Genomic DNA, 72,089 nt, shown 5'->3' with positions numbered 1-72,089 from the left:
ATTCAATGGTACAACTCTGAGCCCATACACACATGTACACTGTGACATTTGCCTCTATCAGTATGTATATGTGTAAATACATAGGAAATATTTACTCTTCAATTGCAGGTGCATGTGTGCATGTGTGTGTGTATTTGTTGTGTTGTAAGTCCCTCAAAACACCATGTACTCTTTCTCTCTCCACCCTCTCCATTATGGTTATAATCAGATTCCAAAATTAAGTCTAAGGTTTCTATCTGAGGTCTAAGGCACAAGCAGGAAAAGAAATATGGACTATGAGGACGAGAGGCAGCAGAGTCTACAAAAAAAGCACTGGGCTGAGCTTTAAAAGAGGTTTAGTGTCTGCCGTGTCATGGATATTGTTCTGACTTTGATGATTTAGTTTGCTTATCTAGAAAACAGAAATGATGATATATATATCCAATGGGGTCACACATGTGCTCAAAATGCACTCCAATGTATAGAGAAAGTGCGCTTTCTATATTTTCCCACAACTGATCTGATTTCCTTCGTAAGTTTCCCCAGCACTAGGTAATGAAATATGATAGACCAAGTCACTATTTTCTGACACAATAATTTAAACAATGTCATCAGATAAACTCTCAGTCTCATTCAGATAAAATTCATAGACTCTTTTTTTCTGAACTCTCCTCTGCTTCTTTCAAGGATGGTTTTCAGATACAGAAGGAAATATGGTTCAAGTGACCTCATGGTGGTAGGGGAGACGCAGGTCCTCAGTTGCTCTGGGCTGTGCCTGGACTGGTCTGGGAGTGTCTGCAGTTGAGGTCTGTTACTTGCATAACTTGTGAATTGGTCTCTCAGTTTGATAAGGCTTGGCCATACTCTCCAAAAGCATGGCTCCCTTTACCTCTTTTATGATATGGTTGTAACTCCAAGCTGTCCCTGTCAGCTCTCTAGATGTTGGCTTTGGCACCAGTTTGCCACCACAAAGGCAAATCCAACCAAAGCTATCCATTTCAACTCTCAGATAACTGCACCAAACCCCCACTCCAAAGATCCCGAGGACATACAGGATCTTTGGAGTTCTGTATATACCATTTGTGACTTGAGGTCATCTTGTGCAAGCTCTGTCCCTGCACCCATACTGTGCTGTGTCCCAAGATTGCAAAGACAACCTGTAATAGTATTTCTTCCACGAACTGTAAATAGGAAGCTTATCAGAAGCCCTTCTTTCCTGGCTGTTTTCCTCATTGTATTTCAACTGCTTTTTTCCTTACTCCTAAACTTCAATCAAGAGAGGGGAGATTGGGACAAGTTGACTTTTGCTCTGCTTCTTCTAGTGCTCTCTACTTTTCTTTTTTACTATATATGTACTACAAAAGGAAGGAATACCTCTCCCTCCTCCTGTAGTGACAATTAAGCCAACCTAAACATGTAGGCTCAAAATAATAAGAGCTACAAAAGATCCTAATTAGCTAAAGTAATCTTGAGAAGGAAGAACAAAGCTGGAGATATCACACTTCCTGATTACAAACTAGTTATGAAGCTACAGTAATCAAAACAAGATGGTACTGGCATAAAAACAGACACACAGACCAGTGGAACAGAACAGATAGTCCAGAAATAAACCCAAGCACATAGTATCAATTGATCTCAACCAGGGTGCCCAAAATACACAAGTGGGAAAGGACAGTTTCCTCAATAAATGGAGGGGAAAATTGGATATCCACATGTAAGAGAACAGAATTGGATGCTTATTATACACCACATGCAAAAAAAATGAACTCAAAATGGATTCAAGACTTAAATGTAAGACTGAAATCACAAAACTCATGGAAGAAAATATAGAAAAAAAAAGCTCCTTGATGTTGGTCCTGGCAGTGATTTTTTGGATGTGGTACTGAAAGCACAGGTAGCGAAAGCAAAAATAAACAACTGGGGCTACATCAAACTAAAAAGCTTTCGCACAGCAAAGAAAACAACACAATGAAAAGGCACCCTATGCAATGAGAGAAAACATTGGTCAACTATGTATCCAATAAGGGGTTAATATCCAGCATACCTGAGGAATTTATGTAACTCAATAGCCAAAAAGCAGATAACCCAATTATTAAAAATGTGTAAAGGATCTGAAAAGACATTTGTTTGCTTTTTTTTCAAAGATATACAAATGGCCAGCAGGTATACAGAAGGTGCTAAATATCACTAATCATCAGGGAAATGCGAATTAAAACCACAGATATCACCTCACACCTGTTAAGATGGCTATTAGCAAAAAGACAAAATATAAACTGGTGAGAATATGAAGAAAAGGAAAGCTTTGTACATTGTTGGTGGAAATGTACATTGATAGAGCCATTATGGAAAACAATATGGAGCTTCCTCAAAAAATTAAAAATAAAACTACCATATGATTCTGCAATCCCACTTCTGAGTATATACCCAAAGGAAATGAAATCGATATTTAGAAGAGATTATCTGTTGTTCTATATTCACAACAGCATTATTCACAATAACCAAGAATGGAAACAAACTAAGTGTCTGTTGATGAATGGATAAAGAAGTTGTTACATATACATACAATGAAATAATATTCAGCCATAAAAAAGAAGGAGATCTTGCTATTTAGAAAAACATGGGTGGGGGCACCTGGGTGGCTCATAGGGTTAAAGCCTCTGCCTTTGGCTCAAGTCATGATCCCAGGGTCCTGGGATCGAGCCCCACATTGGGCTCTCTCCTTGGTGGAGAGCCTGCTTCCTCCTCTCTCTATTTGCCTGCCTCTCTGCCTACTTGTGATCTCTCTCGGTCGAATAAATAACGGTCGAATAAATAAATAAAATCTTAAAAACAAACAAACAAAAAACCATGGGTGATCCCGAAGGATATTATGCTAAGTGAAATAAGCCTGACACAGAAAGACAAATACCGTGTATTTGTCTGTATGGTATTACTTACATGTGGCATCGAAAAAAGTCAAGATATAGAACCAGAAACCAGAGTAGTGGTTACCAGGGGCTGGAGAGTGGGGGAAGAGGGGAGATGTTGGTCAAGGAATACAAACTTTTGCATATAAGATAAATAACTTCTGAGAATCTAATGTATAGCATCATGATTATAGTTAATGGTAGTGTGTTTTATACTTGAAATTTGCTGAAAGAGTGTATCTTAAATGTTCTCACCCACACATAAAAGGCAACAATGAAATTAACAGTGTGTTAATTGATGATCGTGGTAATCATTTCACAATGTATATTATATTAAATCATTAAGTTGTATACACAAAATGTATATAATTTTATTTGTTAATTATAGCTAAATAGAGATGAAAGAATTAGAAGCTTATTGTTTATATATATACATTCCAGTGTAGTATTTGGGTGGAGGTAAGACAGTGTTTCGGTTTTCATTGACATGTAATAAATTATATCAAAATTTAGCAGCTTAAAGCAGTACTCATTTTTATTATATTTAACAATTTTGTGAATTCAGAATTTGAGATCTGCTGGTCAGTTCTCTGCTTTACATGATATCAGCTGGGGCAGCTCAGCTGGGGCTAGAGTATAGCCTTCCAGAATAATTTACACATATGGCTGGCAAGTTAAAGGTAGTTCCAAGGGACCTCTCCACAGGGCTCTTTAGGCTTCCTAACAGTGACTGAGTTCCAAGAAGCCTTCACAGAAGCTGCAAGGCAATCTCTCAATGACATTTCATTCTGTTAAGTGGCCAAGCCAATTAAATTAGCCCAGATCACACAGAATTAGAGGAGGTGGCTCTATCTCTTATTGGGGAACTCTGCGTACATGTGGGTAGGGAAGAAACTGATCGTGGCTATCTTAGAAAATAAGTGGCTATACGCTCCATGCAGTCATTCAGGGATTCAGTGTGGCAGTTGCTCTGCCGTGTAGCTCACAAGGTCATCTTGAACGTGTCCTTCATCCCAGAAATCTGTAAGAAGAAAGGAGCATCTGTGGGACATTGTTTAACATGGTCTGGAAATGACACACAGCACTTCAGGTCATCCATGGGCTAGAATTTAGCCACACGGTCACACCTACCTGCAAGGAAGGCTGGGAATGTAGCCTGTCTCTGGACACAGGACAAAGAAGAGAAAATGTCACTGGTGGGCAAAAATCGCCACATACTCTGTCGTAAGATCAGCTGGGCGCATCTGTTGGTATAGTATGCAGAAGGACCTGAAATAATTTACAAGGAGTCTACCTTTCCTGGCAATGACTGACCTTCAAGCCCATTTTCTCACAGAAGGATTTTTCTTTTTAAATCTACTTTGCCCCTCAAATCTGAGCACTTACACTGAGGCAGCCTGCTACAGTGGATGGGAAACACTGGAGTAACACAATTTACAGAGTGTGGGAATGTACCTGAAAAGACTTAAAAATTTCCTAACTTCACCATGAATATTTTATATGAGTGTCTTCAAAATAAATTCATACACACATTGTTTATAAGAATTGCATACATACAAAATTTTGTTGATTTGAAAAAAAGTAAAATGAAATATTTATTTTGAAAATTGGTTTGCTTTTAATTATCAAGAGTAGAATCCTCTCCAAATGCTCTTCAGACACCCTAAAGTAGACAGCATATCCATCTTTCTATCCCTCTCTCACTCCTTAGGGCATTACTTATTTATACAACAAATATTTATTGAGCACCTTCTATATTAGGCACTTCTTTAAATAACTGAGAGTCCAACGGGGACAATTAACTTTGTTCATGTAGGTTACATTCTACTGTGGAACTTATATTTTGGTTGACTTACACTCCAGTATCTAGTCCAGTATTCAAACTTTATGAATAGTTGCAAAATGGGATAGAATTGATTTCCTATTAACTATAAAATGTTAGATGAGTTTAGGCTCTTTAACCCTCTAGAAAAAACAGAATACGTTTAACCCGATGAAATGAAACTTGGGGAAAAAAAAGTGAAAACACTTAGTTTCTTACTAATAATGCACTTTCTACTTCCACACAAAGTTATTGAGATAATTAATAGCTATCAGGGGGTGCCTGAGTGGCTCAGTAGGCTAAGTCTCTGCCTTCAGGTCAGGTCAAGATCTCAGGGTCTGGGGATTGAGTCCCACATTGGGCTCTTTGCTCAGTGAGGAGCCTGCTTCTCCCTCTCACTCTGCTGCTCTGCCTACTTGTGATTTCTCAAGTCAAATAAATAAATAAATAAAATCATTTATTTTGTCAAATGAATAAATAAAATCTTTAGGAAAAAAGAAAGCTATCAGAATTGTGAAAATACCTTTCAGATTAAGGATTTTTCTCATTTTTTCCACCCAGTTGCTACTCAACAATAAATTATAATTGTTAATAACAGGTAGTGTATCAATGAATAAATGAATACAAACATATTCTAGGAAAGAACATTGTGTTTTTTAATTTAAAAAAGGTTAAATACACCCTTCAATATTATTTTGGTAATTTACATAATTTCCAGGGAAAATCTTAATAGTTTTCTGTACTTAATTATACCTGTGGTCATAATTGCTTTTATTACAAAACAAATGTTTTAAAAAATAAGTGAATACTAGCCAGAGTTGAACAATAATAGAATCATGCCATTACTCTGCATGGAGCACTTTTAATGCTATTCTGTACATTCATATGCATCTCTCAAGGTCAAATTACTTTGCTATTCAATGATTTTGAAGAAAAGTGAGGCAACTGTAAATAAACTCAAACTCAGATAATAGGTTTGCAGCTTAAACTGTAGAAAGTGAACATTGGGAACACTCAGTATTATTCCGTCACTAAATTACCATGTCACCTTGAGCAGGTTCTTTCATTATCTTCTCCTTAATCATTTACCGTCTGTTAGATGGGAGAACTTCCTCCATGGTTTTATAAAGATTAGATAATAACTATAAAGTAATTTCTGGGTAAAAACTCTTGGCAGAGGTGTAACAGGCGTAGATAATAGCTTATCATTAACCGAGAAAATGGACTCAAACAATCCAAGTCATGGGAAGCAGTAATGGCTAAGAGGTGCAGAGCATTACATTGTGTGTAATAGGTGTGAATCAGTAAATATGAGGATGAACAAAAAGAATGTGACACATGACACTGGCCCCAAACTTCTTCGTGCTACAGAGATGTCTCCGACTTAAACCTGACACGAGTCATCTGGCAGTGATAGAGTAAGGGGAAAAATTGAAAATATGCTTTTCTAGCATAAGCATTTAAACTTCATTGGGAAACAGATTAATTAAGTACTCTTGTAGGAGAATGGGAGGTTATAGAAGTGTCACTCTTCCCACTTCTAGCCAGTATTTCTAAGACCAACCAACAGCCTGGGAAGGAGATGTGGAGAGCAATGCACAGCGGGGAAGAGTGTGCTTCAGACGTGGAAAATGCTCCTCCATAGTAGGTAAGCATCCAGTGCGATTTTCCAACAGCAGCCTTTGAAAGAAGAATAGTTCTCTTCAAGGAGATGAGGTCACTGAATCAGAAACAAGCTGGGTACATCTGACCTGAAAGTGAACTTAGATTAGCGAGGGAGACTATAGATTAGATCACCTCTCTGAGAGCCAACCAGGAAGTCTCCATCGGAAAAAAAAGAAGATACGCTATTATTATTATAGGGCCAGTATATTAATTGGCCTTATATTTATTCCCAGAGAATCCCAACAAAAACATGGTATTATCCCAAGAAGTCATAATCCTGGGGTGGTTGGTGGATACAGGTGCGTGTTGTAGGCGGGTTTTACAGAAGTTCCGTGTGATAGTGTTTTTATTTAAGCATACTGGCTCACTTCCCTATTGGAGGAATCCTACTGTGAGTTCTTTCATAAAGAATAGAAACTTTCCGGCAAGGAGAGACTTACCAGCCAGTTGACTTTTTGAAGTGTGATATTTGTTTAAGGTGTGGTATACACTAATGAGTAGTAAGAATCCCTCTATGTAGGGAAATTTAGTCAATAGATAATCTATATGAACACCTACTGCAGGTAAGTCATTGTGTTTGACTTGTAAAGTACAAAAGAATGAATCAGACATCACCTCTCATGGAGCTCACAGTTTAATGTGGAAGGTAGTCTTTTTACAATTTATAGTGTGAAATGGAACACAACTTGAGGTGCACCTTAAAGGATGAGTAGGATTGTTAATAGGTAAAAGAAGGAAAGAAGGGTATTCACAGTAAAACAAAAAACTGTATCAGCCAAGCCAAGTGATCTGAAAGCCCATTGTATGTTTTAAACTTGGGGAGTGGTGCATTGTGGCTAGATTATAAAATTCTGTTATGGCGAGTGTGAAGTCAGGGGTGTGTGCACTTTGATGAGTAGCTCTGTTACTTTCCTTTATTACTTAGATATCAGGAGATCATTAAATGTCCTTGGGCATGAGAATGGCATCAATAGATTTGTGCTTTAAAAAGAATTAAGTGGCAGAGTGGTAAAGGAATTGCAAGGTAGAGGGTTTGTAAACAGAAGTATTTATTAAGTTAATGGGGTGATGTACCTGAAAATATCAACATAATTTATAAAGAATCAAATTAAGTGTAAATTGCTATTATAATTGTATGCCCAGGAAAGAAATGATGAGTACCCAAACTACTGAAGTGTCAAAGGCAATGGAAAACAGCAAATATCTGGGACATTTTATAGTTAACAATAATAATAATAAAAGGGGCATTTGCTAAGGGCATCTGGCTGGCTCAGTTGGAAGAGCATAGGACTCTTGATCCTGGGGTCCTGAATTCATGACCTACATTAGATACAGAGAGTACTAAAAATATAAATAAATTTTTTTTAAAAAGTGAGCATTTGGGCCCCTAGTTGGCTCAGTCATTAAGGGACTGCCTTCAGATCAGGTCATGATCCCAGGGTCCCTGGATCGGGTTCCCTGCTCAGTGGGAAGCCTGCTTCCCCCTCTCCCACTACCCCCGCTTGTGTTCCCTCTCTCGCTGTGTCTGTCTCTGTCAAATAAATAAATAAAATCTTAAAAAAATAAAAAATAAAAAGTGAGCATTTTTTGAGCATTTGCTATGTTCCATATTCTTTGTGCAGCACATGTATTAGTTTAATCCTTATAATCCTTTAATTTAAGAAGAGTCAACCATTTTAAAACTTAGAAACTGAGCAAAGAGAATAAATAACTTGCCCTGATCTCACAATTGGTAAGTGATGATGTCAGGAAGGAAGATTCTGGCTCTAGATATACCCTAAGGTATAACTATGCAAGAAAATGATGGATTTTAGTAGTGATTAAGGGATAGGAGGAGTCAAAAATGACCTACAGTTGGCTGTTCTAAGAAGATTTTGTAAAAACTAGCTTTTCAGAATGTTAATAGATGTTAGGCATGAAAGGGGTCCAACATCAAATAAAATTCTGAGATAAAACAAAATAAACCTATTTTCTACTGAAGTAAAACTAAGATCCTTCAGACGTTTAACTTTCACTGAGTATATCTAAGAATGTATGCTAGAGTATGTAGAATTTATAGAACTTAATTGACCATAAATCTCCTTTTTAACTTTAGCTTTTTGGGGATTAGTGTTCCTGGAAAACAATCCGGCAAATGCTGTTATAGAGGTCCTACCTTGGTTACCAGATGCAGGAGCAACAATATTGTTGGTAAGATGGTAAATATGGTTTGGACATATGGAGTGTTAGGTGCCTGATGGGGAGACACATAATAGAATATCGTAGGTCTGGGTCTCGAGAGATAGGTCAGAATTGGAGACTCAGACATGCAAATCCCTCATATGCAGGTGACAATGAAAATATAAACTTACTGGCAACAGCTGAGCTCATTGAAGGGAAGAGCAAAAGAAAGGAAGACCGAGGAAGCTATTTCAGGGGCTGCACACATGCACTGTCCATTTGTGCAGAGGTCAGATGAAACTTAGTTGATATTTAAATTTGATCATATTTTGTTATTTCTGATAGTGGATGGTCTGTTTAAGCTTTAATATATCTCTCTATAAAATTTAAGCCATAGATATTCTTCTAAAATCCGTATTTTTCCAGTACAACAGAACAACTAGAAGCATGAATTTTTTAATTTATAAAAACATTAGCCTGGTTGATCTCTCTTTCTCCTTGGGGGAGATGGTCTTTATTTGAACACAAAGTAACTCAACCATAAGTACAATGATGTGGAGCTACAGTTAAGGTTCCAAATGTCACTTGTCTCCATGACAGCCTTATATAAATTTTAAAAAATACTATTATTTCCTAAATTTGAGTATAGCCTTGAATTTTAAACAAGATCTCCTATTAACTTAATCCATGGTAACAAAGATTCTCTCAAGCCAAACAGTTCCAGAAGAATCTATTTTAGCAGCAACATCTGTGAACGATTCCAAAGGCTTGCAATAAAAAAATAAAATCATATAATATCTGACCAGAAACAACAAAAGCCAAATTGGATTCCTCCCTGGAAAATGAACTTCAAATTATCTTTTAAACCTACAGACTTTTAAGGGAAAAGGTTGAAGAAAATCATGTTTAATTCACTTAAAAACAAGCAACTTTAGGCAAATACACTCTTGAATCCTTAATTTCAACAAGTTGGGGACATGTTCACAGTGTCAAGGCCAATGTTAACATGAAAAGAGAATTAAGGAGAGAGACAGTGAGTTTAGTTTTGTTTTTTATTCTCCTGAACTTTCCTAAGTTCACCTCATACACCCAAAGCACAGCTCTTGGTCCTATAATTTCTCTGCTGAAAAAATCTTTATGGTTCTATCCCCCTTTGGTAATGAAAGTCATACCCCGTAGATGGACATCTGGGTTCTGGAGGCCCAGGTCTTTGTGTGGCTCTCTGATCTGATCTCCAGTGTTCTATTTCTTACCTAGAAGATTCCAACCAACCCTACTGCTTGTTTACCATATACAAACCCTGCCTTCCTCCTTCTGCTTCCTTGTTTATGTTGTTCTTCCTTCTTAGGTTACTTTTCTCACCTTACCAACTCCAGCTAGAGGTAAATCTCTATTTTTCCCCTTGCCTGTCTTAATTCATATAGAGTTCCTACCACATTCAACCAAATTCTAACTTGCTTTACTGTTACATAGGAAGGCCATGGGGGTGTGATGATAAAATTCACACATCCTTGGGAATCAGCCAAATGCTGGTTTCAGATAAATCTGTGTCTTATTAGCTAAGTGGCCTTTGGCAATTCTCTTGACATGGTTGACCTTCAATTTTCTTATCTGTAAAACGGAGAGAAAATGTCACGTTGAAGATTCTTTGGCACTCTGCTTGGCACACGAACATAAATACATACTAATCCCATTGTTAGTAGATCTTAATTCTATTTTCGCTTTCTGAGTGGTTATGTGTCAAGTCTGCTAAAAGACTGTAGAACCAGACAAAATTACCTACTTCATTAGGTTGTTAAAAGGATAAAAGAGGTAAAGTATATAAAAGACATAGCAGGGGCTCCTGGGTGGCTCAGTTAAGCATCTGCCTCTGGCTCAGGTCATGATCCCAGGATCCTGGGATTGAGTCCCACATCAGGCTCCCTGCTCTTTAGGGAGTGTGCTTCTCTCTCTCCCTTTGCCTGCCACTCACTCCCCCTGCTTGTGCTCTCTCTCCTTCTCTGTCAAATAAATACATAAAATCTAAAAACAAAACAAAACAAAAAACCACATAGAATAGTTTCTGGTACAGCATAACCCAATAAACAGCAGCTTTATTATTATCATTGTTTAGGTATATAAACTTTAGTAAGTAATGGCTTGTGTGCAATACATCTTTATTTCTGCCAGTGCTTAGCAAACAGTTGGTGCCCAACTATTACTATTATTCATGGAATGTATACTTCCATATTACGGGGATCAGGTCTGTGAAATAAGAAATAATGATTTGGGCAAACCCAAAACAGATCCACTACTAGATTCTATTTATAAGAGAATTCGGATGAATTAACCTTTGATTAAATTTGGTACCTAATTCAATACCCAAAACCATAAAGGACAGAGCTCAAGAGAAAAAAATGTGTTTTAAACTTCCTTATATCTAAAAAAAAAAAAAATGTGGTTAAAAAATAACATAAAATTTACCATTTTAATCTTATTTATTTATTTATTTATTTATCTTTAGTAATCTGTGCACCCAAGATGGGGCTCAAATTCACAGCCCCACGATCACAACTTGCATGATCTTCTGACTGACCCAGCCAGGCGCCCCCAATCTAAGCATTTTTAAAGTGCACCGTTTAGTAGTGTTAAGTATATTCACATTGTTGCAAAACAGATCTCTAGAATTTTTTTTCCTTCTTGCAAATATGAAACTTTACACCTGTTAAACGACAGCTCCTTCTTTCCCCCTGCTCCTAGTCCCTGATGACCACCATTCTACTATCTGTCTATAAGGAGAGAACATTTTTATTTATTTATTTATTTTTATTATATATTTTTTAAAGATTTTATTTATTTATTTGACAGAGAGAGAGATCACAAGTAGCCAGAGAGGCAGGCAGAGAGACAGGGGGGAAGCAGGCTCCCCGTTGAGCAGAGAGCCCGATGCGGGGCTCGATCCCAGGACCCTGAGATCAAGACCTCAGCCGAAGGCAGAGGCTTACCCCACTGAGCCACCCAGGGGCCCCAAGGAGAAAACATTTTTAAAAGGAAAGAAAAGAGAATTCTATCATAAGAACCTCACCCACTGATTATCAGAGGAAGTGGTGGGGGGGAAACAGAGAAAAATAATGAAACAGAGAGATGTCCCCAGCACAAGGGAGCCTGTCACATGCTAAGTTAATAAGACCGAAACTTGGAGCAGGCTGGTCCTTGGCTGAGAAGCCCGGGATGATTATCAGCCCCATCTGGGAAGCAGAGGTGGAGTAGTGCAGCAAGGCCAGAAGGGGTTTCTGAACATTAGAACAGAGAAGAGCCAAGAGCTGAAGTAGGAGAAGTACCAGAACACTAGTCTTAGGGCAGACATGAGACACCAACAAGAAGACAGGCAGGAAATGGGGCGAAGGGATGGTGAAGAACAGAGCAATAAATAAACATAATTCCTGTGGGTGGGTCCGTCTTGGGCATCTTTTAAAAGGCTGAACACGGGTCTCTAGGGCAAGGCTTCGAGGGCCTGATGGCACAGGCCCCGGGTTGGCTGAGGGAGGGAGTGAATGAACGGAGGCTCCTTCCCACCTCTGCATCCCGGCCGGTTGGTGTTTATAAGAACTGAGGTTCATCAGTCACCTGGTTTCACCAGTATAAACACATTTTTTGGAGGAATGGGAGAGAAGTGTTGAAAAGGGCCAATAGCCTGGATTTGTCTGGGCCTCACCCACTTTCAGATGGGCCTGCTGGGGAAAGATGGTTTTTAAGGAAAACAAGGGGAAAAAAACCCCAAATTCTAAACTGAAAATCATGACTCCTGGATGCTTTATTCTAGCTCCACCTAGTCTTTTTATATATGACCCTTGGCTGGTTCAGTCTTTTCGCTTTGAGCTCCCCTTACATCAATTTCCTTGTAATTTTCAAGGCCTCTATGTGTCAAGTTGATTCACTGAATGAAAGCAGATATTTTCGTGCTGCTGTATGGTGACTATTTTAGTCTCTTCGTTCTTAAAATTGTTCCATGATCACGTTAAAAGTTAGTACTCAATGGTTTACGGATCTGAAAATTAAGGTTAACCCCAAAGGACAAAATGAACTTTAATAAATGATGTAGCGGCTGTAAACAAAGCCATTCCTCGACCATGAAGTAGTGAAGGACAAACGTCCTTCTTTATTTATAACTAACTTCCTTGGAATGGCCTAAGAGGACAGTAGAGGCCTGGAGGGATGACAGCCTCAGAAGACATGGAAATGCCCCCATTCACTCGGCGATGAATGAACAAGGCAAATAGCATGATGAATGGATACCTGTAGTCCTTCTGTTCTTGGAGCTTGCAGTCTAATGTGGAATAAGGAAGCGTATATTCAAATACGAAATAAATTATTACACAAGTAATCTAGAAAAGAAGCAGAATGGTGACACCTTATGAGAAGCTCTAGGAAAATTAAAAACAGCAACAGTGATAAACAGTAAGGACAGGGATCTTTGCAGAAGAAAGGCCGCAGAATGGAGAACCAAGTTCTTCTGAAGGGAGTAAGCATGTGTACAATGACCTATTCTAGTTCAATAGCCAGCTCTGTTTCCGTCCACAGTCCACCACCATGGAGATCATGCTGCGCAGTCTTTGGATCAAGGAGAGGGATTAACTAAAGCAACCTTCTCACTGCTCTGCCTTGACCCTTCTTCCTCCTCCCAGTTTGCCTGGAGTTCTCACTTCTTGTCCCCCTCTGTCCCTTAATTTTCTGTTAATGCTGTAATAACTTATCACAAATTTATTGGCTTAAAGCAATATGGATTATTACTTTATAGTTCTGTAACACCAAATTCCAACACAGGTCTCACTGGGGTAAAATCAAGGCATCAACATACTATATTTCTTCCAGAAGCTCTAAGAGAAAATCAGTTTCTTCACCTTTTCTGGCTCCTGGAGGCCCACACATTCTTTGACTCCTCCTTCTTCAAACCCAGTGTCGCATCTCTCTGACCCCTGCATCCAGTATCACGTGTCTTTCTCTGATCACAGCTGAGAAAGTTTCTCTGTTTGTAAAGAACTGGTGTGATTAGATTGGGCTTACCTGCATAGTCCAGGATAATCTCCCCATCTCAAAATCCTGAACTTAATCACATCTACAAAATCACTTTTGCCCTGTTTAAGGTCACATATGCACAGGTTCCGAGGACTAGAACCATCTTTTGGGGCTACTCTGTCTACTGCACGGAAGTAATTAGAGCCTTCAGTTTCCTTACATGAGAAGGCCAGCAAATCTCATTCCCTCTGCTGTTGGCTAAGGGAATTATGGAGAAAGTAGTGAAATAGATTCACATGGTAAGATTATCATAGTTGACAGAGTCTATTTTTTATTGTGGCATTGGGTTATAAACTTAAAAAAAAATCCTAACAGATCAAGGTAGGTATGTACTTCTTGATTTCAACTAGATTGTTCTCTTCAGAGTAGAACTGTCTCATAATGGGAACAGAGGAGGGAGGGGAGAAAAAACCTTGTAGACTTTTCTCTGTCGTAGGGAAGGGGCAGGAATTTCTCTGTTTTCCCTTCCTTATCCAGTCCATTTTGTTTGGAGCTAAGATCTGCACAACCCTGGTAGGGGCCTGGCTTTAGCATCTAAATGACTAGAGCCAGAGCACCAATGAGAGGAGGAGTTCAAATAAGGAAACTATGCATGAAATGAAAACCTGTTTTAACTTTGCCTGGTGTTGGGTTCCTCAACTTTACAGAGGCTCTGATTTTTGATAATCGTTCTACAGAAGCAGGGATATCTGGCTTCCTCTGTAAAGCAGCTGAGAACAATTTTCTATAGCATTTCCAGTGTTTTCCTCAATTCCAGTTTCAATACTACCTTTCCCCCTACATTTGAACAGTCTATAGCCCATTTCAGCACCTTAGTGCTTAGCTCTTAGTATGTGCACAATAAATATTGGTGGGATAAATAATTGACTTCTTATCTAGGGACCATATAATTATATAATCATATAAGAAGCTGTGTGGCAGCAACTATCATTTATTGAACACCTACTCACTCTACTAGGTCAGCTTCCACATGCTTTCTAGGTCTTTCTTTGATCTTCGCCACATTCTGTGAGCTTGGTATTATTGTCTCTATAAAGTCAGGAACTAGTTCAGAAACCTGACCAAATTGTGGAGCTACGAAAGTTAAAGAGGCAAGACTCAAAATGAGGTCTCTCAGAACCCAATTGTTCTTTGTGACTCTGTATTGTTCTCCTCCTCCTGACCATCCTGTTCCAGGGAGAAACCCAGGATCTGTCCTGGTCTCCAAATCTCCAGTCTCAGCCCTCTGATGACAGGGTGCAAGAGACAGAGCTAAGGGCAAAAAATGATCCTGGGCATAATTGTGTGCAAGACTGTTTTTGGAATCCTCCAGCATTTCACATTACCTAAGTATCATATCTTTTTTTTTTTTTAACTTTCTTTTTTTAAGATATTTGGAAAATGTATTTATGTGAGAGAGAGTGAAAGCAAGCACAAGCAGAGGGAACAGCAGACAAAAGGAGAGGAAGAAACAGACTCCCCAGTGAGCAGGGATCCTGATATAGGACTTGATTCCAGAACCCTGGGATCATGACCTGAGCTGAAGGCAGATGCTTAGCCCACTGAGCCACCCAGGCACCCTCTGTGCTTTGTATCTTAATAGTGTTGTAAAGATTATGTATAGTGAGGTCAAATCAGTATTTTGGCAGTTTTGATTATTCTCTTTATGGCTACATGGCCTCTTCATTTTTGCTCAGGTGTATGACTATCTATCTGCCCCAAATACAAAAATTTTAGTAAAAATATTAAAGGCAAATCAGTGGCCAAGCTTTATAACTGGGTCCTGGCTGGGTTAGCCTTTTAGAGTTTCTACCACTTGTCACTCAATGCTGCTCCCTTGCCCCCTGCTATGTATAATTCAGAATTTGTTTAAATCCCTGAACTATAATATAACAGAAAGGATAATCCCCCCAAATTCTGACTCTTGGGATGTCTGTTTTGAAATTCTTTTTGAAATATTATTTAAAAAAAATAGTTTTTGTGCTTCTGCTTTGCTATTGTTCTCAACATGTACTAACAATGTCAACAGGACAATCCAGCCCTGAGCTCTGCTGTGAAGTGTCTATGTCTTTAGTTATCCACGGGGAAACTGGGAGAAACCTGGGGTGGGGGGGTGGGGGAGACAAGTGAACTGAGCAAATCCAGAGACTTTCTGAGGTCCCTTGGGGTTTCTTCATTATTTGTTTTCCTCTTCATACCATTCCTTCCTGTTCTTTCTTTGAAAAGCTACGTTTGTAGAATGTCACAATAGATAATTTTCCTTTATGTTCTTAGTATTTCTTTAAATGATGTGGAAAAATGTCCCTCGTGAGGATCCATGTGCTTTTTCCCCCTTGGATTTTCCATCAGTAAATTTGTAAGAATTCTTTTTCCGTAGAGTTTTTATGATGAATAGCCAGTTCGTGAAAACTACCAAGTGGCTTGCAATTACAAATGGCTATTCAAATGCCAAGAAATAATTCAGTCATGCTAATCTTTTACGTGCAAATTTTGTTATTTGTTACAGGAGTGGAAATATGTAGTCATCGGAGATCCTTTCAGTTATGTATTTAGGGATCCCAGGAGGAGGCATTGGATGGAAACTCATATTTGTTTCCACAAGCACTCTCTGAGATTCTCTTAGACACCAATAGCTATGTTAGATAACTGAAGATACAAAGATGAATGGTTCTCCAAACTGATCAGCCAGAACATTGTTTTCCTTTGAAATACAGGCTAATCATTGGCCTTTAATTTCTTGAGGCACACATAAACACCATTTTCATAAGCACACACGAGTATCTAGTTATATGTGAAATAGTCTTATTGGTAACTTAGGTGTAGAGCTCTGGTGAGTTTCTGGATTCCTAGCTAACCCACATTTAACTGTAAAATAATAAAAAACATAGCTGTAAAAACTGCATTGAGCTAATTCATGATAATGAATCCCTGGAGAATTATCTGAAACATTATCTGCCTACACAAAAAAGAAAATAAAGAAATACATTTGCCAAAAGAGGAGGAGGCTTGGAAGTTCATGGAGCACAGACCTTCATCTGGATGATGTTTTTGTTTCATTAATGTGCATCTGTTGCATTGGGAGCCTAACTAGTTCTTCTTGTTAGAATGATGGCCTCTATATTGCCGTGAGATGATGAGTAGAAATGTTGTAGAAGAATGCTAAAGGGAGAGGGGGCGGGAATAGGGTCAAGGAGGAAAGAACCTGGGGAAATTGATGGAAATATGAGGACACACCCAGATATTGAAGGAAATAGGATAAGGGAGAGGTAGCAGAGGATAGAAAGAGGGCAAGTGGGGATAAGAAGGAGAGAGACCAATGGGGATTGATAGACAGACAATAATGAAACAGTGGAAACGACAGGGAAGATGTACAGATGACAATGAGAAGGAAAGTCGGGGGAAATGGAGGGAAAAGAGAGAAAGGAAAGATGTTTAAAAGTGGAAGACAGGGTTCAATGAGAAAGACAGAATGAAATGCTCTCAACGCTCTCCCCCACTGTTTGATCCTGGGTTCAAATGTCTGTGGCTACCACAGTCCACGGACCCCACTTGTTCAGGGACCTGTTAATAAGGGTCAAATTCCAATTCTGAGCGAAGAGGACAGACTCTCAGTGGTATCTGTGAGCCAAGGAGGAAAGCTCAATTCCACCAGCTGTCTCAGGAGTCCTGCTGCCATTTTAACCTTGACCCATGGCTTTATTTAGGAAGCTAAAGGAATGGGACAGTGCTCTCAACACTAATGTGGTTGAGGATGAGAGTCCATTCCTGCCTAGAAGGTCCTCTGCTCCTCACTAGGTAGAAAACCAGCCCCATACAGGCAAGTGGATGATCTTCAGCTTCCATGACTATGAAATATGGTAAAACAAAATGAGCTTCTCCCTTACTTTGAGAGCAGAGGTGGAGCAAGTACTCCGTAGATCAGAGTAGGAGAGTGAGCTGAAGCCAACGAGACCTTTATAATCCAATTGGCCAGCAAGAATCTTCCTGGACTAATAAAAATCTCCCAAAGAAAACTTTTCCTAAACTTTTCGTACTGGTCAATATTTGTGAAATGCTATTGCAGCAAGGTCAGCTGATGAGGGAAGGAAAAAGTGCCTTCAATTTTCCAGTACCTACTTAGAAACTGGCACAATTTAATGTGGCTTTTGTTAATACTATTTTATATTAAAAAAAACACAAAGTAAATGTTTGGCATTGGTTGTTTCTAATGTAATGAATCAGATAATGGGCCATGCTTGGCATAATGTTATGGCTGCCTTAGAAAAGAATTGACATCATTTCTAATATTGATTCCTCTTATTTCTGAACACAATCTATCTCTCTCTATACTAAGAGCTTCTTTAATATCTTTTGGTAATTTTATAATTACTTCTAAAAAGGTCTTGTACACTGTTGCTGATACCCAGATTTATTCCTAGGTATTTCGTTCTTCTTTTTAACCTCTCTTCTTATTGTGCTGGATGAATGAGACCTCCAGTTTAAAATGGTGACAGTGGGTATCATTTTTGTGTTTCATATTTGCCGTAATTTAAAGGGGGGTTCTAAAATTTCCCTAAATTATATGTTGGTTATAGTTTTTTTTTTAAAGACACTCCTTGTGAGGATGACACAGAACTTTTTTTCCTAATTTGCTAACATTTATCAAATCAAAAGTTGTTAAATTTTATCCTTTTTTCTGTATCTACCAAGATAGTCATATAACTTTTAGTCTTTTAATCTGTTAATGAAGTGAAATGTGTTTAAATAAATGTATTGCTAGGTTTTCATTTACTCAATTTGAAAGAAAGTTTACATTTATGAAGACAAAGGAGATCAGTATTTTCCCTTTCTCATATTACACTAAATGGTCAAGTTCTACATGAGTGCATATAAAGTATAGAGGGCTTTCTCTTTGTTAGTGTTCCTGGAATAGTCTGATGTGACAGGGGTGAACCGATTCATGACTGTTTGGTAGAACCTGTAAAGTGATTTGGCATTTATATGTGTGTGTGTGTGTGTGTGTGTGTGTGTGTGTGTGTGTGTGTGTGTGTTGAGGCGTATATACTATTTAGATGTATTATTTTTTCTTGCGTCAGTTTTGGTAAGTTATTTGTTTTCTGGAAAAGTGTCCATTCATGAAAATACATAGATTAGTAGCACAAATTATGGATAGAATTTTCAAAAATTATTTTCTATGTAGGCTGTATCTACAGGTCTGCCCTATCTTTTGTTACCTTTTTCTTTTCTTGGCCAGTCTCGTATAAAACCTGTTTACTTTATTTGTGTTTCAAAGGATAAGCTATTGATTTTTTTGTTTTTCTCTAAGACACTAAATGTGTTTTAGGTGATTTCTGTTTTTCTTGTTTCTTGTTTCTTTTTTCTTTGTGTTTACTCTTTTGGATTTTTTCTAACTTCTTGGATTGGCCATTGAACTCATTAATTTTCATTCTAGTATACGTTTGAAACTAAATTTTATTACTGCTTTGGTTTCTTCCCACAAATTTTGACATGTAATTTTTAAAATATTTCTGTTCTAAGTATTTTCTAATTTACATTATGATTCCCTATATTATGTCATATGCATTAATTTCCAAAGGTCTGGGATTTTTTCCAGATATATTTTCATTAACTATTTATACTTTAATTGTGTTTCTGGGTGACAGAAAATATAGTCACTCAGAGCATGGCATGTCATGATTTCCAACTTGGATGAGGCCGTAATGCTAGCTGTGGTTTCTGTCTGGTTTTAGTCCTAACATTATACATCTGTTATATTCCTGAAAGTAAGGGAAAGAATGCTGTATTCATCTGGGGAAGTGATGAAGAGCTGAGCATGTTAAGTGGCATGGTAAGTCCTTCTGTAGAAAAATCACTCCGTCAGGTCACGTTTCATGTATACTCTGTGTCTTTTCACTTCTCATGCTGATACTGAGTCCTCTCTCATCAGGGCCAGCCACTAACTGCTTATAGCTTTCTTAAATATTCATATTTCCCTACTAACTTCAGAACAATAAAAGGTCTATGATATTTTTCACCCAGATGAAAGCTGATTTTCCTTCTTAAACAAACAGAAGAAATTCTTTCTAGGCTGTACATCACATCAGTGTTTGTGAAAAGGTATTATCTATAGGATCAGTTGGTCAGGGGGAAGAAAATGCCCTCAATTTTTCAGTAACTACTTAAAAATGGACATAACTTGATTTGTAGGCAATGTATGGCTGAAGACCCCAAAGAAGGATCACTTAGTTTTGAAAAAGACAAAAGTCTATTTATGTTTCTCCTCCACGTCAAGGAAACATACTACACTCACCAGCTTGAGCAGGAATTTGAAAGAAAATTATTAAAAATTTTTGTTTGTTTTGTTTTCTTTTAGTGCTAGAAGTAATTTTAGAGGTCAGCCAAGACTCTTGCTTAACAAATGAGGAAACTGAGTCCTAGAAAGGTTTAGGTATTCCTCCATGATCACACCCCTTATTCCTGGAAAAGCTGGAAATGGATTCCAGTGTTTTGCCTCCCTCACCACACTGCCTTATTTGAATGCTCCTTATAAAGCTTCTAACTAAAGATAAAAAGATTTCTTTTTTTCCACAGCTCCACAGTTAGCTTGTAAATATCCTGATGAGCTACACAACTTGGCAGAGTTGCAAATCCTGCAGAAGAGTAGGAGGTGGGAATTTTCCATACTTCTTGGATTATCAAAGGCTTAAATTAATGACATATGCCATTGCTAGAGATCCTCAGATCCTGTCAATGGGATGTTGAATGTTTCCATTTTTTTGTTAGAGCATGAAGAAGGCTTCTTTACTCAGTGGGAGCAATTATCAGATATGGTGTGAGATCAACCCATGGGCCCTCAACAGCTAGTATAGATAAGATTGAAGGCTATGAAAAGAACATCCAGTAATGACAAAATTGAACAAAATCTATAAGTCAGAGTATATGCTGATGGAGGCAGAGAAAATATCATGCCTAATTTTTTTAACCATTGAAGTCCATCTTTTCAGACATGACAACATTCTGTAAGATCTTCTACTCCAGCTGTTTAGTTCACGACTTTTTTGGTGGGCTACAGCTGGACCATAGCCTACACAGTGGGAAGAAGAGAAGCTGAACGTCAGGCTAGAGGGTGGGCTGTATCAGGCCTTGTACATTGTGCTAAGAGCATTTGAGAGCCATTAAGTAATGAGAAGTGTATAATGGATTATAAGTTAGAGAAATAATTTAGTTAGATTTGAAATGTAAAACAATCACTCTAGCTGCTGTGTGGATAATCAATTATTGGTATGAAAGAAGAGAGGCAGAAAAAAAAACTGTTGGAAAAATATCCAAATTCTCCAAAATAAAAAGGTGATAGGGACCTGAACTAGGCATAGAAATGATGATGGGGTGAAGTAGACAGATTTGGGAAATGTTAAGAAGGTAAAGCTTTAAATGTGGGAGAGAAAAGGAGGAAATGAGACTAAGAAACCCAAGTTTGACCTTGGATTACTTGGTGAATGGACATATTCTTCCCCAAGCCAAGAAAGATAGTTGAAGCTTATTTGGGAGGAAATGTAACAGTTTATTTTCAGATATGTTGAATTTTACTTACCTTGGCATGCAATGATGGAGAAGAAACCCAGCTTGGAGGTTTGCATTTGAGAGTGCTGAGCACGTAAGTAGGTTATAAGGGGGAAAGGATGAGTTTCCCAGTGAGAGTGTGCTGAGGGAACAGAGCCCAGGACAGAGCTCTAGCAAATGATGACACTGAAGGGGAAGGCGGGGAACATCCCCTAGAGGAAATGGAAAAGTCAGAGAGGTAAGGGGAGAAATAGAAAGTGATACTCCAGAAAACAAATAATAAGCGAGTTTCAGAGTGAGTTGTTTGAACCGCCTCAGAGAATTCCAACAAAATGGGTACTGAAGACTGAAGCCTTTGATGCTGGGCTAAGGAATTACGGTGTCCCTAAACAGAGAGGATGGGTAGGAAGTTCAAGATCAGGACTATTAAGAGTGATAAATTTAATGAGGATGGTGAGAGCAATAAAATTTTGTGACGAACTGGAAGGGTCAAGGATAAAGATCATCAAGGAACATTGAACTCATGATGAAGACCACAAATTTGTAACAGCAAGAAGAAATTGTATATAGTTAATATATAAGGTAAGGAGAGGGAAGGGAGGGAAATCCTTGTCCCAAGACCAAATTCACCCCTGTAGTATCTGGAATATTTATTTTTGTCAGATAGAGTCCCTCTTCTCATGAACTAGGATGGATAAACACTAATAAATCACACTAAGAAGTTCTTAACTGTCCAATTACTGGTTTTAGTTACAAAAATCACTATTATCTCAGTCTTGAACAGGTTGCAATATAATGAAGAGTTCTATTGACTGAACTGAGAAACATGCTAATTCCATTAGCAGCTCTGGGTTGCTCCACAGACAACAAAATTATCTAATAAATATTGCTGTCCACCTAGAGTCAATTTCATAGAGTGATCTTTCACTAACCTTGACATCAAATCTTGGGATTGTATCTTACCCAGATTTCCTGATCATTCTTTCTGGGTGGGAACCTCTCTTGTGGGTGAGGGATGGAACGGAGCATGGAAATGAGCTTGTGCTACAAGCACTCCTAGGCTTTCTGTCCTGTCCTGGGCTCTCTGTCCTTCCATGGTATCTACTTTTCTTTTCTCTCTCACTTTTTTTCTTTTCACTCTCATTTTTCATCTCTCGCTTCTTTGGTTCTGGATTCTCTCCCCCTCCATAATTTTCCCTTCATTATTTTCCACTCATTCTTCTCTTTCAATTCTGTCTCTGCCTACCTATTACATGTTGTGTTGCAAAAAGGCACTCTGGACTTGGAGGCTAAATGATCTCATGGAATCACTATGATTCTTTCTGATGATGATGACCTTTCTTCCCAAGATCTCATTGAGATTGACCTCACAGTGGGAAATAAACATCTCTCTGTTTCAGGTATAATTTGGGAATGTAGAGCCTCCTTTTTACTGCTCTGCTCAGACAAGACTGCTATACATACCCCTCTCACAATTACTCATCCTTTCATCCAGTGAGTTCCCACCACTTTGAACACACAAAGATAACAGTGTGTGCGCATAGAATTGCTATACAGGGATCTATTTTGATTTGGGAAGGATGTCCCTTGATGCTCATTACATCAAAAAGTCAAAGCTTTCTTATAAAGGAGAAACTCTCAAGTCATCAAAAAATATTGACCATAAATTAGTTCGAATTTTGGCTCATATATCGTTCTGGCACATAGTAGAATCTCAATAGATACTTGCAAGATAATTGACTAAATGATGATTTTTGGGTCACTACTATTAGAAATATGTACCAAATGAAGTATATATTAAGTACATATTAAAGTCATTTTATAGAACATGTCAGGTCTCCAAAGTGTTTATTTTATCTTTCCATATACTCTTAAGGAAAGCTGGATACTCTGGGATTACTTACTGCCTTCACTCCATAGTAATTCTTTTTAGAAATGTTGAAGACATTAATTTGGTGCCTCAAAATTTATCTATAGTTCATGGACTTTTCTGCAGCCTTTACCCGAATAGGAGTGTAGCATGGAATTTCAATTTATTACTCCAAGACCTTAGCTGTGGCTTCCCTCCTACCTCTAACATGCAACCCCAAAGTCACACAAACTTATTATTTATCCCCAGGACACAACTTAGTGTGTGTTTGTTTGTGAATTGGTCTCAATAAGCCCACAGGAGCTTGGCAGTATTAAATTTGAAATAAATAACACCCATGGCCAAGAGTTGTCCACAAAATGAACTTCACCTCGTTATTTTCATAAACCTCCAACCCCCACCTGCTGACTGCAAATCTCTCTCAGCTTAAGAGAGTCCGATGTTCTTCACCCCTGTGTACTCAAAACCACCGCTCTGAGCCCCAGGAAAGTGAAAAGGGAACATACTTCGCTGTCCACTGCCAAGGGCACTCCACCAGGATCCAGAAGCCTGGGAATTCTACCCTGGGGAAAGAAAGCAGGAGTTTCCCAGCCAGATTCACCTCCCACCACGGGAGGTTGTTTTTAATTGTTCTTTGAAGAGCCTTTCCAAGTTGTTTAAAGCCTTGTCCGCCCACTCAGGGCAGGTTTTGCTGGACTCCGGGAGCAGTCCTGGTTTCTTCCCTGCTCTCCATGGGCGCAGAACTTTGGGCAGAGTTTCCATTTTCCACTCTCTCTTCCGAGGACTGTACCCAACTGACTACTGATACAGTGGAAATGTGCTGGTAACAGCTGTGATCTTTTCCATGGCAAGCTTTTAACAGTTTGCTTATTGTTTTCAAAATATCCTTGGGCAATTTGTGTAAATAACATCCTTTTCCTTTTTTATTAGTAGTGAGCATGCTTTAAACAGCTTTTGAGTAAGCATGTCCATTTAAGTTGGTGAATTATCAACCAAAGGAGCCATTCTGATGCAAAGTGTGACTGACCCAGGAAGCTATCTTTTCTCACCCATTTATTTAAATTCAATCATAATTCAAAAGCTGGAACCTGCACCTGACACGGTGGTAGGAACTTACCGTGCATCGACTCATTTAATCCCTCAACAATCATATGATACCATTATCCCCACTTTTCAGATAGGGAAACTGACATTCACGTACATAGAAAATGGCAAGACTGGGTTTCATCTAGCCAAATCCAAGACCTGCAGTCTTTACCACCGTGTTCTATATCTTTCCAAAATTCTAAGGTAGAACATAGAAGAGTCCCATAGGAGTGTCACCTATGGGTTTGAAAAATGCAAAAATGCTCCATTTCATGAAACTGATGAATCACTAAATTCTACTCCGGAAACCAATATTACACTGTATGTTAGCTAACTAGCATTTAAATAAAAACTTGGGAAAAAATGCTCCATTTTTCCAGTTGATTTTGAACTTTACATAAATTGTCCTTGAAGATAAAAATTGGTTTGGCTTCAGGAGAAAACCTATTTATTAATTTACTTTAACTTTGATTTTGAAACAATTTCAGACTCCTAAAAAAGTGGAAAAACAGTACACTAAGTTCCTGTGTACCTTTCTTGTGACTCTCACAAATGTCAACACCTTCTATAACCACAGCACAATTAGCAAAATCAGGAGATTAACACTGACAATCATACTGTTAACTAATCTACGGATCTTATATAAATTTTATCAGTGGTCCCACTAATGTTCTTTTTCAGGTCCAAGATCCAGGTTTCCGAATAATATTAGTTGTCTTGATTTTTCTGTCTCCTACAGTCTGGACAGGTCTTCAGTCTTTCTTTGCCTTTTATGATCGTGACACTTTTGAAGAGTACTGGCTAATCTGGTAGAGTGACTCTCAGTGTGAGTGTGTCTGATATCTACTCACGATTCAGGTCAGTATTTTGGTCAAGAATCCTATGTAAGTGATGTGTGTTATGTCAGGAGGTACATGATATCAATTTGTCTCATTATTGGTGATGATAACCTTGATCGTTGGTCAAAGAGGTATCTACCATATGTCGTCATAGTTAAGTTGCTGTTGTCTCCTTTGCAATGACTTAAGTATTGTTCCTTGAATTTAAACTCTCTTTCACTCATTTACGGTTATATCATTTAATCTCTTTGGGCCCCAGTGTCCTCAGGTATTAAATGAAATTAATAGTCCCTGTTCGACATATCCATCCTTGCTCCTGTGAGGTACAAACAACATAAGTGAGAGTTCTCTGCCAATTTTAGAGAGGTGTATAAATGCAACAAACTCAAATACTGAGCCAACTATATCATGAGAAGCCACAGGTTGACAGATTACCCAACATTCTTATTATGTTCTTTCAGACTTCCATTCAAAAGGGAAATTTAGGAATTAGTCTGCAGTCAGGCATGCAAGAAAATTTCTATGCTATGACATACTCTCATAGGCCACCTAGAAGAGACCAAATCTTCTCTGAGGTTTCTAGGGTTTCTGTTAATCCAAGGTTCTCTGGATCTCACATTTAAGTTAATAAACGTAAGAGAAATCTCAATATGTATTGTGATTTGGGATTACCCTACACAATGTAACATCGTGATTTCTCTTTAATTTTACAGTAACAGGCATGTCCTGATTCATTAACACAGGAATACAAAGCAATCATATTCTTTTATTTTTCCAGTGAGCATCCACATGACTTGTTAGTGGGGAATCTGGCATCTCACTCTTGAGACCTCTCCTGGGAAACGTTCTTCTCCCACACACACACACAGACTCTTTTTAAGTTAAAGAAGCTCAAGCTATTCAGTACCATGGGGGAAAGAGTTTAATCCTACTTTTCCTGCTCTGATTTTCTGCTGCCATTGAAAGCCACTGTTCAAAACGAGCCCCATGCTGTACCACAAAAGCTTGTCTATCCTGCAAGGACACCTCATACCTAAACCATAGAGTAGCCCATGTTCAAGTGCTCAGCTTTGTTCCCAAACCACAACAATATGCCAGCATAGCTGGATCCTAAGGGCATGACAGTCTCAGTCATAGATATTTTTTTTTAGAATAACCTTTCCCTATATGCCAAGTGTAACAAACACCCTCCCCTTCCTCATTCTTTATGGTACGTTTCCCTTTGAAGAATCTTGGTGTGCTTCCTGTTCACTTTTGTCTACCCATACTGGTCCACCCAAAGAGATGAACAGGCCTGGGGTCCCTAGGTTCCTATCTACAATTTAGCAGACGCCTCTGGAAATTAAGAGGCATGGTTGGGAGCTAGCCTTGGTCAGGCCACACATGGTTCCCATTATACTCTTTTATACCCAAGTGAGGACTACTCAGTAGTCTCTCCATAGTTATTTAAATACAGAAACCACTTAAGAGGTTCTCGAAAATGATCTGTTGCATGATGATTTACTATGATCATCAGTAAAGAAGGGAGCAGCGTCTGGTATCTACTTTGAAAAAAATATAAAATTATATGTTTAAGCCTCAGATACATATGAATATCAAGTAGGATCATATTTCTTTTCAAAGTTCCCAAAATGACAGCTTGAGCCTTACCTTCTTGTTTACCATAAATCGGTCAATTTCAAAGTGTCGTTGGGCCCATTCTGAAGGGCACCAATGGTTATCTCCTATAATTGCTCAGGTTTGGGTCTCTCATAGTCTTCTTTGGGTCTTTACTTATCATATCAGCACAGATATTCAATTCATAACAGCTGATGACCACCAGTATCACCAGGCCTGTGGCTTCTGAAGGAGAACTTCTCTCTCCTTCTGGCAAAGATGAGACCAATGGGTGATGTCTAATCAGGGTTTATTGAAAGTTTATGGGACATAGAAGGGACTATTTACATACAGAGTCAACTGTGTATTACACATGGGTGTGCTTAGAGCCCTCGGCCCCAAGGCCAGGCTGACATTCCTTAGGGAGTCCCTAAATAATACTTCTCTGCCTTCCTCCCAGTCTGCTACCATCTGGAAAAGGAACAGCCAGCCACCCTTCAACAGGTGTGCCTTCTAACATGTCTGCTTTACTTGTATCCCAAGAGGTTTCAGGGAAATGAGAAAACACCCCAGTACCTCCCCACACCTAACAGCCTAAAGCCTATAATCGAGTTCTTACTTATAGTTTCAAGATTCACTTCTTCCCAAGGTGATGAACCATGGATCATTTACTACCCATATATGGTACCCCAATTTTAATGTATTTCCCCAAATATGCTTATTCATCCATGAATAGACACCAGTCTTTTAGTCCAGGTTCCATACCACCAAACCCCATCAATTTCTTGACTCCTCCAGGGTAAAATATTACCTTACTTGAAGCCATTCCTCACTGAAATGGCTCCAACTTTCCTGGGATGGGGGTTGGGGGGAGGTTGAGGGCTCCTTAGACAAGAAATGACTCTCCAAGGCCACTCAATAATAAATATGCCAGGAGAGTCTAATATGGCACAGAGAAAACAAACATTAGCCCCTAGGTAGCAAGTGCTAAAACATACACTATATTTACACTAAACAAGAGGGAACTTAACTTTTTAGTTTGCAACAACAGATAGTAGACCCTCACTAACAAACATATGGAGAGAATAAATGAGTTTGAGTTTGAAGCAAAAAAAAAAAAAAAAAAAAAAAAAAAGACTGAGCTACCCAGTTACCCCAAGAATAAAAATCTTGAAAGAAAAAAAAAAAAAAAAGAAGCATTATTTTCTCTTAAAAAAAAAAAAAAGAAATCTCACAAAACAAACTGAGGGTTGCTGGGGGGAGGGGGGTTGGAAGAAGGGGGGTGGGGTTATGGACATTGGGGAGGGTATGTGCTTTGGTGAGTGCTGTGAAGTGTGTAAACCTGGCAATTCACAGACCTGTACCCCTGGGGATAAAAATATATGTTTATAAAAAATAAAAAATTATAAAAAAAAGAAAAGAAAAGAAAGGAAAGGAAAGAAGCATCTAAATCTAATTTATTTCACTGCATGTAGGCTTTTCTCTGAGAACTAAGAGAAAGTTCTGCTATATCTTCTATATAACAAAAAAAAAAAATGCCTATTACAAGGCTTCTCCCAGTTTGTCATATAAATTTGAGCTTCCCTCTCTAAAGGTAGAACATGGCTTGCAACTTTTAAATGATAGCCTTTCTCCACATCTATATTCATAAGACTTTTTTTTTTTCTTTCCCAGTTTTTAGTCAAAGGATTGAATTTCACATGGAAAGAGAGGAGAGGAGGACATTCCTGTGGCTTCACACTGACTATAGTCACTGCCACTCACACATTTTCTTCCTTGCTTGTTGACTTCCTGGAAGCCCTGTGGTCTCTACTATCGACACTATCGAGTATCATTGGCACAGAAAAGGCTCCCAGTCCCAAGAGTCCACTCACACTTTGGCAGGACTCCAAAGCACTCCAAGTGTTAGGATGCAGGCTTCAGGGTATCTATACCCTGAAAGTTTACAAGGTTTAGAAGGAAATTTAGCATGATCAGAGTCTCCAGCAAAACAGAGGAGATGGCACTTCTAATATGGCTTAATGCTCTTCATGGTAATCTGAAAGCATAGAGAATGATCTCTAGGGGATCTTGAAACTCAAACTCTATGACGCTATGATATCCTTAGTAAAAGTTCACATGACTTTGCCATTGTGAAAAATCTATGAGAAGGCAGGATTTTTTTTTTTTTTTTTTTTTACCTTTTGGGCGCTACCCCTGTACAGAAATGTGGAAGCCAGCCATGGCTTTATCAAAAGTAGGGTATGATAACACACGGTGGTCCCCTGCTGGAGGGCAGTCTTTCCACCAGTCTGCCTGCCGAGACCCTTGTTCAATAACCAACTCCTGTGTCACTTTATTCATTGAAACTTTCCCAGTTCAGCTCTCCTACATCTTTTCATTTTCTGTGAACTTCCATCACGCTAAATTCACTACCATGTCATTTAACAATGCATTGCTTTTTCAGCCTCAATTTATTTGGTCTTATCAACGGAATTATAAACCTGAAACTCGGGATTGAATCTTCTCCCACTTGGTATAAGCCATAGCATCTCACACAGGGCTCAGCAATAGAGGGAGCTAAATAAAAATATTTGATAGACTCAAGCTGAAAGAATGTATTTACCCAGATAGGCTAAGACACGGGTTTTTGTTTTTGTTTTTTTTTGCCGTAATATGGCTAAACTAATACCAGACCAATTTGGCGTGCTGGAGAGGAGGAAGACATGGAAACGTGAAACTCCTTATCAACAATCAGAAAGCTAATTAGTTGGCAAAGCATCATATTTGTTTTGTTTTGCTTCCAGAGAGTTCTTGTACTGCTCCTGAAGCCAGCCAAGACCTGCTCAGAAAACTCAGGTCCATTTTGGAGGATATAGGTTTATATGAAGGTCTCAAGATCACTGTTGGAACGTGGTTTTAGGCTGGTTCAAAAACACTGAATTCTGCTCTGGCCTCAAATAACTTTGGAGACAGGAGACAAGGGGAAGTAGGCAGCTTCCAGAATTTCTGAAAAATGTGTTAGGCTAAGAGGACTTGCTGGTGTAACTGTGGGTCTTCTGACTTGACCCAGTCCCAAAGCTTTAAAGAAGTAATTGTGGAATCCAGAGACCAAGGGATAGCCAGTTAGGCAAAGTACAGGAGGATTGGAAAAAATAAAGGGGCTTGGGAGCCTTCTTGAATCTAGATGGGATAGGGTGCTTTGTAAGGTGGGTCCCGTCCTCAGACAGCATTTCCATATGAGCAGCATGTATGTTAAGGCATTGCTGAAGTACCAAGACAGTCTAGGGAATTACATGTGTTGATAGCTGCACAGGAACTACTGAAAGTCATGCAGATAATGTAGGTTAGATATCTCTCCGATGAGTTTTCTAGTATTCTTGGGTATTTGGAAAATATCACACTAAGTGATGCTATGAAAAAAATGTCTTAATTGTGTTGCAAACCCATTCCTTCAATTATCAAGTACTTTTTTTTTTTAAGATTTTATTTATTTATTTGACAGACAGAGATCACAAGTAGGCAGAGAAGCAGGCAGAGAGAGAGGAGGAAGCAGGCTCCCTGCTAAGCAGGGAGCCCGATGTGGGGCTCTATCCCAAGACCCTGGGATCTTGCCCTGAGCCGAAGGCAGAGGTTTTAACCCACCTGAGCCACCCAGGCGCCCCATCAAGTGCTTTTTTTTTTTTTTAAACTTACTATGATATGATCTGATCCCTAAAAAGATGAAACTTATTTCTGCCATCCACTTCATACAGCATTGCTTTCAGTAAGATCACCTTTGTGTTTCCAATGCAAATGATTCGAACCAAGATCATCTTTCTTATAGAAGATTTCCATATAGTCCTGGTAGTTTGCTCCTGCTTCATGTTTTATACATGAAGTTGCTCTGTAAAAAAATTTTCTGCCAACTGATCAAGTTCAACAGCAAATTAAAGACTTATTTTTCTTTAGAGAGAAAAATGCATGACAGTTGTTATAAATAAATGTACTTCCTATTGCCAAGGTTTTCCAAAGAAAGCTTCAGTTTGCTCAAACAATAGGCTAGCTCCTAGATCTTCCAGCTACAGGAACTTGTGGTTTTTGGTAAATATTAGCAGAACAGGCCTATTCACAAAGGCTGCACACCTGACCATCTGGTCTCAGACACAGTGTACCCTCAACACTTCTGGGAAAGACCAGTCTGCATTTTTTTATGGGTTGGACATAATGAAAATGAACAGAGGTTTCACTTGTGTTTGTCCATATTTCCACCAGTAACTAGTTTAGTAAACTCCATTTATTAGAAATCCGTGGTAGAAACTAGCTAATAAGAAAGGAAATCTAATTTTTCACAGATATTCATAAAATAAGCAGATACTTTTTATACTAATTATTGACTGCATTTATTTTGCCATAGTACTCCTCCCCAAAGGTTTATTATGTATAACTGTTTGTCTGTGTGTCTATAAATCAGAGCTAATTAATTCCTTTTTTTACTGAAAACCATGCCATATCTCTTGCTATGAGAACAAATCTTGTATTTTAAATTCATTTCTTATATATTTTGTGTCAGTGGCTGATTAAAGTATTTTTCTAATGAATACTAGGATCTTTGATACCGTCATCAAAAAAGAGATAAAATATGGACTGAATGTCTTCCTGAGGACAAATTACATGATTGCAAAGATCTGACCAATCTTTTTCTGCTCTGTGTTTTAAAACGTAACGAAGAGATTTTGCCACTCCTGTAAATGCCAGCTATCATGAAGACGAGGAATAGCATTTCTTGAGCATCTACCTAGAACAACTAGGGCAGACACCTTTTTCTGCTTTATAAAAATACATGAATTTGTGTCCATGCTGTCAAGTAGGTTTCACATGAATATTTTGGTGTTTTATCATTTCTCTTAGCCATATGTATTTTGCACTCTCTACGTTTATCATTTATGAGCATATCTTTCTCAATTTGTAAAATGAAGACATCATCCAAGAATGGCTTTTTGGCAAAGAAATAAACCCATTGAATGTTTGACGGGCAGGCTTGTTCAATTATACTCTTGGTATGTTATAAATTCAAATGACATTTTCTGCATATGCCCAACATTTGAGAGAGCCATAACATCCAGACTTGCTCATGGTTTTTCTCTGGGCTATCAAAATAAGAAACAAGTCTGTATCTTCCAGACAGTAAGACTGAAAGCAGTGCAAGGAAGTGTGATTCAGGTCAATGAGGTAATTGAGGAAATGTCATGACAACCAAAATTAAAATGAGCAGTCTCATATTTGCATGTGCCAGCTGCTCCTCAGGAAATCTTTCTGGCTGCTTTTTGTTCCTATTAGACAGGATAATGTGGCTGCAAATTACATCCATCCGAAAGACTTGACTCATCCTCAGCAGACATTGTACTAGCAGACAAACCCGGGAAGGATAAAATTCAGAGGGAGAACCAAGGAAAACGCACACTCGCATACACACACAGACACACACTCAAGTAATTTTTCTCATCCCTTTCTGTTGTGATGAAGCCTGGAGATCATTCTCAAGCTTTTAAAAGGAAAAGTTCCCTTTAACCTCATACCACTCTAAATTGCCGCATGACTAGCTTATACGTCATGTTGTGCAAAATGGTTCTGAAGGCCTGGACTTCCTCCTGTTGCCACTCACATGCTCCCCAGAATGGCCTTGCTGCTATGGGAAGGTGTCTTCCCTCCATCAGGTCATGGGCTTTATAGTCTGGAACAATCGGTGCATGATAACAGTGTTAGTCCTTCCTAAGTGTCAATCACCCAGGAACGCTTTGCTGAGTCTTCTGCAAATATAATATGTAGAAAGAGATCTCAAGTCCTTTGCAGATTTCAAGGTCAGCTGCAGTGAGGTCTCTGTACCCCACATCTGAGTAAGGGGGCGTTGTCCTCTAGAAGACATTCATACATGTGGCTTTCAAGGTGAAACTCTGTGATTCACAATGACGTTGGAAATTGCCATCCATCATTGGCATCTCTCATGACTATTATCAGCTGAAAACAAATTAAGTCGTCACAGTTGACGCATCTTCCTCCTTGCCTGTTGGAGTTGCTGAGCCAAGCAGAGTAGATTGGCTTCTTTGCTATCTTGATGGCACAAAGCCCCATAGAATGGAACCATTTTCACTGGCACAAAAATGTTCCAAAAGGTACTCGCTCTGTTCAATATACTTGTAAATTCATTGCAGGATATAAAAGAATATAAAAAGAAATGCTCTGTCTAAAGATAATCTCCCTCTCTATATATATTTTTAATGTAAGACAGTGATTTCAAGTTCTAAATGGCAAATTCTCTGACAGTGCTAGGGAAAATAACTCTTAATACCTTTATCCTGTTAAGTTACCATAGTAATAAAATCTCATTCTACTAAAGTAACTTTCCCAACAGGTCAGAGCCTGGAATTTTATGTAAACTTCTAAATACACAAAAAAGGCATAAGTTTATTTATTGGAGTTCAAACTGTAGAAATATGACAGCTTTGAGGACTTTAAAAGATATTGAATCAATCGCTATAAAAGGAAAATACTCTTGACAATTTAATTCAGATAGTATATTACTATTGAAGAGACTTCTTGGTGATTTATGAAGGGCATGTTTGTGGGATAGGTTTTGGAATTTTTGCATGAAAGGTTAATTTGTGCTCATAATGTTTATATCTTCAAAGGCCCACCAGTTTGGCTGTGGGGACATGTAGCATTTGGTTTGGAAACATATGAAAGAAACACTGCTATTCCTTGAGAATGTGATTTAACTATAAATTTACTCTGATACATTGATATAACGTTTTAAGTTATCATATATGTACTATTTATATATGTCTGCATTGAAGGCATCTACCTCTATGCTTCAGAAGCTCCTGGAGAGTTGAGATTATCTTCATGTAACTGTCAGCCTTTAGTAGATGCCAAAGGCAACTAGGCTTTTAACCTCTTCCAAAGATGAGTTGCTTCATTCAATAACATCTCCCAAATCCCATTTGATCTCAAGTGTACTGGGAACTGAATAAAGAAAATACTGGCTAAGAATTAACAAGTCAGGAAACAACAAATGTTGGCAAGGATGTAGAGAAGCAGGAACCCTCTTACACTGCTGGTGGGAATGTAAGCTGGTGCAGCCACTCTGGGAAATAGTATGGAGGTTCCTCAAAAAGTTAAAAATAGAGCTACCTTATGACCCAGCAATTGTACTACTAAGTATTTACCCTAAAGATACAAATGTAGTGATCAGAAATGTCACCTACCTCCCAAAGTTTATAGCAGCAATGTTCACAATAGTCAAACTATGGAAAGAGCCCAGATGTCCATTGACAGATGAATGGAAAAAGAACATGTGGTATCTATATACAATGGAATACTATGCAGCCATCAAAAATGAACTCTTTGCCATTTGCAACAATGTGAATGGAACTAGAGGGTATTTTGCTAAGCAAAATAATTCAATCAGAAAAAGGTAATTATATGATTTTGTTCATATGAGGAATTTAAGAAACAAAACAGAAGAGCATAGAAGAAGGGAGGGGAAAAATAAAGCAACACATAATCAGACAGGGAGAAAAAACATAAAAGACTCTTAATCACAGGAAACAAACTGAGGGTTGCTGGGGGTGGGGGACGTCAGGAGATGGACTAATTAGGTGATAGACCTTTAGGAGGGCACTGGATATAATGAGCACTGGGTGTTATATGCAACTGATGAATCACTGAATTCTATCTCTATATCTACACTATATTCTTAATTGAATTTAAATTTAAAAAAAAAGACTGAATGAAACCAAGTTAATGTAGATTATGCTTCTGGAATGGCTACTTGGTTCATCCCCTTCAAAGAATGGGACACAATAAAAGGAAGAAAACCGAGGCATCCGGCTGGCTCAATTGGTAGAACACACAACTCTTGTTTTAAGGGTTGTGAGTTCAAGCCCCATGGTGGGTGCAGAGCCTACTAAAGAAAGGGGGAGAGTGCAGGAGAAAACATGATCCCTAAAATTAAGATATGCATTCTACTTGGTAGAGATGACTATACACATCTGAATCAGCTAGAGACTGATTACAAAGCAGTCTGAGAGCAAGTATAAGATTGTTTAGTACACACTGAGTGTGTGATTCTTGTAGACATGATGAGGAAAGAGCCAGTAGCGCTGGGCAAGTGGTGGTCTTTCTCCTCTCCTCCACGCTCTTCCTTTCCATCTCAACCTCCTCTCACCTGGGCAGTTGCTCTGCAGGAGCCCCATCACTTTTTGATACGATATAAGGGAGCCTTATGGGATCCAAGACTTTTATCTGTAACCCTTTTGAAACATGAAACCAAAATGTGTTTTATTTTACCTGGGACCGAAGTATCAATTGTGTCATGATAACCTAAAACAAAGGCAGAAGATCAGTTTGACAGGTCAGGCAATTTTTCAGTACCTCTCAAAGCACTGCATATAATCAATGTTCTTTCCTGCTGTCATCAGCAGAGACTTAGGAGAACAGAGGAGAATTCAGAGGCACCTTTCCAAAAGAACTCGATTTGTAGTTATAGGAGAGACCTTGACACTCCAACTTTCAGGGATTTGGTGAAGTAAGGCACAAAATCATACCTTGGACACAAAATTTAAGTGAGTACCCAAGTCTTAGTAACTACACAGTACTTTTTAAAACAAATAATTATGCAAAAATATTTGTAACAAACAAAATATCCAAAGTTTAAATAAAGACAGAATCAGTATTGTTGGTTTTTGCCTTTTATCTCCAGCCAATACGGCTTGGTATAAGGTAATAATCCTATCTTTCAAAATTGTTTTATTTTATTCTTCATGGATTTTCTTGCACTAATTGTACCTTTGAAAAAAAACATTTCACTAAGATATTATTTATTTTGATTACTAAGAGTTTGGTGCTCCCCTTCCATTTTGCACCTGAGGTCAGTGACTCATTCCGTTGATCCTAGCTAGGCCCATTCCTGCAACAGGGTCCTTGATGACAGAGGAGAACGATGGAAGGCCCAGATAGAGAAGATAGCTTCCAATAACGTCAGAACATTAAAACTGAGTTTTCCTGAAGTGAAACAATAAAAAAAAAAGCCAGAAGAAAAGGTCAGGGATATAGTTATGTGTTTGGGAATTCTCACAGCCACAAGAGGGCATCAATTAAAATTTTGAGAGAATTTGCACTCCAAGACAGTATTCAAAGAAAAGGACAGAGAGGATTTCCATTCGTTCTAAAGGACAGATATTCCTCTAGTGGATTCTCACTGCCTAAATATAACATATTCTAGCATCATGACTCTCAGACCTGCACATGCATCTCAATCACCTGAAGGATTGTTGAAGTACAGATCACTGGACCCCACCCCCAGGACTCTACTTCAGTAGGTTTGGGTAAGTCCTGAGAATTTGCATGTCTGACAAGTTCCCAGGAGATGCTGATACTTCTAGTCCAAGACTCATACCTTGAGAACCACTGGGCTCGGATAAACAGAATCTTTACAACAAAGTGGTCTTATTTAAAAATTTGTAAATGGAGAAATTAAATTCTATCATTTCTTAATACTATAAACTCTTCAGGAAGAAACATAAGGAACGATTCCACCACTCCTCTAAGACAAAACAGATAATTGCAACAAACAGGGCTAGTTGGAGTAAGACAATAGAGTGGTAGGGATTACAAACTAGAGAGGACATGCCCAATGTAAAGGAACTGAAGTTCCATTAAAGCAAAATAAGTCATGGTGCACCTAGATGGCTGTCAGTAGAGCATGTGACTCTTGATCTCAAGGTCATGAGTTCAAGTCCCATGTTGGGTGTAGAGCTTACTTAAAAAAGAAAAAAAGCTTCGTGGTTTAAATTTTGATAAGGATAGCAACCAAGTTCCTGGGAAATTGGTTTGATTCTTGCTACTGTGGAGAGTAAGAGGATTGGTTGGCAGTCAGAGCTCATTAAAATGCAGCCTCTTGTTGTGAACCAAGTCCTGTGATCTTGGGAGCTTTGGTGAAGGTCCTCAAATCATTCATGGATGGTATGATTAGTATTGCCTGACAGCTGTCCATACTGAAGTCAACCATTAAAACATGGGCTCTGACAGCTACAGGCACACAGAGCTTGAGGAATGGTGCTTTCCTGTACCCCACGAATCCTGGAGTCTTTCTACATCCCAAAAGAGGGGCAAGGAGCACTGAAAATCTCTGAGTTTGGACTGCTCATAGATCGGAAAATTAAAAGCTCCAGTTGTATTTAATAAGATTTAGAAATGTGACATTTCGTGAATTCCAAGTGTTAGGAAGCAACCCATACATTTTTTCAGTAAAAGAAGACCATCAGATAGCAGATCAGCCTACTCTGGGACACTAACTTAACAACTGTTTGTTTCCAGAGTAATATTGGGAGCCCCATATGTGGCCCCCACCTAAAGAATTTGCTAAGAAACCGTTCCTGCTTCCTCCAGTATGAATGAGGTGGTACAACCTGTTTTCCACATCAAAATGAGTGAGTCAGCTGAGTATTATGTAACAGTTTGGATATGCCTGGCAAGTTACCAACAAGAAATGTCTCATGGTCAGACATGGGTGCCTGATTGGATCTCAGCATAAATGACCTTACACATAGGCTGTTTGAGCTCCAATTCTTGCTTTACAAATTGTGGAATAGGGACAGATTCAGGTGTGAAAAAATTACCAATAAGCTGAACTAATTCAACAGAAGCAGGAACTCAGAGCTAGAGATATGCAAGTAAGCAGTAAGCCATCTCTACCTTCTAGAATAGGGGTTGGCAACCTAAGTCCTTGGGCTAAATCTGGATGCCACATGTCTCTAGAAATTAAATTGGGTTTTTTTCTTTGTTTGTTTTTTAAAAGACTTAAAAGATTTTATTTATTATTTTATTTAATATTATTTATATATAAATATATTTATATTGTTTATTAATTTGACAGAGACATCACAAGTAGACAGAGAGGTAGGCATAGAGAGGGGGTAAGCAGACCCCCCTACTAAGCAGAGATCCCGATGCTGGGCTCAATCCCAGGACCCTGAGATCATGACCTGAGCCGAAGGGAGAGGCTTAACCCACTGAGCCACCCAGGCGCCCTAGAAATAAAGTTTTATTGGAACAGATCCATGCTCATTTGTTTACATATTATTTATGCCTGCTTCAGGGGAAGAGTTGACTAATTATGACAGAGATTGTGTGACCTACAAAACTGAAAATATTTACTATATGGTCCTTTACAGGAAAAAAAAAATGTGCTGATCCCTGCTCTTGAAAGAGAAAGCACTCAGAGGCTCCCAGTTCACCTGAGATATGCTCCAAAAAATTTTTATTTACATCTCAAGGTACCTCAGTAATCTCTGGTCACACACAAGTTTGACAGAAAATATCAGTATCGCTAATCTGGGGGAATCTGACGTATAGTCCCCCATATAAGAGTGACTTCAGTCACTTTTTAGGCTCTGACTTGAAAAATCAATCCTAAACTTCAGATCTTCCTATTCCTTTAGCTGGATTCCAAGCTGTTAGAATTACCACCGTGGTTCGCCCGCAGTTGTTCCACACAGTAACAAATGACTCTCTGGCCCTGCCCGGCATTACTCTGTAAAGACAAAATGAAGTCACGGGCTACTTTGCCTTCCCAATTGCATGCCCTTCCTTTCCTTGAAAAGCTCTCATCAACTGAAGAGTCTACGGTCCTCATACTCTATTCCTCTCAAAACCTGCCCTCCCAAGGAAACATAGGAAATTCACTCAGTAAAATACAAATAATATATAACAATGCAAGATCACCTTCCCAGAAGGACTGAAGTTCTAGAAGCATTAACAAATAGGTAGGGTAAATAAATTTTTCTTTCATTCTCTCTTTTGGAGATTGGGATATAATGACAGAAAAAATAAATAAATAAGTAACACCAAGTTGGCTAGTAGCTCCCTCCCCAAGAAGCCAACTTCGCTGTGCTAAATCCATCACCCAAAAACGCATATATCAAAATCACCCGGAACACTCAATGAAAGTGCAGATCCTGAAGGCCAGTCCTGAACTACTGAATCCAGAATTTCTGGAAATAAGTCCCAGAAATCTTTACTTCAAAAAGGACAATTCCCTCTTCATGATTCATATGCCAAGTAAAGTTTGAAAACCACTGCACTCTACAGTATGCCCTTGTCCGTCATCCTGCCTGCTGGTGTTGTAGCTTGTAGCGGTTGTGGTTGCCTGGAGACACACCAGGACCTGACTTCGCTCAGTCTGATTGGGCCTTTAATGCTCCCCTGATTTACAGGTGAGCTGCTGAATTTCTGGCACTTATAAGGGCTCTCCTGATAAGGACTGGTGTCGTGTTTCAGGGTGTACAAGTCACTTTTATGATTTATTTTCACATTAACTGCGCAGAACAATGATTCGAGATAATCACTGGTATGTTTCAGGGAAGTTACCCAGTTTCCTTCATTGTAAAATTGGGATTTTAACAAAGCCTATTTGAAAAGTTTGGAAGAATTGAGATAACTCACTTGGAAGTGCATAGCATGTGGGAAGTAGTGAATACATGTCAACAATTCTGCTGTTGTTCATTGTATTTATTTATTTATTTATAAAAAATTAAATTAATTAATTTATTTTCAGAAAAACAGTTTTCATTATTTTTTCACCACACCCAGTGCTCCATGCAATCCGTGCCCTCTATAATACCCACCACCTGGTACCCCAACCTCCCACTCCCCCGCCACTTCAAACCCCTCAGATTGTTTTTCAGAGTCCATATTCTCTCATGATTCACCTCCCCTTCCAATTTACCCCAACTCCCTTCTCCTCTCTAACTCCCCATGTCCTCCATGCTATTTGTTATGCTCCACAAATAAGTGAAACCATATGATAATTGACTCTCTCTGCTTGACTTATTTCACTCAGCATAATCTCTTCCAGGCCCGTCCATGTTGCTACAAAAGTTGGGCATTCATCTTTTCTGATGGAGGCATAATACTCCATAGTATACATGGACCACATCTTCCTTATCCATTTGTCCGTTGAAGGGCATCTTGGCTCTTTCCATAGTTTGGCGACCGTGGCCATTGCTGCTATAAACATTGGGGTACAGATGGCCCTTCTTTTCACGACATCTGTATCTTTATTTATTTTTTTATATTTTTAAAATATTTTATATTTATTTAGCAGAGAGAGAAAGATCACAAGTAGGTAGAGAGGCAGGCAGAGGGGGAGGAGGAAGAAGGCCCCCTGCTGAGCAGAGAGCCTGATGCGGGGGCTTCATCCCAGGACCCTGGGACCATGACCGGAGCTGAAGGCAGAGGCTTAACCCACTGAGCCACCCAGGCGCCACCAGAGCTCCGCATTTGCATGGACCCCTTCCATGACTGTAAGATGGACCTAGAAATACATTCGCAAAATCTTTATGTTTGCAGAAGTTAGATAATTTCATCTGAGTTTGTATAGAAAATGGTTTAGTTTCTTTCTTTGTGTGCACTGGAGTGGCCACAGGCATTTTAGGATTCCAGCCAACGGGGGAATAGACTTGGGGTACTCTCAGCCTGGGCTTAGTGTGATATTTTTAATGTGGTCGACAATAGCTTCTGCATGGAGTTACAGTATTGTTAACAGTCTCAAAGTAAATGTGACTTCAACAAATAATCCTACTGCCCATTTCTCTAGTCGACCTGGCATCATGAATCAAAGGTATCCAGACCAGAGGACCAGATCTCATATAATATGAAGATGCACCAGAATGGCAAACCCTCGGCACTGGAGGGCTATGCAGAGCGGAAGTGAAACCAGTCATGAATTCTGTGGAATCAGAAGCTAGCAAATTCTTATAGCAGGCAAGTAAAATTATATGAAGAAGTTTCTGTTCTCACCGACGTCTAGGCAAAACAGAAGTTGTCTCTGGTCAGGAATATACCTAGTCATATAGTGTATGCATTTATAAATGTTCCACAGGCTTTCCCCCCCCTTTTTTTGATGGGAATTGCACAAGAGAAACTTTATTAGAATCCCTCAGACTGTAATATTTCCAGTGGCACAACTGCCTAGTGCACGGTACTTGGAAGCATTCCTCACTGTGTTAATCACAAAAGGTTAGCAGTTCTGAAACTAGTGAATACAAACTGTGTGTATGTCGCAGATGTTTTATACATCTCTCCAAGAATGGAATATCTGACTAGACCTATAAGAAACTGAAAAATTGAATTCGTTACTAAGCATTTTTCCTCAAAGAAAAGACCAAGTCCAAACAGCTTCACTGGTGAATCTTCTTAAATATCTAAGAAAGAAATGATACCTGTATGACTCAAATTCATTCAGAAAACAGGAGAGATGTATTTTTATGTATGTAAGGTGACTAACATCACATAATAAAAATTATTAAAAAATAAAAATAAATCACAGTGATAAAATATTGCGTTCTTTCCCCCACAGAAAAGGAACAAGTAAGAATATTCACTCTCACAATTTCTATTCAACATTTTATAGGAGGTTCTAGCCAATGCAACAATGCAGGAATAAAAAATTAAAGGGATGTAAATTGGAAATGAGAAAGTAAAACGAGTGGCAGATGACATAATCCCATATGTAGAAAATCATAAGAAATATATCTCTTAAAACTACTATGGTAAGCAAATTTAGCAAAGTTGCAAGATATAATATCAATAAACAAAATATCAATTGTATGAAATACTAGCAACAAATGAGCAGAAAATAAAATTAGGAAAACAGTTCCATTCACATAGCATCAAAACACTAAAGAAGAAATTAAACAAGCAAGTGCAAATGGACGTAAGAAACCTTTTTGCATTAATGGAAACGACCTAAAGCATGTTGTACAACTATATAAATTTATTTTAAAAATCTCCAACTGTGCACTCATGATGATAAATTTTATGGAACATTAATTATACTTCAGTAACAATGATTAAAATATATACAGACAGAAAAAACTCAATTATCTTTCTATTCTCACAAAAAATAGAAGTATCTTCCTTTTCTCATAGAAAATACCATAAAATTGTCACACGACGAGGCAAAGATTATACAGCAAAAATACGAGGGAAATGTTTTAGAGGTTGGTTAGTCAGTTAATAAAGTTGTTATTTTATTTTTTTCTACACTTTTTGAGTTATTCAACCTTAAAAATGTTTTCTTTCGAAATAAATGTTTGCCTTAGTGGCTCAGTTGGTGAAGGGGCCGACTGTTGATTTGGGCTCCATTCACAATCTCGGGGTCCTGGGACGGAGCCCCAAGCCAGGCGCGGCACTCAGCAGGGAGTCTGCTTGAGGATTCTCTCCCTCTGTTCCTCCCCCTGCTCTCTCTTTCTTTCTCTTTCTGAAATAAGTAAATACATCTTTTTTAAAAAATAAATGTTTGCCTTATTTTTATTTATAATATCTATTGTTTTTCCTAAAAGGGTCCTTAAGTTGGAGTCTTACAAAATCCACTTCTGCCCCATTCCTGTTCTCTAGTCCCCTTCTTTAAAGGGAACCGTTTTTTTTTTTAATATTTTATTTATTTATTTGACAGACAGAGATCACAAGTAGGCCGAGAGGCAGGCAGAGAGAGAGAGAGGAAGCAGGCTCCCCACTGAGCAGAGAGCCGGATGCGGGACTCGATCCCGGGACCCCGAGATCATGACCTGAGCCGAAGGCAGCGGCTTAACCCACTGAGCCACCCAGGCGCCCAAAAGGGAACCGTTTTTATTAGTTTATTATATAGCCTTGCAAACATAACCCAATGAATAAAAATAGCATAACCTAAATTAATAATAACAACACAATAGGTAATCTAGCATTCCTAAGGGTCAGACTGTGCTCTAAGGACTTTCTATTTGTTAAATCACTCAGTCCTTACAGCGATTCTATGAGATAGACACTTTCTTCAGCCCATTTTACAGATGAAGATGCTGAGGCACCACAAGGTATGGTAACTTTCCCCGGTAAGTTTCAAACCCACGCAATCTAGCTGCAGAGTCTTTCTCTTAACTACCCTCAAAATTGTCTCTCAATCCATACGTGAGGGTTGTGGCAGCCATTTAAAGTAGTATATAGAGCTGTTTTTTTCATACATGATATACACACTTTTCTGCACTGTTTTTTTGTTTTGCTTTGTTTTGTTTTGTTTTTTATGTCTCGACCATACACCTTAAAGAAAGAACTGACGACATAATTTTGTGAGCTCAGCACAAAATGATAAAGAGAGGTCCCTTCTTCAGAAAGTATCAAGAATTTCAAGAAGGCAACAGCAGAGTATTAAAGCAAGCACCGGGTTCTTTTAAGGGACAGCCTATGGTCCCATGCTGGTAAAGTCAGCCCTGCGTAGAGACTACAGAACTCAGTACTTTCCCCTCCAACTCTTGCCCTTCTCAGAGCTGCTTCCCACTGACAGGTCATTAGCTGATCATGGAGCTAGGCACCACGCCGGCTTTTCTACTACAGTTGTCAGCTTATGGAGGGAGAGGCAACAGACCCACATAGTCCCTGCTATTGACTAAGAGAGAAGACGGGAATCTGGCTGCATAAATATATAGATCAAGATCTGTAGGTTAGGAATCTGTAGTCTGTAGCTCCCTGGCTTCTTAACTAGCACTGTGTTTTTAGCAAGGTAATTTAGGTCACTAATATTGATGAGATCATCAAAACTTACGCTAAGCTCTTCCCTTCTGCCTCCCTCCCCACAAACCCAAATCAAAATCAGTCCCAACCTGCACTTTCAAGTAAAAATCATCAAGCAGCTTTACCCAAATGATGCTGGGGAAAAAAAAAAAAAAAAGGGATGGCCTGAGTCTTTGTGGCATTTCATATCGTTTGGATTTTTTCCTTTTCTTTAGAGGAAAGAAAGCAGGAACTTCGCAAAGAGCTTCAGCTCAGCTGAAGGCCCCTGATAAAATCAGGAGAGACCCGTTGAATGAATGACACTTTTCTGACCTGATAACCTCAGGTTTGCTTTGCTCTCATCTCTTCTACATCTCCCACCCGAAGACCTATCTCGATTCGGGGAATTAAAGTGGCACCTTATTCATGAGTTTGATTGACAAATCGCTAACAACCGGGTTAGCTCTCTAGCGAGAAGGAAGGCAGAGCAAGAGGCAGTGGCCAGGCAAAGAACACCTGACTCGGTCACCCAAAAAGGTACAGAGAAGAAAACAAGCCGAGAGGAAAATGTCTACATTCCCATCAAGAAGCATGATGAAACTTGTTGACTGAAGCACCGACGTTATCTAGGGCATGCCTTTGACAATCTGGCCCAGGTGACGAAACTGACGAACACACACAAGGAACTCGCACATTATCTGTAAATTGGTTGTGATTGAACACTTCATGTCATCAAGGGAATAGAGACACTGAAAGAAAAGCCTTATTTCTCGGCAAAGAAAAGAATTTCTGTCAGAAAGAGACCAGGAAATAAAAGACAAAAATGCCTTCGGAGATCACTGTGCATTCTGTAAAGTACATATTGTAAAAGGAAAAGGGAGAAGCAGCTTGATTCTGAAACTCTATTCAGTGTAATTTGGTGTAAGCTGTTCCGTAAGGAGAGAGACTGAACCCTAATCAGCCAGCATCTTCTTCCAGATGGCTCTAAAGTGTGCCTTAATCTGTTTTTTAAGAGAAGATGGATCCCTTACTATGAGGAAAGGCGCATATTGAGACTCGATCAAAGCATTTTGCCAATACATATGTATAACTTACAAAGCACTCTCGGAATGGTTGGTAAGGGTTTTCCCTTTACCCATTCTCTGTTTGGCATTTGCTGGCTCATGATTGTTGAGATGATGGCATACTTCAGTGGAATTTTGGTTCTTGAATGGCTCCCAAATCACACTTTTTTTTTTTTTTTTGGAAGAGTCTCTCCATCAACACTGGCTGAAAGAATGAAAATAAAGAGAACACATCCGCCTATCCAGTGGCATACAAACTGACAAAGCAGGAATGCCGGAGAAAGGCTAAGCTGACATCCTTCAGCCAAAGTCAAGGAGCCCAAGTTCCATCCTTGTCTACACAGAAGAATGCTGTGAACATGGCTTCAGGATTTCATCCAATTGCAATTCCAGCTTCGTGAGCAATTTCAGCAGTATTTTTAGTAAATCAACTAACAGAACTTTACCGAATGCCACTGTGCCAACACCGATGTCGTAGTTGCTGAAGAGATTCTGAGAGGAAGGACGTTTGAAAAAGGGTTCCTGGTCATTCCATTTACTTATTCATTCATTTGTTTATCCATCTAACATTTATTGAGCACTTACTAACTCTCAATCATTGTGCCAAGGTCCTGAGGATATGTGGGGAAATAGAGTAGCAAACCGTCCTTCTCCTCAAGTTTCTAATCTAGCAGGGCTACTTCCGTGACAACAGTGTCATGAGGCTATGGTATCATCTTGTGTTATGGGAGCAAACTTTGGAGGCTATTTAATCAGACTTGGAGAGTTATAAAGAATTCCCAGAGAAGAAGCAAAATAATGGAACTAAAAAGTGAGTAGGACCCATCCAGGGAAAAGATGGAGAGGGATATTCCAGTCGAAGGGAAGACAATGTGCCTAAGGTCAAAGGCAAGACTAGGGAGAAGCATGCTGGGAACGAAAGGAAGTTCATCATGATGGTGGCATAGGGCGGGCTTGGGGGGTGGACGTGTAGACGTGTGGCTGAGGAGGAGAGATAGGAGGTTGGGATCCAGAGGTGAGGACCGCAGGAAGGCGCCTATCCTCCTGTATACTAGGATGGCGGTTTATATTTAATTGAATTAAATTCTGCAAACTCAGGCTATGTTAAATGCCAGAAATATAAGCTCCACAGGAGACTCTCTCTGCCCTCAAGGAGCTTGAGTGGTAGCACGTTCTCAGGGTCCAGTATCTGTGTCCAATCACAGAGCAGGTCCATGATGTGGGATGGGCCCCAGGGACACTGAGTGCCCATTCAGAGTGCTGGCTGGTGAAGGAAGACTAACATTGTCCTTTTGCAAATGGATTTTAGTTGTGTTTTGAGGGGCGGGGGGTGTGTATATGTTTAAACACATCAAGAGAGGGGAGCCTGGTGGCCTGCTCGGTGAGGTGCCTGACTCTTGGTTTCGGCTAAGGTCATGATCCCAGGGTCCTGATCTCAGAGTCCTGAGATCGAGCCCTGCCTAAGACTCGGTGCTCAGCACAAGTCTGCTTGAGATTTTCTCTCCCTCTCCTTCTCCCCCTCTCCCCCGCTCTCTCTGACTCTAAAATAAACAAATAGATCTTTAAAACACATATACATACCAGGAGAGATTCTCGAATTCTTTGCATTCTACCAAGATTAATAAATGAAGATGCTCTCAAGAAATTAGGAGTCAAAATCAGCTCTTTTGAACTCTAGCAATATGAAGAAGAGGGAAAACCTGTCACAGAATAAAATTACAGTGCTTACCTTGTGATGTAGTAGCAGCAGGTGAACCTTAAAAATGTAGAGAAAGAATTTACCTCAGCGCTCCCTTGCTTTAGACAGAGTTTGAAAATCTGAATTCCATCTGATTTTGTAGAATGAAGGGTCATTTTCTTCTTGAAGTCCAAATGTTTGACTAACTTAGCACCTAAAAATTTTTCTAGGACCGTAGGGCAATTCTCAGAAAACACTGGTAATTTGGGGATGTAAAAATAAAGGCAGTGTCTATTTTAAAGCCACAGATATTTAAATGAACGTGCTGAAGCTAAATTAAATGCCAAGCTACTCATCATCACGTAGGAAAGTTGGAGATATTTAATAATATTTTCTCTTTAGTATAATTTCAGTGGGATGAAAACAGACTTTTTGATAAATTCCTTTCTGGGCCTCAATCAGGTTGACTCCAATTCCAATCTTAACCAGAGCCGTGATTTGTTTATCTTCAGAATAGGAGTCCTTTGGACAAAGAGCTACACTGCCAATTACAACTACATAAACACTTAGAATAATAATTGAAAAACTGCTAACCTAGATGATGGTTCCCGATGTCTGATGAGAAGACTCCTGGAATCACTGTAAAAGCATTTCAAACCCATGTGTTCACCGAGCAATATCTCTATACTATATACCCAATCTTGGGCAAGTATCTGTGCCATCTCTTATAGCACATTAAGATACTATTATGCTTTAATAAACAGAAAAAACATTTCAGGGTTATAAATTTATGGAATTCTTTGGTCATATGTTCTCAAGCAACACATTCTAAAAGAACAATTATGAGATAGCTTAAAATGTTTTTACCTTAAAAAAGAATCCTCTTCCGCGGGACAGAAGGCCTGTTTAATTTTTCTGCAAGAGAGACAATTGTTAGGGTTTTTTGTTGTTGTTGTTGTTCTGTTTTGTTTTGCTGCTGCTGTTGTTCTAATTCACAGACTACTTATAAGCATATCTATTATGCACAGCATTGCAAATAAATAGGTAAAGGATATAATTAAGCCGAGCAGAATTTTAGCTGGTCTGAGTAATGTACCCATGTGCTATCCTCCACCTACACAAAATCCCACGAAAATCCCAGGGCTGTTCAAAAAATGAGAATGTATCACCTTGTCTCCTAAGAAGTGCAAAATTCTATCTTACTCTCAATCACTGCAACTTTTCCATGGCCTCACTTAATCAGGTAATGTTACCGCCCTTTTCCATTGCACGATGCTTTTGTGCTGTTTTTCTTAAAGATGCAATTTTTCATATGAGTCATTGCAAGCTATCTCAAATCCTTTTTGGAAGTAGGTGTGGTATGAATAACAACAAACTAGATTAACTTCTAAAGCCATACGAGAAATAGATTTTGTTATCAAGAGTTCTTCAAAACTTATGGATATTTTTTATGAATAACATGTCCCACAGGGCTGAAACATTTGTCAGAATGAAGTACAAGCTTTTCAATGCCTGGCAAATAAAATCCATTCAATACTTATTGAGCATTTCATAGGTGCTGCTTGGTGTTAGGAGACACAGATGAATTTGAACCACCTGTCATATTCTTCCTGGATCGTAGCTCAGGAAATGGTGGGAATAGTGGCTGGCGGTGTCCTCAGTGGTTATGTTCACACTTTTGCTTTTTTTTTTTTTTTTTTTTTAAGTGCTATAGAAGCAGAGAGAAGAGCAGAGCTTTTACAGCACTTGGGGAAGTAGAGAGCGAATCAAGAAAGTTTTGCTTCATTAAAGAGACATTTGAGATGTCTTGAAGGATTAGCTATATTTTACTACTCCAGGGTTAGGGGTCAGTATGAACAAAGGAACGCTCCCAATTTTCCTTCTCTTTCTCTTGCTATTTTATTATCTCTTCTTTCCTTCTTGACCCATCCCTAAATAATTGGGGTTACTCGGGACTCTAGCCTGAGCCCACTTATCATCTCATACTACAAACATGCCTTAAGCAATCTCCTCCACACCCATGGATGGCTTGATGCCCATCTTTAGGCTGATGACAACTACGTACGTATCTCCAGGCCAGATCTGCCTGTTTTCACTCCAGATGAGCATAACCAAACCTTAAGCGACATCTCTTTGCTGGTATCTCACAGATACCTCACACTCAACATGTTCAGAACTGAATTCATCTCCTTCTCATACGCTTCTTCCTGTAATTTTTCTGTTTTGGTTACTGGTACTACCGTCTCGCAGGTGCAGACACCAAAAACCTGGGCGCTATCCAACGTCAGCCCTCCCTTTGTGCGCCCACAGCCCCCATCCGATAAACCGTCAAGTTCTGTCAAGAGAGTCTCTGAAGTAGTTTATGAATTTATCTACTCACTCTGTCCCTATTGCTTCCACTTTACTTTTATCCTAAATTATGTCCTTAATCTCTTGGTCCTAAATTACTGCATGATAACCAGCCAGCGGAAGGTGATGGGGTGGCGGGGGGGGGGACAACCGAGACCACGAGGCCCAGAGGAAACGGTACATGCTGGAAACAAGGCCCAGAGGCTGAAGAATGCCACCGGGTATGACTTGGTGTTTCTTGTGGGCAATTGCAGCACGTTCAGCTCTTTGAAAGCTACAGACTTCGTAAGCTCAGTACACAGAACTCCTCTGTGGTAGGGCAGTACCAGCTGTGATTCTAGAAAGTCCATTTGCCTTAAAGGGATGCTCTCTGTGGTCACAAGACCCACAATATTGATGGAGCCTTAATGTGTAGGAGGTGAGGGCCTCTCCTCCTTGTTTGGAACATTTATTAGTCCCCCCGAGGGACCTTGTGACAAATAATATGTGACAAATATCTCAAGGACCCAAACAAAACTCTATCAAATTAATGAATGAATAAACCCTATTTCCTCATTGGAGAACTGCTGATTTATAGCCTTTGCCCATTTATCTTCACGGATGTGAAGATTTACATTTGGCAAAGCTCATCTTATTATAAAAAGGCTAACCTTGCTTATGTCCCATTTGCTGCAAAAAGACTTTTCCTAGTTTTGTGATGTGTGTTATTTGTGGTAGCAAATTTGTCTACCTGCTCTTTTTCTCTCCCTTCCAGACACAGGACTCCCTGCTTTGGCACATGCCCTGAGCTCTTGAAAATCCCTAAATGGGCCACGGCGAGGGCAAGCCAGCCCAGAAGGGCACTCCGGATCATACGAAGACATGTCTCCAAACCAAATACTGTAAACCAGGTGGAGATTTTCACTTTAACACAAAACAATTCTGCAGTTTAAAACCTGTTTTTTGTTTTTTGTTTTTGTTTTTCAAATACAACATGCACTCAGAGAACTAAACGTTTAGGAGAAGTTTTTAGCATAACCCATTTCATTTGAGTGTATCTATTTTCAGAAGGGCCATTGTGCCAAGGACAAGTCGATCAAGTGACTTCTCCTAAGTGCTCTGGCAGTCCACCCCGAGGACACACTGCCAGCTGCTAACAGCACAACTGAGTTCAGTGGACCCGAAGCCGAAACTTACAGGGCTGACAAGGCTGGGCTTCCTCGCAGTGGGCTAGGTGAGCACTGTTTCATGTCATCTAGATTTCCTCATACATTTAAGACAGCTATTTTCACTAAAGTTAAATCATTAAACTTAATCGCCATAAAGAATGTAAATGGTACAGAAGTTGCGAATAAAGCTGACTTCCTTCTTCAGTCACCCCAACCTCCCCATTACACTGTACATACCGTTCTGTGACTTGTTTTTTCACTTATATATGTTTTTTTCCATCTTATATGTTTATGGTAGAGAACAATAATTTGTATGTGGAGCTAATTTTTTTTTAAAGATTTTATTTGTTTATTTGACAGACAGAGATCACAAGTAGGCAGAGAGGCAGGCAGAGAGAGAGGGAGGGAAGCAGGCTCCCCGCTGAGTAGAGAGCCCAACGTGGGGCTCGATCCCAGGACCCTGAGATCATGACCTGAGCTGAAGGCAGAGGCTTAACCCACTGAGCCACCCAGGCACCCCTATGGAGCTAATTTTTGTCTTGATAAATGCTACAGCATATTGATGAGCCTCTAGCAAGTATAAAAAGAGAACACAAAATCAAGGACATAGATCAGTGAAGTGACTAGAGATAGAAATTGTAATGAATTTTAAGTTTGTGGAGACCAGCACCACACAAACAAAGCTGAAATCGGAAATAAGTAGACAATTCTCCAAGAAACTCATAAATGATTTATAAGGCTTCCCTAGGACTTTGGATGCAGAGATCATTTTAAATTCAGAGTACACTAAGTAGATCAGGCCCTGCTGATCTACTTAACAGAGTTACCACGCCTGCCTAACGAAAACATTACGCCTCCAATCAATGCACCGTATGTGTCTAGTAAGTGACTAGCACTCAATATATATTTGTGGAATGAAGGAATCCACTGTGCACAGTGAACCAGTAATTAACCTGGAGAGCTTGCCTTCTTCAACCTTCTCCTCTAAGGGAATATCACCCACGGCTCCTGCGACTGTCGCCATTTGCGTTAGATGCTAAAAAGTTCTTCTTCTCTTTTCCTTTTTTTTTTTTAAATTAACATATCATGTATTATTTTCCCCAGGGGTACAGGTCTGTGAATCATCAGGCTTACACATTTCATAGTACTCACCATAGCACATAGCCTCCCCAATGTCCATCACCCAGCCACCCTGACCCTACCCTCCCACCCCCCAGCAACCCTCTGCTTGTTTCATGAGATTAAGAATCTTTTATGATTTGTCTGCCTCCCGACCCCATCTTGTTTCATTTCTTCCCTCCCCACCCCCCATGACCCTCCTCCCTCCTCATATCAGCAGAGACATCATATGATAATTGTAAAAAGTTCTTCCTTTTTTTTTTTTTTTTTAGCCCTACTGTCATTAAGATTAGAGACAGATACTGATTTAGTAGGAGCTTATTTTCATGACTACCCTTATGCTCTCCTGCCCAAATTAACTAAAGGTAATTAAATCCATCCTGGTTATAGCAAAACTCCATGTTATAAATTTTCTCCCTGACAACTGAGATTATCTTTTGGAGACAAGGGTAGATGGCGTAAGGACAGTGAATCCCTTCGATTGGGATCAGGTAGTTAAATATCTCCTTGTGCAGATATCAAAGTCAGAAACACTCATTTTTGCGTTAAATTTTAGTTTTTACATAGTCCTTAAGGTGGCTTCTAGTTATTTAACAGTGACAGAGTAAATAAAAATAAGCCCTGAAGATGCTTAAGATTACTATTTCCTCAGTTTGAGGCTTTGTTCATCAGAGAGGAGAGTGGGTATCCACCCACCTAGAGGAGCCATGGTATCTAACAAAAGCATATTCAGTTGATTAGGGCATGTAAATAAACAAGAATGAAAGTAGAAATTGGATTTCATTGGGTGAGAAAGGTTTTCAACAGATGAGGCAGAGAAGAAATGTGGTCATTTTGGCTGGTTGGAGATATACGTCAGAAAAAGAAAGAGAAAAGATATGTACATTTCACTATTTCAAGAAGAGAACTAGCCCTCTCTGCGTTTAATTATGTAGTGTAATTGACAGGGAGGACAGGAATCAAGACACCTTGGTTCTGTTCCCATAATTCAAATGCTTTCATGTTGCTCTTTCTGACTTGATCAAAATATCCTCCGTGTGCAGTGGTTTAAGAGTGCAGCTCTGTAACCGCCATTAGAGAACAAGCAATTCAAGTAAGTCATTACATTTTAAGTACTTCTTAATTCAGAAATAAAGGAACTAAATGTAGGCAGGAGATTTAAAAGTCCATAATGATATCTGCTTAAACGAGGCTTCTGGAGTTATGTTGTTAAAAAAAAAAAAAAAAAATCTGCAGTGCTCTGTTATTCAACAGCTACTCGGAAAATGGGACCCCACTAACAGACAAGTAGACGTTGCCCAGAATTTGCTCCAGGTGGAGCTGATTTTACCCCCCACTTCCTTCTCTCTTGCCCTGGCCTTATGACCAAAGCACCAGAGAGAGGGAGGGTATTCCAGTATCAAATGATCGGACGCCTCCTGCTGCAACCTTGAGCTCCCTAACATTTCTCAATCACTTAGATCCGCACTATCTGGAACAGTGGTTCTCAGATCTGGAGACAAACGAGGATCACTTGAGGCAGTTTAGAAAAAAAAAAAAAAATACTGTTGCTCAGCGCCTAACCCAGACCATTTAAAACAGAATCTCTGGGGTGAGAGCCTTGTTATTAGCGTTTTTGAAAGTTCCATATGAATTTCTACTGTACATCAGGACTGGAGAGTGGGTCCCGACAAGAATGGACAAGAGACATCCCCAAGAGGTGACCCTCCAGCTTTGCTTCTGCGACAGCAGCTCTCCGGGAGGGCAGAACTAGCCTGGCAGGGATTTCTGGATTCCTGGGGAAGCCTGGCTTCCTATGCCAGATTTCGGGCCAGACTAAATGTGGAGACAAGTGCTACCTTCTCTCTTCCCTACCCCCAACAGTGGGGTGGAAAGAAATAATTATCTCTGGGTGCCCCTAAATCAGAATCCCAAATCAGGGGACAGGGTGGAAGCCTGAGGAATGTCTTAGGGAAACTACAATTTCGTGCCATCTGTTTAATTTCAGACCAGTTCTTCAAGATGGGATTCTATGTGCTCAGCAAACTTCACATCTCATTTCGCTGGCCCATCAACCTCTTGAGCTGGGATTAATAGCCCATTTTATAGACGAGGAAACAGAGACAACGCAGAGAGCTTCAGTAATCAATGCAAGATCACCCTTCTGGAAAGTGGCCCAATCAGGATTTAAACTCAAGTCTTTCTTACTCCAAATGCCTTTTTTTCTAATAGCCTGGCTAGCTACCCTTTGCACCCCGCCACGCTGTTGGCGAGCAACCAAGCAGCGGCCATAAGCGGGAGGCAAACCAGTCCCTCACCTTGAAACTATGATTTCTGTCTCCATTTTTGAACATGTTGCTGAGCCTTCAGACATTTTGGTATTTTTAACCCAAAAGTGCATCTCTCAAGACCATTTTGTAAGGGATAAAAGAAAAGTATCTCTCCCTTAGACTCAAGATCTCTGAAGACCTGGGTTTTGAGAATTCGGTGACCTGTGCCTAACACACACTCTCACAAATTGGTGACTCTTTTCTTCCTGAAGCCAAAGAGAAAGAGGAATTCCAGAAAGAAAGGAGGGGGAAGCTCGTGAGATTCTCCAGCACAGAAAAATGGCTTCCATATTCTCCACTCTCTGAAAAATGAGATAAATGAGTAAAGAGAGTGCCAGAGAGCTTAGGAGGAAATTAAGAATGCCTGCTGCTTCCCTGTGTGTTCCGATAATTAAAGATTGATTTATGGTCACAAACTCTTTTAAATGGACGGAGCTAAACTGTATTCTCATCTTAACGTGAATTTCTTTAATTATCAGAGAATGGGAGTTTTTTTTTTTTTTTTAAAGATTTTATTTATTTATTTGACAGAGAGATTACAAGTAGGCAGGCAGAGAGAGAGAGGAGGAAGCAGGCTCGCCGCTGAGCAGAGAGCCTGATGCGGGACTCGATCCCAGGACCCTGAGATCATGACCTGAGCCAAGGCAGCAGCTTAACCCACTGAGCCACCCAGGCGCCCGAGAATGGGAGTTTTAACTGGGGCCAAGAAAAGGTTGATTTCTGAATGGTAGTAAGCCTGGCTAAGATACTCAGGACAGCCAGAACATGAAGTAGTTGGAGGTAAAGATGAAAAATAATCTGCTTTTCTTTTTAATTCAAAACAAATACACAAAACTCCATATGGGAAACTACCAGATTTGTGTTTCATACCTTGAACCGCTCTGATCATCACATGTGGAACTTTATTTAAAAACTCAGTGACAGTGTCTTTTTTTTTTTAAATTGACTTATTCAATACCTAAAGTATTGAATAAAAATGATCAAGATGGGAAGAAAGACAAATCTTACCTGCTTTGCAATGGGCTTAGCCAGGGCTGCTGAATTAGGGTCTAGATTCTGGTGCTCGCAGTCCCTGGGCAGCCACGCAGTGTCAGAGGGTTCCAAGTTCCTTTTGGAGCACAGAGGCTCTTCAGTGTTCCAGAAGCTCTTAAGTTTGTGATACAAATATTTAATTTTCTATGAGTAGCATCCTGTGAAAAATGTTGGGATCCCTCCAGACAGAAAGCAACAGCTAACGTAAAATCAAACATTTCTACTGTATATGGCCAAACACAGAGTTATAGGATCTAGACTTGTTAAGGCAGCTTAAATCCTAACTTCTTCGTTCAGCTTATGCTCCCTGTCCAAAAGTGAAGACCTCTTGCCCTGTCCAACCAGACATTCCTCAGCAGGAGTAAGAGGCATGTATGTGACCCAAACTTCCCCCAATATTTCTACAGGCAAACAAGAAAAGGCCTCCCTATGAAATCCGTGGGATTCCTATGTTCCCTACCCCACTCACGGAATCATCAATATTCATGGAATTTCTATATTTCATAGGTGAATAACAATTTAATTTTAACGTATCTCATTGGATTATATTGGATCCCAGAGAAAAAGTGGGTTTTTTGAAAGGTGAATGTGCCGTTAAGAAAAAAACATTCATCTCATAATCACATACACACAAACACGCGTGCACACACACATACACGCGCACACATACACGTGCGTGCACACACACACACACATATTTGGCAGTAAAACACGTATGTATATTTGCCAGTTCTATATACATTGGGCAATTAAGTACAGATATTTGAGATTTTCAAACATCGGCTCTTTGAAGAAATGAAATGCCTTAGAACGTTCACTGTATTACATACCCTAGCAAATAAATATAAAGCCAACTATTTAAGAATGAGCATGAGGGCCCACGCTGAGTAGAAAGCATGGTATTCTAGGATTACAATGATAATTCTACTTTTACAAGATTGAACCATACAGCATTGTTAGCCCTGAGTGCCTTTCCCTTGGAGGTTATATAAAAGAATGACAGTATATTGAATGACCTTTAATTATTCAGTTTCCTTCTAAGGATACTGATCTGGATTCTAGATCCAACTGTTGGTCAGAGACTAAATAAGAGAAACGCAAAAAGAATAGTATCAGAGAAACAAATAAATTGAGAAATACAAGCACCTGATCTGTTTCCTTCAGACAATTCCTTTCGTTCTCAAGGGCGCATTTAGAGCCGTCCTGCCTCCCTCCCTTTTGGAAATAAATAAGTCTAATAACACCAGCAGTGAATGGCAAATTTGAATTTTAAATTTCGAAGGGCTCTGAATGAGGCCGGTAAGAAGCGGGCAGCAACTGGAGAGTAGAGTTTCATCTCCTGAAAACACTACCCACCTCCTCCCGCATGACCAACTTTGGGCCTTGGCAACAGACCGTTGTGTCTAGGCAGTCCGGGAGCCCATGCCACGCACTGCTTTCTACACCGGGTGGGGATGGAAGGGGAGAGGGGTTCAGCATGATCAACAGTGCAATGGTGCATGGGGGGTGGGGTCTTCTGTTCTCTTCAGGCTCCGGAAAGTGGGAGCTATAGGCTCAACATCTTCTTTCATAAGTAGCTGCCAAGGGGAATGGCCCGTCTGTCCTCGCCAGCACTGAGCTCCCCCTCCTCCAGCCCCCACCCCCGCCCGCCTCTCCTCTGCCACCACTTCCCCTCGCCCAAGCCTGCTCAGCCATCACAGATCCCCTGCGTCACCAGGGCCTCGACTCTGGTCCCGCATGATAAACTGCACACACCAGAGGGACACCGCCCCCAGAGGGGACTCTACCCCACCCTCCAAGGAACAAAACAGCATTCTTAAGTGTGGGAGGTAGTGCGAGAGATGGTGTTTGGAAGACCGGGGACAGATGGTAAAGGCAAGCTTGGAATTTATGGAGAGCCTGCGCTAGAACAATGTTTTTGAGTTCACCCTAAGGTCAATAGAGCTTGCTAGATATGAGAAACATGGAAATAAATGTTCTTTCTCTTTTCCAAGTGATTTGAGGAAAATATTCACTCTGAGAAAGCACTTCCTTATGCTTCTCCAGATGAAAAGAAGGTTTCTATTTATGTAGTATCCAAATGTCCTGGTGAGAAGCAAAACTTATTTGTCAAACACACTGAACCTACCCACCCATATTGACTCATCCACAGTCTTAGATGTACTCCGCAATCCAAAATCTTTAAAAAGGAAAATCACATAATTTGTTGCTGTTTCTTCCCAGAGAGTACTTATTCTGACTTTTGTAGCTTTGTGGGTTTTTTTTCCCCCCTACTTCATTCTGTTACTTTTAAAAGCTTTTCGGTTTATTGCTAATTTCCCCTTTTTCAGGCTCGGTTGTACAATATGGTATGTGTGTTGGCTTGTAATTTTGGAGCTGAATTTATGGGCCTGCTATAGTTCAAGTGATATTCTATTTTTGCTTGTTTTATTTTTACCTGGGCTTGATATGTTTTATGAGTTTATTTCCTATAGTACTGGCTAGTATTCATATCTGGTATGACCAAAATCCTATCTCTTATTTAATATTCCTTCAAAGTTTCAAACCTAAGTATTTTCTCTTCTTTTGTGTGATATTGGAGCTTGTGATTTTTTTTTTTTTTTAAATATCTGGAAATATTTCCTTCCACCTCAGAAGTTCAAGTTTGCAAGAAATCCCTTTGGGAGTCTTCAAATGTGTATTTGGAGGGCAGAGAGGAGAGACAGCCAACACTGGATCTCCTGTCCACTGAGTCCCAGAGTCTCTCTGCACAGCTATGGAGAGGAGATAAGGTTGGGGCAGGGAGACAGAGGGTCCGAATCTTTACCCCTGCCCTCCAAAGCGCCTACTTGCCTGGTTTCCGTTCTGCTCTAGTGAGACCCTGTCTTCCTGCTCCCATTAGTAAACACACTGCTCTTTTCTATGCTTCTCACTTTCACAGTAGAAACGAGCCAGGCTTCCAGCCCGGGGATATCTTATACAGGCTGACTTGACCTGCCAAGGAAAATTTGTAAACAGACGGCAAAACTGTAAAGAGGTTTAGAGAAACACAATGCAGCTCAGAAAGATGAGTGCCGGCAAGAGCCCACGGAACAAACATCTTCACAAACCACTCCACCCAAAGGAAGCTATAAAAACCCTAATGCTTCCTCAGGGACCCTAGATCTACCTTGGCCCTGCCTTTGACTAGCTAGCTGGCTTTGCACAAGTAACTTCTCCAGGACTGATCCTCAGATAAACCAGAGATGAAAGGGACAATGGAATTTTCAAGCCCAACTCCTACTCTACTATCGAAATGGAAGGAGGGGGCAATCAAGGATCCTGCCAAGATCGTTAGTTCGTGAAATGCAGGTCTCCTGAACATCAGTAAGAACATTTTCTCCACCATATGGTATGGTTTCTCTCATCTGTAAGACACAAGCGTGTGCGCACACGTGGGTGTGTGTGCGTGTACGCTCATGTGCGCCTGACTGGAGGAGCAGGTGACAATCGTTCACGTTTCTTCAAGTTTTAATGCCCTGCAAGTGTTGGGAAGAAGCCAGATTCAGGGCACTTGGGAAATGGGTTCAGAGCAACCATTTCTCACCCCTCTGTCCCTCCTTCATTTGGCTCCTCCCTCCCGCACCCCGTGTCTCCACACCCCTTCACTTATTTCTTTTCTCTTCCTTATTTCCCTTCTGTTCAGGATTCTCCGTTTGGAAACACCTGATCAGGACTTAGAGTTTAATTTGCACCGTTTATTTCCTTTGGAGGAAAAGTCCTAGAGATAACCAATTAGTAAATAAAAATTAGGTCCCTTCAATGAGAAAGTGTTTCCCTATGTTTGGTTTTTGGGTGTGTGTGTGTGTGTGTGTGTGTGTTTTAGAGAGATGGACTTGGAGAGGGAAAAAAAAAGATTTTGTTGTATATTTGTATATTTCAGAGTCTTCAGCATTTCTGTGAAAGGTCCCTGCAAATGAAAGTGAGGAAGCTGGCTTCTGGAAAATAAAGCTGTAATCCCAGTGTTGTCTGAGGAGAAGTTAGAGCAGGGAGTACTCGTTGTACTAATGCAAAAAAGATGAATGACACCTAAATGGGTTTTCTTTGCATCACAGACCATGGTTAAGTGTTTTACACGCATTTGTCACTGCTATTAATGTAATCACATAAAACTTTCTCCTGTTCTCAAGTGCTTTTAAAGTGAGCTCTTTGAGCTTTTGATTCTGCAGGTTTTCCTTCTCTCTCAAAATTAGCAAAGGGAATATGTATGCTCTGAAACTTGTTTTTTTTTTTTTTTTAATGTAAGAGCAGAAGTAAAGAAAAGAATATGCTTGTGGCATGGGTAAATTGAGCACTGCGGGTGTTACCGTTCAGGGGCTGTTACCCGTAAGCGTTATAAAAATATCTGAGAGGATCATAAAGGATGTTGCAAATACTGCAAGTGTGTTATAGAATATTAATGTTAGATCATCTCCGTAGGCCTTTCTCCTAAGTGATTTGTGTTTTCCCTCTGACTCAGGAGCTCCCGGCTACCTCAGGAAGAAACCCCAAATCCCAGCTGCACCTTGCCCAACAGGGGAGCCTGGGGATGGGGACAGGGCAGTCACTGACCTTGCTATGGCACTGCTTTCCAAGACCCATGCAGTGGTCCCTGTCACATGGCCTTCCTAACTCTATGGCCTTGGGCAAACTCCTTAATCTCTCTAAGCCTCATGGCCTCATGTGATGCTTCCCTCAGAGGGTTCCACTGAGGTCATGCAGGAAAGCCCCTAGCCTAGGGGCTGGCAACACAGATGCACTTACTGATTAATTCTGGTCCTCTCCAGTGTTCGATCGAAGGGCCGTGAAGTTACGGGAAGGTCCTTGCAAGCCCTTAAAGATCTTCTTACTCTGCCATGGTCCAGAAGAAGCAAGCTCATTTTCATATCATTTTGTTTTAAACTAATAGAATTTCTTGGTTAGAGCCATTTGGGGTTTAGAGAAAAGGGGAGCAGAAAGTATAGAGAGATCTCATTTATTCCCCATCCTACCCTCACTGCCCGAAGTTTCTCCTACTCTTAACATTTTACATCGCTGTCGTGTCTTTGTCATTACTGGGGAGCCAACGTTGATACATTATTCTTTACCAAATAAATGCATTAGGCATCGTTCATTCTTTTTGTACATCCAGTGGGTTTTAACAGATGTGCATGTATCTACCATTATGATATACACAGCAGTAATTTCACTATTGTCCCCAAAATGCCCTGTGCCCTGCCTCTTCATCCCTCCTTCCCTTCCCCTGAATTTCTGGCCACCTTTGACTGTTTCGTAGTCTTGACTTTTCCAGAATGTCATGTAGTTGGAAGCCTACATACAATATTTAGCCTTGCCCCACTAGCTTCTTCCCCTTGGCAATATGCATGTCAGTTTCCTCCATCTTCTTTTGTGGCTTAGTAGCTCATTGCTTGTTGCCGCTGGATGGTTCTCCATTGTCCATAGATAACGACAGATTGTGTATATAGTCCCCTATTGAAGGACATCTTAGTTGGTTCCAAGTTTCAGCAATAATGAGTAGACCTGCTATCAACATTTGTGTGCAAGTTTTTCTACAGACATAGGTTTTTGATTCATTTGGGTAAATATCAAGGAGCACAATTGCTGGATGATATGATAAGAGTATGTTTAGTATTGTAAGAAACTCACAAGCTATCTTACAAAGATGCTGTACCATTTTGCATTCTCACGAGCATTTTTTTTAAATGCTGAAAAAGTCGTTGGATGAAAGGGCACATTTCTATTATGAGTCACGAACATTTGCAAGTCTCTGTATTTTGTTTGCATCCAAAAGTTGGGGTTATTTGAATTTCTAAAAGACTCAAACTTACATTCCAAAAGCTTCCTGCATCTGAAAGTTATTTCTTTCTATTATAAAGAGGGTAATGACCCACATGGGAAAATATTATTACAGGCATGAGAGGTCAAAAAAGTATTAAAAGAGAAAATTAAATAATTTTATTTTTAAAAAATTTGAAATCCAATATACGCCAAAAAATGGCAGATCATTCACAAAATATGAGAACCATAAAACCAATGCGGAAAAAATATTTCAACTGAAATGGTGCTGTGAAATGGGTCATTCTAAGAGACTATAAAGAAGAGTGAAAGGAAAATAAATGTTCATGGAATCAAAGTTACATTTTGCTTATTTAGGTTACTTTAAGGTTGGATGATTGCATGTTCATTATTATATCTTACATAAGCCAGAAACCCATCATAAGAAATGTCAAATTTCTCATGAGCTTCTCTTGAGACAGGTTAGGATAGGAGAGTCAGGAAAGAAGGGAGGGGGGGATTGAGTAGTGACCATTTTGGAGCTCTCTTCTTGAAAAGAGAACAGTAATCTTTGAAAGATTGTCCTCACACTGACTAAGAGCTGGTAGACTGCAGTGGATTGGCTTTGCCTGAAAACTCCATGGCTCCTTATATGAAATTTGGCTAGAAAAATCCCAGTCTATGGTTGCTCAAGTAAACACCAAGCAAGCCCTTTAATGGTTGTCCAGTTTCCCAACAGGCCTGTAATTTGGGAAAAGTAATGAATTGTTGCCTTCCAAAGTGGTCAGGTATCCTCTGATTCAGACAGCAAGTATGTCTGCTTTGCTGACCATGAAACAAATGTACTAAGGGAAGGCTATAGAAGAAAGGGCAACAGACATGGCGGTGGGTAGAGTGGCCATTACCTGAGCAAACCCCAGGAAAGAAGTGCCTTCAGGGTCTCAGGGCAGCAACAATAAAAGAGTAGGTGTGGCCATTACCAGAGAGGACACCCTCCACCCCCGTAACGCTCCCTCCCCCCACTCCACTAGATTTCCACCTGCCTTTCCTTCAGTGGGTGATACAGATGCCTATTCCTTGCTGGCTTTTCCTAACCAGACAAATCCTCAGAAAGCCTTTGAACTGAGAGATGACAAGAGATGCCAACTGGGGGAAAGGGCGCCGTCCACAAGTTTAAGCAGAAGCAGATCTGATAGAGCAAAATATGTTGGGGCAAAGGCAAGTGCAGGGTGAAAATCCAAGGAATACTAGGTTTGAGAAGACACACACGGAGAAATAGGAAGAAAAAAAAAAAAAAAAAACAAGAAAACTGGCTGAGTTAAATCTGTTAACACCTAACAGATGATTAAAACAGAAAACTTGTCATTCTTAGGATATATGCAGCCTCAAAGTTTCACAAATATTGATTGCTAAAATGGGGCTGTAAAATTTTAACCCCTGTCTACTTGAGGTAATGGTTCCAGGTAGTTAGAGGCAGAGAAGAAAAGTCATGCTGGGCTGGGTCTGTTCCCAGCTTTGGAATTTGGCAGCTTTTTCAGAGTTTCACTCAAGTTCTCAGGTCAAAGGAATCAAGTAGAAAAGGTATTCATGTAAACACACAGTGTTTTTCTGTGAGTAACAGACCTACTTCAGTTATTTATTTTAGATTTGCAAAAATGTTCTCATCCCAGTAGCTTCAGGGCATGTGACAATATAAAAATTGAGACTCTTTAGAAAAAAATGTCTATGCTTCAGCCTTATCCACTACTTTTTTCCTTATCCCCTTAGGGCGGGGGGGAGAATTCTTGTAGATGGTTTGCATTATTTACTAACTGCTGATGAATTTTACAAATGTCTTAGGATACTTCACCACTAAAGAATAGTCTTTATCAGGAGGGGATGATAATTTTTTTTATGACCCACTATAGATTATAAAATCTATAAAATCTGTAGAATCTGAAAGTTTTCCCTTTACACTTTGTTCAAACACTTTTTCAGAGGTTATGATGTCTCATTCTCTCCATGGTTCTGGTGTTTTCTCTGCTCTTTCTACAGAGTTTATCATTCACTGCATCTATTGACAAGTGAGACCTTGGAAATCTAATGCAAGGCACCAGACTCTTAGGGAAGCTCTACTTGGCTTGGCTTCATTTAGAAGGAGGGACCTCTGTGGTTAGTCATCTGAATATATTATGCATAAAAGAATTTACATTAGAACTCTGACACTGTTTCTCTTGCAGAAATGGACATCCGTGAGGGAAGTAATGCATCATAGGTAAGCTTTAGATGGTTAACATTTTGGCCTTTCTAGATGCCATCATTATCCTAGTTCCTAGATGTCAGTTGTTGTCAAATATTTGCTTCTGGTTTTATAAAACTGGGCTTTTCATGACTCATTTAAGATCACTAAGAAACAGTCTGTGGATATTTATGGGCTCCTGCGGTATACAACTCATAGTAGTGGTGCTATTTCAAGGTAAATAATAGAATAGGGAATAAAATACTTTATCTCTTCTGTCAAATAGTTTTTCATATCTTTGGAGGAAAAAATATTAACAAAAAAAGGCAATTTAAGGCAACAGTTAAACACGTGCAAAATAATATAATGGTCTCTGGACCGTGGGTAGATGCAGAAACAGAACTGAGAAGAAAGTGGAAAGGGTTGGATTAAGTTGCGATGACTTCCTGGAATACTTGAGTTTTGACCCAGATTTTAATGGTTAGGTAGAAAATGGGAGGCATGATTAGCAGAAGAAAGAGCATGTTAAGGCAAGAAGGATTTAGCAAGTCTAGGATGTGGAATTCGCAAGTGAATTAGACAAAGGGAATGTACATGATATGAACAGGAAAATGGACATAACTAATGAACTTCTACTTTAAATGCAGTTGAAATTTTGTTTCGAAATTGGCTTTTCTTGTATTAGTTAGGACTTTGAAGTTCAAATCATGTAAATCAAGTTGGCATAGTTAAAGTGAAAAAAAAAAAAGGATTTATTGTATGGATTCTGGGAAACCCCTAGAACCCTGAAAGGTCTAAGGGAAATTAAACAAACAAACAAACAAACATACATACATATGAGCATTCATAATATGCCAGAAAAAGGATAGTCACGGAGAACCTCTCCAAAGCCCCCAACTCCCCACCAAAATCGTCTTTCGGTCTTTCTGCTTCTGTTTCTTTCCCTCTGTCTCTCCAAGCTATTTTATCCGCTCCCTGATCTATGTGGCCCAAGTATGTGTATCTTCTTCATATCCCAGATTAAGGTTGGACTCTCTTGGGCTCCATTCAAAATGGTCAAGAAAGTGACTCTGCCAAGCTCAGCTGATGTCTGGTGCCTGTCCCTGGATCAGTAACACTGGACTCTAACAGACATCCTCACAATGCGTAAAGATGGCTGACAGAAACTTGCTCCTGGGACTGAGTGAATGAACGTAAAGGACAAATCCCAAAGAAGGGAGGTCAATGTGTGTCTACTACATATATATATATGTATATATATATACTATATATATACATATATATTTTTTTGTTTTAAAAATTTTATTTACTTATTTGACAGAGATCACAAGTAGGCAGAGAGGCAGGCAGAGAGAGAGGAAGGGAAGCAGGCTCCCTGCTGAGCAGAGAGCCTGATGCGGGACTCGATCCCAGGACCCTGCGATCATGACCTGAGCCAAAGGCAGCGGCTTAACACACTGAGCCACCCAGGCGCCCCTACTCTCATTCTTAATTCCACTGGATTCACACATATAACAGCTATAAAATATTTAATGATTTAATGAATTGGGCTGCTTTAATGAATTATTAGGAAGCCTAGAAATACACTCCCCATTTGAAGGATAGCATGTCTTGTGGCAGAGTCATACTGATCGGACCGAGTTGAGGTAGGCTCAGCTCTGGAATTGGAGAATAGGGGACTGAGCGTTCTGGTACAAGATGGCTAAAGGGCCATCCTTACTGAATAACAGACTTACCACTTGATCAAATTGAGTAGACGAAACACAGTTGCATTTTTAAAGCTTTATTGAAGTAGAACTGATATATTAAAACTTGCAATGTTAAGGTATACATCTTGATGAGTCAGACACGTGCACATCTGTGATACCATCACCAGAACTTAAGTACCAGACAGTCATTATCTCCACAAATTTCCTTGTGTTCTTTCATGTGTTGTTGCTGCTATTGTTGTTTATGAGGCCACTTAACAAGGGACCTATCATCTCGAGATATTTCAAAGTGCACAATACTCTATGGTTAACCATACGGTTCAATGATTTTTTATAGATCCCAGATATGAAAGGTAAAATAAGGTCCATCATGAAAAAGGAATTAAGAGGTCCTTGTGTTTAAGACTCAGAAGGTGTTAAATGTTCCACTCATAGACATCTTATTCTGGAATTTGTTCTTGATTTATAGCATATAAATATACCTATTTTTGAAAAATGAGAATTAGAGTAAAATGTAATTTCTCATTCTCATCAATCTTTTTCTGAGTGTGTCCACTATTACTTCAAGTATTTATGGACTTTGTTAAGCTCTTTGAACTCTGTTGACTTATTTACATGTAGGTTTCTTTTTGCCACGAAAACTTCTTTGCTGCTAAAAGAAAATCCACTTGATGGGCCCAATGTGATGTCCTGTCAATAAACACTACACTAATTCATTTTCTCTATATGCTTGGAAGGCTCTAAGGGAGGTACTATGTTTAGAATAATAGGTATCAGAATGGTCAGTCCTAAATAAAACTGATTTCTAAAAATCAAGCTGGCAATGAACAATGTTAATCAGCCACGAGTCATCCTCTCTGCTGTGGACACAACACTCTCGTGGCTCTGGCTTCTGACTCCACACCTGTAGGTTACCAGAATACGTGGAGGTCAAAGTACTATTGGTAGGTTCTACCGCTTTGGGTTCTATCTTTAATTAGCCTCATACAGTATCCTATGAAAAAAAATTCAACCTCAAGAAATGATTTAATTCTTCTCATGGCAGAGAACATTAGGATTCATTTTAACATTATCTGTCCCTCCTCTAAAAGAGCAATAAAAAAATAAAACTGCATAACAGACCTATGATTGTTGCTTCATTTCAACAAGAGATAAGATGAAAGAAGAAACTTGAAGTCAATAGACTGAGAGGAAAATATACAGGGTATGCCTTAAAAGACTCTTACTACGTCTTAAAATAGAATCTATCTATCAACATCATCCCTGGTTTGTTCAAAGGAAAGTAAGTAGTTTTTTGCAGCTTATTTTTCTACTACCTAATGATGAATTGGGACTGGGCCCCACTCGGGAGGCTGACATGACTGGAAATGTTCTTCATGCAGGCTGGGAAGTCAAAGGAGCACCTCTGAAAGTCTCAGTCTTACTCTGGAAGTTCTCCAAGATTATATGCAACCAAGAAAAAAGGACATGAGGGAGAAGATAGGGAAGCTGATGTTTCAAGCTCAAACAGGCCGGATTGTGTTTCAGTCTGAAGGAACAAGGATGGGCAGCAAGCCTGCGGCCTCCGGGAGGCAGAGGGAACAGAGTAAGGAGGAAGCCCTGAAAAGCAGGCTCCATGAAGCAAGAAACCCGGTGCCTGAAATAATGCCTGCCGCGGTGTGGAGGCTCAGGTACTATGTGTAAAATGATAAATGGTTGGCTGAATAATGAATGCACAAAATGTGAATTTGTACAATTCCGTACATAAAATAGATGTCCCCTTTGTGTCAACCGTGTCAACCTCAGCTTCAAATGGCTTTTAAAAATCTCTGACTATACCAGAGTGGAAATACGCAGGGTGGAAAAGGGTAAAGGCAAGAGTGAGAGCTTACACTGTGCAAGAGGCCTTTCCTTTCACATTTCATTATAATGATCATCTCCATTATTATCACAGTAATTATGCTTCCATTAAGTGTAGATTCTGTGTCTGATTTTTTCTCTACTGCTTGAGTGTACTGTGTTTTCTCTTCTTTTTAAAGAAAAACTTTGGAAATAATACCAAATAAAATCAAATGTGTAATATTATCATAATAACGAATGCATCTTCCTCATTAAAGGTATTTTCTTTAAGAATAGTATTTTCCATTTACTATTTCTTTTTTTTTTTTTTAAGATTTTATTTATTTATTTGTCAGAGAGAGAGAGAGCGAGAGCGAGCACAGGCAGACAGAGTGGAAGGCAGAGTCAGAGGGAGAAGCAGGCTCCCTGCGGAGCAAGGAGCCCGATGTGGGACTCGATTCCAGGACGCTTGGATCATGACCTGAGCCGAAGGCAGCTGCTTAACCAACTGAGCCACCCAGGCATCCCTCCATTTACTATTTCTTAATCCTGAAAGATATCCTATTACCAGAATTAAACTCCCCCCCCCCCCGCCCAGTATTTGACCTTACCCTTCTCTGACCCCATATTATAATCTCAATCTCACCTCTTTCCGTGTTTTCACCACTCTAATTACACCAACTTTTCTCTTGTCTCGTGCCACTTTATTTATTAGATTTGGGTGGTGTTTAGCCTCCCATCTAGATAGTATCCCCTTTTCTTATAAGTTGCTACTCTCACTTTCAATTTCTAGTTCAAGTTAGAATGCTCCCTTTTTATGTGTTCAGTCCTCTTTCACAAAGCTTTGATTGCATTTATAATTTTTAGAACAAGGTTAGTGTTTGGGGTAGTCTGCATAGTTTTTTGTTTGTTTGTTTTTTGTTTTTTATTTTTAGAGTAGGCATTTGATAAATATTTGTTGATTTTTTCCCCTCTAGCTGTGATCTTGTGTATTTTCATAGCTACATTTAATTCAGCTATAGTCTAGATAGGAATAGGTGATGTGACTATGCATTCTCTATGAGCACATTATGGAACACAATTTTCTCCATTCTTCTGAAGTAGGAGCATAGGATCTGCAGCCAAAGAGTTTTGTTCATTACAATGTAGAATATTATAATTTCCAAATTTCATCAATCTTGTGTTTTTCTTTGATTTTTCTTTCTGTTGAGTGATGAGTATCAGTCACACCAGGTCAGAACTAAAAGTCTTTGCTTGAGGGATGCCTCGGTGGCTCAGTGGGTTAAGTAAGCCTCTGCCTTCCACTCAGGTCATGATCTCAGGGTCCTTGGATAGAGCCCCGCATTGAACTCCACATGGAGCCCTGCATCAGGCTCTCCAATCAGCAGGAAGCCAGCCTTCCCCCAACTCTGCCCCACCTGCCTCTCTGCCTATTTGCAACCTCTCTCTCTGTGTCAAATAAATAAATAAAATCTTTAAAAAAAAAAAAAGTCTTTGCTTGAGTTTACAAACTTTACAATGGTTTTTTCAGAAGCAACATCTGGCTATATGAAGGACTTCCCAAGACAGCTGCAGGCGATGCTGCATGAGTGACCGCGGGTTACCCTGAGTTCAAACTGCTGGAGGGCTCTGCTTGTACCGTGACTTTCTCTTCTGCAGTTGTCTCCTACTCTTCAGCTGTCCTTCCGATAAGTTCCAAGTCACTCTCTGATGACAATGTCTTGGAGTTAGAAAGCTCTTTCTGTGGCCAGAGGTGGTTATATGCCAAATTTAACACTGATAGTGCCATAGTGATAAAAAGATGATTAATATTTGTAATATAATTTATTGAAAATGCATGCTTCTGGTTTTTGATAATGGGAAAGTAGCATATATGAAAATAATCCTCCTGCCATTGACAATTATAAACTGTAGACAAAATATAAAACACAACTGCTTGAAAGTACTGATGAGCAACTGAAATTAGGCAGGAAATGGAAGCAATATGATCCTTGAAATAAGGGAAAGAAACTGGACAAGATTTTATATATTCACATAAATTATAAATAAATACTTAATATGTATTTATATCATATAAATATTATATAAATTATACATCATAAATATATTTAAATTATATCAAATACTAAATTATTAAATACATATTTTTATGTCTGGCATATATTTAATATATATTTATATTACATAAATATATAAATTAAATATTGTAAATATATTGAATACTGTATTAAATATTAAGTATTCTAAATATTATATAAATAGATATTTGTATTACATAGTTAATATTTATATGTAAATATATAAATCGTAAATATTTATTTATTTATTTTCTTTTGGGGGCAATCCCCAGTCCCTGCAGCGTATGGAGTCTAGAACTCAATCAGAGAAGAGAAATCCTGTGCTGAGAAGTCAGAAATCAGAGTTTAGGGCTGTCAGAACAGCTGGAAATTGAAGGAAGAAATTCTGAAATGAAGCAGTTACCAATAAGGACAGATCCTCAAATCTGCACACAAACTACCTTCAGATTCTTAGCTAAATCCTGAACTGCACAAATGAGAAATAAGAATGCAATAGACCTGAGGCACCTGACTGGCTCAGTTGGTGGAGTTCTCAACTCTTGATCTCAGGGTTGTGAGTTTGAGCCCTACATGGGGTACAGAAACTACTTAGAAAAAGAATGCCGTGATTTTAGTAGAACTCGAATGCAGGAAGGCTGAAAGAACTAGCAGAGATTTCAACATCTCCTGCCTACTTTTGGGGCAGCAGAATTTGACAATCCAGTCTCATTAAGTTAATGGGGCTTGGCATACATCTTAGTAAAACCCTAGAAGGGCCAGACTTTAGGAATAAGAATCACATCCCAGAACTAAGATTAAAACTAAAATAGATCCACCCTAACAAAGCTCAAATCTAAAACTAAATATTGGCAGAACTAAGGTGATCCAGTTTAACTGCCTGCTAAAACAGAAGCAAGCAAGCAAAAAGCCCTCAATACTTTTCAGAGGAAACTGCAGAATACAGAATCTCTAAAATGTATCATCATGCACAATATGGATATATAAATGTAGCCAGTATATACAACGGAATAGTATTTAGACAGGAGAGAGAAGAAATCTCCTCATTTACAATAGCACGGATGGAACTTGAGGACGTTTTGCTAAATGAAATAAGCCCAAAAGAGAAAGACAAATTCTTCATAGTATCACTTATATGTGCAATCTAAAAAAAGAATGAAAAAGGAAAAAACAACCCTCAAACTCTTAGAAACAGTAAAAAAGTGGTTGCTGAGGGGTATGGCAGAAATAGGTTGCTGAACGAGTACAAACATTGAGCTATAAGATGAATAATGTAGGGGGATATAGCCTGAGACACAGTGACCTCAGTATTACACTGTATTCTATTACTGAAATGTACTGACAGTAGAACTTGAATGTTCTCGCACGTACACAAAAAACATAAACATGTGAGGTGATGGATATGTTAGCGACACGAGAGGGGTCCTTTTACAGTGTCTGTCAAATCACCACGATACACACTTTGAGTTTCTTACAATTTTTTCTGTCAATTCTACCTCAATAAAGTTGAAAAAAAAAAAAGAGAGAGAGAACATTTTAGAAAAGCAAAAGTAGAGATAATTAGTTGTCAGCAGATCCACACCACAAGAAAGGCGAAAGTTCTTTGGGCTGAAGAGAAATAATACCAGATGGAAATTACAGGAAGGCATGGGGGATATATAAAATATGTTTGTGGATCAATAGAAAAGATTATTTTTCCTCCTTTTCTAATTGTCTAACAGACAATTGGCTGTTAAAAGCAAAAATAATAATTATTCCTAGGTTATAATTTATTAAAAGCTTACTTTGTACTAAGCACCATCCTGTGTTTTACAAATGTTCATTTGTATAATCCCTCAATAAGACAACAAGATGCAGAGATGTGTAGGAACTTGACCAAAGTCACAATTAGCAGTCATTTAGGAGTGTAATGGTTCAAATATGGGTTTTGGAGCTAAATAGACCTAGAGTCAAATGCTCTCTTAGTGTTTATTGGCTGAGCATACTTGGAAAATTACTTAATACTTTAACATCAGTTTTCCTCATGTTAAAAATATGCATAATAATATCTTCTGAGGGGCGCCTTGGTAGCTCATTGGGTTAAGCCTCTGCCTTCAGCTCAAGTCATGATCTCAGGGTCCTGGGATCGAGCCCTATATCAGGCTCTCTGCTCAGCAGGGAGGTTGCTGCTCCCCCAGCCCCACCACACACACACACACACACACACACACACATGTCTCTCTGCCTCATTGTGATCTCTCTCTCTCTCTCTGCCAAATAAATAAATAAAATCTTTAAAAAATAATATCTTCTGAGCTGTGAAAATTGAGTGAAATAATTTATACAATGAAAAGTATTTCAAGACCTAGCACCTAGTAAACTCTCAGCAAACGTTAGCCATTGTTATCAGGTGGTCTGATGTTAGAACTCTATTATCTATAAAGCCCATGTCCTATAAAGCCCACGTCCTTCCCCAGTGCACCAAGGTATCTCCATCTCTCAGAGGACAACTCTAAAACTTGAAAAATGAAAAAGACAAAAAAACAAAAACCCTTTCCTATCAGGAAATCAAGAATGTAAAAAAGTACAAATGTCCCTGCCAAGTTAAAAGGCAAAAACAAACAAACAAACAAACAAAAACAAAAACAAAAAAACAAACAAAAAAAAATTAAAAACCCCAAAAACTGCTACTTTCTTTGATAGAGATATCTGTTTTGAAAATTCCTAAACTCTAGGGTGGAAATATTTATTTTAAATACCTTTAGATACTCAGATTCCATCTCACACTGTCTTTTGTGGGTGGATGTTGGTGGTGGGGTTTTTTGTTTGTTTTTTGTTTTGTTTTGTTTTGTTTTTTGTTTTACAGCAGCACGTTTTCTGTACCAACAAAAACAAACAAACCATCATCAAAGACGTGCATCTCAGAACATGAACACTGATGTCAGTATTTAAAATGCTAAGTGTAAAAACATTCTGGCTAGTTATGTTTTAAAAAAAAAAAAATGAAAGAAAGAAAAAAAAATTAAACCAAACTGATCAATCTGATAATCCAATAAAACCACTGTTTGATTTATAGGTTATATTTTGTTTTCTTTTTGGCCTTTTGAAAAGGTCATAAGCAGCAAGGAAGCTTCCTGTCTATGAAATACATATCTCTAAAAGTTGTTCTACTATTCATGGGATTTTAAAATGGCTCAATTCCAGGCCCTTAAGTAATTACAACCTTAATTAGTTCATTCATTTATTTACTGAAAGGATTTAGTGAGAATCCACTAGGTACCAAGCACTTTGTAAGGTGTTATGGGACAAACACAAAAGAATGAATGTTCAGAAATGACCATCTGGGAAAGGACCCCAAAGAGTCTGCAAGTAGAGATATATATTCAGTATAACAGCTGCTGTGACGGAAGGACTGGGACAAAGGGCCATAGGAGGATAGAGAAGAATCCTAGATTGGCTTCAAAGAGAACAGAGTGTTGAATAGTGTAGTGTGAACCTTTATTTTATTTTATTTTATTTTATTTTATTTTATTTTATTTTATACCTTTATTTTAATAAATAGTTGAGAAATACACATTCTAAACATACCAAGATCCTAAAGGAGCAAAATGGGACAGTGTTTTCAAACAAAGCAACATCAAAAGTTTCTAGATATTGGACTTGACAATGAACTTTTTGGGCATGATACCAAAAGCATAGACAACAAAAGCAAAAAGAGATTTGTGGGATTATATCAAACTAAAAAGATTCTGCACAGGAAAAAGAAATCCACAAACAGAAGGTTACCTACAGAATGGGAGAAAATACCTGCAAACCATGTATTTGATAAGGGATTATTACCCAAAGTACATTAGAAACTCCTATAAGTCAATAGCAAAAAGCGAATAATCTAATTTATAAATGGACAAAGGACCTGAACAGACTTTTCACCAAAGAAGATACACAAATGGCTAACAGGTGTATGAAAAGTTGGTCAACATCAATACTCATCAGGAAGAACCAAAAGCATGGCAAGATCTCTTCTCACACCTGTTAGAATGGATATTATAATAACAACAACAAAAGATAACAAATGTGAGTGAAGACGCAGAACTAGGGAATTTTGTACATTACTGGTGGGAATATAAATTGGTGTACCTGCTATGGAAACAGTAGGGATGTTCCTCAAGAACGTAAACATAGAATTATCATTTGCTCAGCAACCCCACTATTGGGTATATAAAAGGAATTGAAGTCACTTTCTGGGAGAGATGTCTGCCTTCCTATATTCACTAAGGCATTGTTCACTATGGTCAAGATGTGGGAAAAAACCTAAATGTCCACTGGATAAAGAAAATGTGATGTAAAAACTTGTAGTTATAAAATAAATAAGTACGAGAGATATAATGATGACTCTAGTTCATACTGCTGTATGGGATATGTGAAATTTGTTAGGAGAGTAGATTATGAGACTTCTCATTATAAGGAAAAATATATATATATACCATATATATGTATGTGTATAACTTAAAATGTCTGTATGTGTGTATATATGTATAGAGCATATACATATATTCTCTACATACATATCTATATTATGTAGAGAACTTAAAAGTTCCCAGCACAAGAAGAAAATTTGTAACAAAGTATAGTGATGGATATTAACTAGACTTATGGTCATCCTTTCCCAAGGTATACAAATATCAAATCATGTTGTACCTCCTGAAATTGATATGATGTTATATGTCAATTATATCTCTGTTAAACAATACGATATACACAAACAATCAAATATTTCTCGG

The 72,089-nt window shown here is 39.2% G+C and overlaps 1 protein-coding gene across 6 annotated transcripts; it reads left to right on the top strand.

Annotated features, from left to right (window-relative positions):
- The first annotated feature begins 56,883 nt into the window (after nucleotides 1-56,883).
- LOC309848716 (uncharacterized protein) lies at nucleotides 56,884-70,820 on the top strand. 6 transcript variants are annotated; one of them, XR_014303234.1, is made up of 6 exons: nucleotides 56,884-57,082; nucleotides 57,639-57,816; nucleotides 61,729-61,763; nucleotides 64,586-64,718; nucleotides 64,819-65,106; nucleotides 67,605-70,820. XR_014303234.1 is itself a non-coding variant. In XM_082700677.1 (5 exons), exons 2-5 carry the CDS (start codon nucleotides 57,778-57,780, stop codon nucleotides 66,841-66,843), a joined length of 420 nt encoding a protein of 139 aa, XP_082556803.1. In that variant the 5' UTR covers nucleotides 56,884-57,082; nucleotides 57,639-57,777; the 3' UTR covers nucleotides 66,844-67,267. The 6 variants fall into 6 exon arrangements, 1 of the variants encoding a protein (XP_082556803.1); XR_014303238.1 differs by lacking the exon at nucleotides 67,605-70,820 and adding an exon at nucleotides 66,564-66,725; XR_014303237.1 differs by lacking the exon at nucleotides 67,605-70,820 and having other exon boundaries at nucleotides 64,819-66,729.
- Nucleotides 70,821-72,089: the final 1,269 nt, after the last annotated feature.

This window comes from Mustela nivalis (assembly GCF_964662115.1).
Source record: "Mustela nivalis genome assembly, chromosome: 15".
In the NCBI taxonomy this organism is placed as follows: Eukaryota; Metazoa; Chordata; class Mammalia; order Carnivora; family Mustelidae; genus Mustela; species Mustela nivalis.
The sequence above is the reverse complement of the archived record's forward strand: the minus strand, read 5'-3'. Positions and strand labels throughout refer to the sequence as shown.

Bases quoted from the DNA above. Each gene is read 5' to 3' on its own strand.
- LOC309848716 (XM_082700677.1), top strand. From the start codon at position 57,778: ATGACACCTAAATGGGTTTTCTTTGCATCACAGACCATG. The intron at 61,764-64,818 runs GTAAGCTTTAGA...TTCTTCATGCAG, and splicing joins AGGGAAGTAATGCATCATAG to GCTGGGAAGTCAAAGGAGCA. The intron at 65,107-66,785 runs GTACTATGTGTA...TGGTTTTTTCAG, and splicing joins GCCGCGGTGTGGAGGCTCAG to AAGCAACATCTGGCTATATG.